The 72,089-nt window shown below is 42.2% G+C and overlaps 1 protein-coding gene across 2 annotated transcripts; it reads left to right on the forward strand.

Moving 5' to 3' along the window:
• The first annotated feature begins 24,745 nt into the window (after nucleotides 1-24,745).
• On the forward strand, nucleotides 24,746-39,923 carry LOC309549644 (protein FAM177B-like). Of its 2 annotated transcripts, none has more exons than XM_082250025.1 (5): nucleotides 24,746-24,843; nucleotides 29,523-29,672; nucleotides 33,091-33,157; nucleotides 35,985-36,082; nucleotides 39,712-39,923. In XM_082250025.1, exons 1-5 carry the CDS (start codon nucleotides 24,820-24,822, stop codon nucleotides 39,907-39,909), a joined length of 537 nt encoding a protein of 178 aa, XP_082106151.1. In that variant the 5' UTR covers nucleotides 24,746-24,819; the 3' UTR covers nucleotides 39,910-39,923. The 2 variants fall into 2 exon arrangements, with proteins under 2 accessions (XP_082106151.1, XP_082106150.1); XM_082250024.1 differs by having other exon boundaries at nucleotides 24,783-24,843; nucleotides 29,520-29,672.
• The last annotated feature ends 32,166 nt before the right edge of the window (nucleotides 39,924-72,089 follow it).

A 72,089-nucleotide genomic window follows, 5' to 3' on the forward strand; every position in this document is an offset into this window, starting at 1 on the left:
CATATGTATGCTAGAGGATTGGGTTCAGCAACAGTAAAAACACATTGAATTGTAATAGTGTACTTAGAGAGTGACCACAGATTAGAATAACTACACTTAGTAACTTAATGTAGAATAAACAATATAACAATGCTAGATTGCTATCAGAGTGCACTCTGTGTTCTAATGGGGGCCCCCTTTATGCTGAATTGCAAGAGTCTCCTGGAGAGTGAGACCTCACTAGTCTTCACTGGCTAGGAAATCCCAACAATCCAAGGAAAGTAATTGTAATCCATTAAAGGTAATGCCAATGAACTGTATTCCCCAAAGCAATCAATAATTGTAATCCACAGAGATGTAGGTAAAAACAGATCCTGAGGTGTCTCAACAACTAACAGCCTAGGACTGAATAGAGGGCTTGAGGCCTAGTTCACCCACCTCGCACTATATGTATAACTGCAGTGTCCAGTGGTTTAACTATATGTCAGTATGGCCCTGTTGAAGTAAACAGTTTGGTAATCCTGCCCTCACTCAGCCTAGGTCTGTGATTAATGCAGATGTAGATACTGGATGTCTCTCACCCAAACCGGGAACTCCGCTCTCTGCTGCGGCCAGGCCCCGCTCGGCTCAGCGTCTCCTTCTGCCTGTCAAAAACCTTCCGCTCAGTCACGCTACTGAGACCTCTCCACACACTCACACCGCCCGCCTCTGCTCCGGTGTCCGCCACTAGGCCTCTGCCTATTCTCCTGCGATTCGCAGCAGCTCTTCCCCTTCCTTTCAGTACGCTGTCCTTGGGCAAGAGAGCGAGAATCGATCCCGCCCCTCTTTATATAGACACTCCCAGCACGCTCCGCACGTCCCATTGCTCCCTGGGAGAAGAGTCTCTCTCACAGCAGTCTATGATCCTGGCTCCTCCCGGACTACATCTCCCATAACTCCAAAGTCACTGTCTTTGCCGAACTTTAATAACAAATAACAGTTTGAACAATGCCAGCCGTGCAACCCGGCTACACACTCTTCACATGAATTTGATCTAATATATACCTTTAGTAAATTCTTGCTATTTGTACGATTTCTCTTCGTACTACAATGGCATTACCATGTTTATTTGAACCAACAACAGTAAGAACGAGACAGAGAGGAGTTTATGCATAAGGTTAATTGTGTCTATTGTTATTACTATTGTCAGGGCTTTTTTTTCTCAGAGAATAGGTGCAGGTACTCCCCTCTTCTGAGTCACCCATTGACTCCGGCCCCTACCCACCTCCGAGCACTGTCCTTTGGTTCCACCCTCTACCCACTTCCCAGTACCCCCCCCCCCCTTTTAGAGAATACAGAACCAAGCTTAATGTTGTGGTTCTAGGTAATTTGTATAGAATTTGTTAATGATAACTAGAAAAGCAGTGAAATCAGAAACAATAGACCTCCCCCCAACAATAGATCCCCCTAGCAACAATAAATCTTCCCCTGAAACAATAGAAATAAACTGTAAAATAGATTCCCTGCAATCAGCAACAATAGACCCCCAGCAACAATAAATCCTCTCCTGCAACAATCGCCCCCCCCCCATAAACCCTCCCCTGCAACAATAGAGCCCTCCAACAACAATAGTTCCCCCAAACAAAAATAAATCCTCCACTGCAACAATAGTCCCCCCCCAACAAAATGCCCTCCAGCAACAAAAGACTCAACCCAGCAACAATAGATCCCCCAGCAGCCAGCATCAATAGGCCATTCAGCTCACCCCACTGACCCCAGCACCCCTTTGCCATTGCGTGCATTCAGACTGGAGGTGCCGGAACTGCGTTTCCGCTGAAAAAAAGCCCTGAATATTGTACTGTATAAAAAAGCAATAAAATGTTATTTAAAAAAAGAACATCAAGGCTGACTGCATGTTCTGGTATATTTTTGTTGAATAACTTTTTATTGAAGAATTTTCAAATACAAACAGTATGAAACAAGAACGTAAATCAGCTCGTACAATTTAACGTGTCTGAAACCCGTAAATTCGGGAAAAAATCTAACAAAGATATGAAAATGTGTCCATACAGAAGACAGTATGTCAGTATAAGGAGCCTCAATCGAGGAGTGGTAGCACCCAACGCAGTTCCACATGGGCGAGGGAACGCCACTAATCAAAGAAGCTGTATACATGCATCTCAGTTAAGGAACCGATAAACTGTAAGCATTACAGTAGTGAACTAGTACAAAGATAAAAGAAGAAGAGAGTAAGAGAGAAAGAAGAGCTAGGAAGAAAAGAGAGGGGGGGGGGGTGAAGGAATAAAGAACCACAGCAGCAACTTTACATCTGAATACAAAGGTCTCTCATTAGCATAAACATAACATGGGGTTTTTTCACATGGATGGCAGAGTCATCAGGGCAGCGTAGTCGGCAGTTGCAGTGACATGTTCTGGTATATGTCCTTTTTCCAAATAGAGCATTCACATATGGAGGTATATTATTAGTTCTTAAATATTGTGCACTAAAATTCCTCCTCTCCTGCCTCCTGCCAAGGTTTAAGTATTGGGGAGGGGATGGGGAACGACACAGAGGCTAGGTTATGAGGGTAGAGGTGAGTGCCAGGGGGAAGGTAGTTAGAGGAAGAAGGGATGAACATGGCATAGAATTTTATATGAAAATACTTAGGAAAGGCTTAGAAAAATTTGATTGTATGAACATTCTCAGAATATTAATTTGTTGTTCAAAAGATTTCAGTTGCTTTTAACATTCGATTTTGGAATGAATGGACTTTACCAAACAAAAACCACATATACTGTTAGAATTTTGTTTGGTCAAGTAAAATTTTCCACCCTGGCACTGCGGTCAAAAATGAACGTTGATTTGACCCACTAATGATTACAAAAGCAAACAAACTTTTATAGAACCTTCTTTTCCTAAGAATTTTCGTTCAAATTTCTACCCTTCTATGGTCAGCTTTAAGAAAGATGTATCCACTTCGGGAGAAGGCATCTTCTATATTTATTATAATTTCTCTTTGAATCAAGTTTTAAACTTTTAATAAAATTCCAGGATTAAGATGCGACACTGTTGAAGCAAACATGCAGCAATTTTGCTTTCAGAATTTTCTGGACAATTTTAAAGAAGTCAGTTGTTATTTTTTTGTTAAGATCCTGAAATCACCCAGTGTAGTCATAAAAGACTTTAACAGTTATTCCACGGGTTACAGCTTCCCAGAATCCGTACAGTCTATAAATAAAAATTGATATCCCATAAATGAAATGCATCTTCTATCCACCAGATGTCTCTGCCCTACCTACCATCTACAGCAGGCAATGGCTAAACAGCTTTTTTAGCAAAGCAACAATGACACCTACAGTACAGTGACCAGATTTTTAAAATTTAATCTGGGGGCATATTTTTTTTTTTATTATTTATTGGCAAATGGCACAGGACTGCATAATACACAGAGCGCTGGGCTCAGGACTGCATAATACACAGAGCACTGGGCACAGGACTCAGGACTGCATAATATCAGAGCGCTGGGCACAGGACTGCATAATACACAGAGCGCTGGGCACAGGACTGCAAAATACACAGAGCGCTGGGCTCAGGACTGCATAATACACAGAGCGCTTGGCTCAGGACTGTATAATACACAGAGCGCTGGGCTCAGGACTGCATAATACACAGAGCACTGGGCACAGGACTGCATAATACACAGAGTGCTGGGCACAGGACTACTGTACATAATACATAGAGCGCTAGGCACTGGACTACATAATACACAGAGCGCTGGGCACAGGACTACATAATACACAGAGCACTGGGCTCAGGACGGCATAATACACAGAGCACTGGGTTCAGGACTGCATAATATATAGAGTGCTTGGCACAGAACTGCATAATACACCGAGTGCTGGGCACAGAGTGCTAGGTTCAGGAGTCAGAACTGCATAATATCAGAGCGCTGGACACAGGACTGCATAATACACAGAACGCTAGGTTCAGGAGTCAGGACTGCATAATATCAGAGCGCTGGACACAGGACTGCATAATACACAGATCAGTGGCTTCTGGAGTCCGGACTGCATAATATCAGAGCGCTAGGTTCAGGATTGCATAATACACAGTGCGCTGGGCATAGGACTGCATAATACACAGAACGCTGGGCACAGGACTGCATAATACACAGAGCGCTGGGCACAGGACTGCATAATACACAGATCACTGGGTTCAGGAGTCAGGACTGCATAATATCAGAGCGCTGGGTTCAGGACTGCATAATATGCAGAGTGCTGGGCACAGGACTGCATAATACACAGAGAGCTGGTTTCAGGATTGCATAATACACAGAGTGCTGGGCACAGGACTATAGAATACACAGAGCACTGGGCTCAGGATTACATAATAAACAGAGTGCTGGGTACAGGACTGCATAATATACAGTGCTGGGCACAGGACTACATAATATACAGGAGCGTGTTAGGCATAGAGTGCAGGGTTTAGAGGTTTGCTATGCACAGAGGACACTTCTGACCCCACATCCATAGCTCACCTCTGCACCCTTCTCTCTCAATTTATCTCTGCAGCCACCTCTTAGCCCTTCCCCCACAACAGCTAAACTCTCCATCTCTCCATGCAGCTGCACCAGCTCTAATCCCTGCTCCCCACTGCCCCCATCTGCCAACAAAGAACCCCCCCCCCCCTCATCTGCTCACCTCCTGATCTCAGCCCTCCACACAGTAAATTTTTGACTCTTCCTCTCCTCCACTGAACAGCAGCAGGAGTGGCACCAGTAAAATCATCCAGCAGAGGGCTTTGGCATCCCAGCCACTAGGCTGTTTCTCAGCCAGCATGGGATGTCCTGTCTACGTAAATCCAGCTCTGAATCCGGAGTCAAAACTGGGGACAGACTTAGTCCAGGGACAGTGTCCTCAGGTCGGGGACTGTCCCTGGAAACCAGGGACGTCTGGTCACCCTAGCCCACAGGCCATATTGTGTAACTTAGAAACATTGACAAAGGTTTTTAAAAATGTGCTTTGCATGGAGACAGATGAGGATAGCTGTATTGCTGGCATGAACAGAAGAAAATAGGAATATAAAAAGTTATATATATTCTCTCCCCTGAGCTTGTACTGGTAAACTTGGGCTCCACCCAAACATCCTTCATCGTACAATGCAATAAAACAAAAAGAAAGGGCTTTGAGCAATAGCTTTTATCAAATTTGATTAAAAAAGTGTCTCCTTTACTTACAAAAGTTCTTAGAAAAGGACGTATAAAACACATCCATGTAAGGGTGGAGTGGATACTTGGAGTTAGTTCCCTTTAGACTGGGTTCACACTATTGTGAATTGGATAAGGGTTTCCCCGCAAAACAATTATTTATTTCAGTGTAGCACCCTCCTAGGTAGGTGCTAGAGAGAGAGTATAGTTTTGAATTTTGTCTGCTTACCAGAGTGATTGCAGGTAAATCTATGTTGTTCTCTGCCTACCAGAGAGTAGGATCTGCTAGGGAGGTCTGCTCAATGTGCTCAGGTGCAACTCAGTCTGTCTGCAGAATGTTTCACACTGGTCCAATATGGAGGCATATTGGACAGTGGGAGGAAAGCTGACCAATGAGTGCACAGGTGTTTGATACAGCCCTGGTGATTTGACAGAGGAAAGTGTCTCGATGCATGCTGGGATATTGTATAAATGCCAGGAGCACATGTGCTCAGGGTCTTTCGGCTAGATAGCAGAATCCTGGAGGGAGGGGGCGGCGGCCTCCTCCTCTGTAGAGATGCCATGCGGCCTCATGTAGTCGACCTGAGGGCCTAGAGAGAGCTAGAGTGGAACTGATCCCAGAGATCCTGTGAAGCTGACTGAAAGGGGAGACACTGGAGGATCTGATTCTGCAGTACATTGAGTACAGATCTGTGTCAAGGGGCCTGACCTGAGGGGGGGGCACCCCTGCAGCTAGAGGAGTCAGTGGATGGGTGTCAGTAAAGGGGATGCTAGTGAGTGTCCTGAAGAGAATGCAGTTCACTGAGTCTATTGCTGGAGAGAAAGAACGAGGAGACTTAACCCTTTCTATACATGTGGCAGTATGGATTAAGCAGTTCAGCTGCTTCCACAAGCAACCTAGTTAGGCCAAGTGATAGTTGTCTTTATCCATTGTGCATAGCTACAGTTAGAGTTTTCCACTATTCCCTTCTCCCATCCAAGTTCCAAAATACACACCAAAAACCAATACCCCTGGACTGTTTATTAAGTGACCAGCCATCGGGAGTAAAGAAGGATGTGTGAACTGTACCATAAGCGACTGTGTGCTGTAATCAGAGGAGGCCCAACAAGTCATCATACAGCAAGCCCTACAGGGTTAGTGTTACATCAGTAATTCAAATAAAAAAGCTCATATATTTTATATAGATACATTACACACAGAGTGATATATTTCAAGCATTTCTTTCTTTTAATTTTGATGATTATGACTTACAGCTAGTAAAAACCCAAAATTCAGTATCTCATAAAATTAGAATAATACATAAGACCAAAAAAAAAAGGATTTTTAATACAGAAATGTTGGCTTACTGAAAAGTATGTCCATGTACAGTATAGTATGCACTCAATACTTGGTTAGGGCTCCTTTTGCATGAATTACTGCATTAATACGGTGTGGCATGGAGGCAAATCTTGAAGTGCTCTAGTATCTACTATAGCCATGTCATCTGCTGTTTTGGTCCACTGTGTTTTATAAAGTCCAAAGTCAGTGCAGCCCTCTACCAGGAATTCCTAGAGCACTTCATGCTTCCCTCTGCTGACCAGCTTTATGGAGATGATGATTTCATTTTCTAACGGGACTTGGCACCTGCCCACCCTGCCAAAAAAAACAATACCTGGTTTAATGATCATGGTATCACTGTGCTTGATTGGACAGCAAACTCGCCTGACCCAAACCCCATAGAGAATTTGTGGATTATTGTCAAGAGGAAGATGAGAGAAACCAGACCCAACAATGCAGACGAACTGAAGACCGCTATCAAAGCAACCTGGGCTCCCATAACACCTCAGCAGTGCCACAGGCTGATCGCCTTCATGCCACACCGTATTAATGCAGCCTTGACCAAGTATTGAGTGCATACTATACTGTACACAGACATACTTTTCAGTAATTTAACATTTCTGTATTAAAAATCTTTTTTTTTTTTTTTATTGGACTTATGTAATATTCTAATTTTCTGAGATACTGAATTTTGGGTTTTCACTAGCTGTAAGCCATAATCATCAAAATTAAAAGAAAGAAATGCTTGAAATATATCACTCTGTGTGTAACACATCTATATAAAATATGTGAGTTTCACGTTTCTAATTGAATTACTGAAATAATTACCTTTTGTGAGATATTCTAATTTTAGGAGACAGTATGTAAATGCTATACTTTGAAAAAAGCCTTTTAAAATAATAATAAATAATCATACTTTAAAAAGAACTAAGTTTATCTTTAAGGCCAATCCAGCTCTGACACTATCTCTCTAATCACATTATCGAGCTCTGCAAACAGTTTTCATGTACCTCCCTTTCCCCGTGTGCCAGGACTAGGTTCTAGTAATGAGTATGTACAGGAAATGCAGATCTGCCCTAAAACTAAACAAGAGTCCAGCCCAGGATCATACTGCATTGAGCACTGTCAGGAGAGGACAACACTGCTGACATACTTATACACTGTCTACGTGTAATAACTTGGGGCACGAGCTGCTGAGATCAGACCAGAGCATATACAGGTAATTTGTCTTCTTGTCTTCTGTACATGTCTTCAAAGAAACAGTCTGACAAAACTCATATTTCAGGTTTTAATGGGTTTAAATAATCGTATAACCAAAACATTTTCTTACGTTTTGGACAAATCCTCTGTCAGGTTTTATGATTTCTGTGACCTGTTGGTGACATTTCCCTTCACTTCCTGTCCCGGAGGTGTAACAGGAGAGAAAATCTCCCCAAAGTGAGGGAAACTGCCCTCTCAGATAGTTGTCATCAGAACAGGTGTGGAAGATTTAGGGCTCTTTCACATAGGCGGACCGGTCAGATCCGCCTGTCTGTTTTTTTGGCGGATCTGAGCGGTCCCCCCATGCATCCCTATGGGGCATCAGATGTTAGCGGAGACATGTCCGCTGACATCCGATCCGATCCTGTCCGTCAAATCTGGACGGATGGAAACCCTATTCTCGGATGGGATCAGATGAGAACGGACCGTCGGTCCGTTCCCATCCGATTTCCCCCATAGAGATGCACGGGGAACTGACAGCTGTGTCTCCGCACACAGGGCGGAGACACAGCTGTCATCCTCCTGCTTAGCGGGGGATCTGCGGATCGATCCCCCGCTGAGAAAAACGGACTCCGTCCGACGGACGGAGTGTGTGAAATGGGCCTTACCCTCTTGTTCTAATGGCAAGTCAACATTTTTAGATTTCTCCTCACTCAGGGCCGGCTCACACTAGATGCAGTACAAATTAACACTGCATCAAAATCGCAACCTGTTCAGGCAAACTGATTGCGAAGTGTATGGTAATGACAACCCGCAATCAGTTTGCAAAATCCAATGCGATTTGTAGAATTGGATCACTTGGGTGTGAACAGCCATGTGATCTGATTCTGGTGCGAACAAAAAAAGGGTCCTGTGCGAGTTTGGTCCGAATGCCTTGCAAATTCAGCCATACAGTTTGTATGACTGAATTTGCATTGCACAGACATCGCCTGTGATCTGCACAGCAATTCGGTGCGGATCACATGCACTAGTGTGTACCAGCACTTACTGTCTCTGAGACAACGGTCACTTCTCCAGGACAAATAGAGAGGTTGAATTTTTTTACCAAGCGGGGACACAAAGAACAATAAAAACATGAGTCAGGTACAACTTTTAGTGTATTCGGGTGCCTAGGCAGCACATTCATTCAAATGGATTGCCTTAATGCAACACACAGTAATGTGCAGTCACATTGTGTTAAAAAAAAAAAAAACACCCACTGCTCCAAACGCCAATGTTTTCCCCTGCTGCGGATAGACTGGCAAACTCATCCTCACTCTGTGTAGGCGCTGTACAGGAAACAGAGAATCCGTCCACCAATGACATCACCTCCTTCCTTCAAACTTTATTGAAAGGACACTGTTTACTGCCAGTTACAGTTTGAAAAACCGCCCCTCACTGACGCATTTCACCCTGAAAAGCTTAGTTATATAGATGAAGTTGTTCTGGGGAGCTATATTTAAAGGCACTGTACACTTTCGCATTTTTTTTTGCGGTTTTAACTTACTCGTGTTGTGGCTTCAGTGAGTCACACAGATCTATAATTGTACGTTATAGCTGATTAATCTCTCTATGTATTCATTCACCTAGCTTGTCCCTATTTGCCAAAGTAACAGATAACTTCTTGTTCTTGGTCACGCAGATTCCAGTCCATGCCTTGCTTTTTCTTTTGTGCTGCATCACAAATGTGGAGTGCTAAGGTGATGATAGACTGCATAGTGAGATCTCTGTTAGACTCGGTTCACACAGGGGTGACCTGTCAGACGACTTAGTACCCTGACAAGCCACGCCCCATTTAGTGTAATGGAACTATTCTAATCGAAGTGACTCAAGTCGCTCTGACTTTGAAAAAGGTTCCCGCGCTACTTCAGAGCGACTTGCATTGACTTCTGTTAGAGAAGTAGTTTGCCAGCCGCGATGAAGTCCTACTGTGCAGAGTGGCTTCAAAGTCGCCCGAGTGTTAACCAAGACTTAATTGCTCTGCCTGATTGTATCTGTCTCAGATCTAATTATTATTTAGCTCTCACCTGAAAAACACTAGACAGAGAGACCCAGGAACAGGACCATCTTATTAGCATCATGGGCCCCTGGGCAAAGTAATGCACTGGGGCCCCTACCATCCTGCCTCAATTTACACACCTACTGTCAAGAATTTAAATGTAAATAGGTAATAGAATCAAACATAATAATTGCATCTTTAAAATTTTGAATAAAATATGGGTTTTTGAGATTTGCATATCATTGCATTCTGTTTTTCTGTCGATTTTACACAGCGCCCAAACTTTTTTGGAACTGGGGTTGTATATTCATACAACATGTGGTGGGACTGGAGTTTGTTATAGACCTCCCAGTATTAATTAGAAGGTGGAGACTCAGCTCCTGGCACAGATAGAAAGGGCTGCAAGGACTGGGACAGTGATAATAATGGGGGATTTTAACTACCCAGGCATTGACTGTAACAGTTAAAGGGGAAAACATTTATAAACCTATTACATGACCGTTTTATGGTGCTGGACCTGGTAAAAGAACATCTGGGTAGCAGTGACCATAATATGATTTCATTTAATGTTAGCTGTAAGCAGAAAATGCATACAGGAAATAGAAAACCACTTAACTTTAGGAGAGCAAATTTTCCAAGGATGAGGGCTGCTCTCAAAGACTTAGACCGAGAATACGAGGAACAGAAATGGGAATTCTTAAAAAAAAACTGTATGCAAACTCACTGCAAAGTATATTCCCATTGGCAAGAAGTTTAAAAGGCTTAAAATAAAGCCTATGTGGCTCACGGCCAAAGTTAAAAAGCTATTTAATATAAGAAAAGAGCTTTTAAAAATATAAAAATGAATGAACACTATCATTGTTTAATTGTTACAAAGAATATAACAGAATATGTAAAAAGGAAATCAAGGACGCAAAAATTAAAAATGAAAGATTGCAAAAGATAGTAGGACAAACCCCCAGAAAATCTTCAAGTATATCAAAAGTAAAAAGGTCAGGTCTGAGCATGAAGGCCCTCTACAAAATAATCTGGAGTGGGTGACTGGGGGCAAAGAGAAGGCACATTTATTAAATACTTTCTTCAGCTCTGTGTATGCAAAGGAGCATGGGGGAGCTCATGACCATAATGGGGATGGTATTGACAAAGCCCCAAATGATCTACAATGGCTCAAAATTGATATGGTCCAGAAATATTTAGACAGAATAAAAGTGGATAAAACACCTGGACCAGATGACATTCACCCACGCATCCTAAAATAATTGAGCTCTGTCTTTTTAAAGCCTTTGTATCTAATTTGTAGGGACTCATTAAGGACTGGAATAGTACCAATGGATTGGGGTAAGGCCAACGTGGTGCTTATATTTAAAAAGGGATCAAAGTCTTTGCTAAGTAACTACAGACCTGTTAATTTAACTTCTATAAATCGGGAAGATATTGGAGAGTTTAATTAAAGACCACATAGATAAGTTCTTGCTGAAAAAAAATATTTTTAGCAACAGACAGCATAGATTCATGAAAGACAGAAGTTGTCAAACTAACCTGAGGAGGTGTGTAAAACCTTGGATAGAGGGGTGGCTGTGGACGTAGTATACTTGTGTAGCAGGATTTCCAGGCATTGAGCCTGATGAGGGTCTGCCATTGTTACCGGAAACGCCAGCAGCCCCTTTAAGCTGAATACCCAAGTGTGAAATTGGAGACAATGAGCATTCCGGCATCTTTGGTTTCATTTGTTTATTTGATAATGGGGATGGGGGAAGGTAATGAGTGGGATACTACTCTGGCTCAACTAGGTACAAATGGGACACTTTGCAGAAAAATGCAGGGTCAACACTGGCACCCCCTTTATCGCTAGCTAGCTCCTGGATCCCTTGGACCTTCACCGGAGCGGTCCCCTCTCAGCTAGCCAGACCCCCAGGGGTAGTTTGCAGTACTCATGAACTAGGAATTCTTTCCTGAAACTGGATCTACTCCGCTGGTCTTCGGCATACCGGATCCTCTCTGCAGCTCAGCTCAGCTCAGCTCTCTGTCCCCCTCAGGCAAGACACCTGGAACACCCGATCCTTCTGACAGGAGGAGAGACAGCCGTAAAGGAAAGACGCTGCGCCATGTGCTCCCCTCAAACTTATACCCACTCCCAGAATTCTGTGTGGCAAAATCTGCCTTTCTGGGGTAGAAACAAGCCTGAGTGCCATTGGCCGGGTTTTCTCCACTGCCCAAAGAGAGCCCTCTCATAGAGCACAGTGGGGAGACTCCCCAGTCTCAACAGCCACACCTGGGAACCATGACAACCTTACTGAAAACATGGCCCTGCTGTTAAGCAGACAAGGCCCACTATACTTTTACCTAGCACCTACTTTGTAGGGTGCTACACTTGGATTTTGCAAAAGCCTTTGACACAGTTCCCCACACACAGCTAATGTGTAAGGTAAAGTCTACAGGCTTGGAAAAATCAGTTTGTATATGGATAGAAAACTGGCTAAAAGATATGATTCAGAGAGTAGTGATTAATGATTCTTTCTCTGAATGGTCTAAGGCTATGAGTGGTGTACCCCAAGGTTCAGTATTGGGACCCTTACTAATATCTTTATAAATAATATAGGGTGTGGGATTAAAAGTACCATTTCAGGCTTTGCAGATGACACCAAGCTATGCAGTGGAATAACTTCCTTACAGGATGTCTCCAACTTACAAGCTAACCTCAATGCACTGTTTTATTGGGCAACTATGTGGCAAATGAGGTTTAATGTTGATAAATGTAAAGTTATGCATTTGGAGACTAAGAATATGCATGCATCATACATACTAGGGGGAGTAGAACTGGGGGAATCCATAGCGGAGAAGGATCTGCGTGTTCTGGTAGATCATAAGCTTAATAATAGCATGCGATGCCAAGTTGCGGTTTCCAAAGCAAGCTAAGTCCATTCTTGTATTAACAGAGGCATGGAGTCCAGAGAGAGAGATAAAATGTAGCCCCTGTATAAATCATTAGGAAGAGTCATGGAGGAGCTCAGCTATGAGGAAAGATTAGAGGAACTAAATGCATTCTCTCATGAGAAGAGAAGATTAAGGGGGAAATATGATCAACATGTATAAATATGTAAATAAGGGGTCCATATAGTGAACTTGGTGTTGAGTTATTCACTTTAAGGTCATCATAGAGGATTAGGGGCACTCTTTACGTCTAGAGGAAAAGGGATTTTGTCTCCAAATATGGAAAGGTTTCTTCACAGTAAGACCTGTGAAAATGTGGAATAGACTCCCTCCAAAGGTGGTTCTGGCCAGCTCAGTAGAAGGCTTAAAAAAAGGCCTGGATTCTTTCCTAGGTGTACATAATTTAACTGGGTACTAATAGTTATAGGTAAAGTTGATCCAAGGAATATCCGATTGCCTCTCGGGGGATCAGGAAAGAATTTTTGCCACTGCTGTAGCAAATTGGATCATGCTTTGCTGGGGTTTTGCCTTCCTCTGGATCAACTATGTGTATAGAATTGTATAGTTTTGTTTTCTTAATTGTTTTTTTTATTTTTTTTATTATTGTTTGAGCCAGATGGACTTGTGTTTTTTTTCAACCTGACTAACTATGTAACGATGTCCAACGGGTGTGGAGATGTGCACATCTTGTGGCATGTATGCGTTATTCGAACAACCGATCCAGGTCAAATACTGCGGTATGAAATGTAAGCATGTTGCTTCCTTGGAAGCCCAGGTCCTGAATCTAGGGAAGCAGCTGGCAACACTGAGAAGAATCTCCATACTAAAAGATTTGGGAACGTATCCGACAGTTGATGGCAGGGATCAGCAAAAAGGCTGGTGGAGATAATGGGGTGCAGGCACTAGAGCAGAGCAATTGGGTGACAGTTAGGAAGGGTAGAGGGGAAGGTGTCAGGGAGGCCTGTCCTGGGCTGGAACATCCCAATAAGCACACCCTGTTGCGTGATGTTGGAGAAACCAGTCAAGGAGCGACTTTGCTGGAGCAGAGTGATGCCCCTAGCTGCCAGGGAAAAAAACTCCTCTAGTAAGGACGGGAGCAAGGCTAAGGGTAAGGACTCAATTATTAGAGGGACAGAGAGGGCAATTTGTCACAAAGACCGTAAGCGCTGAACTGTATGTTGTTTACCGGGCGCTCTGGTTCATCACATCATGGATCGGGTGGACAGAATATTGGGTGGGTCTGGGGAGGACCCAGCTGTCATGGTACACGTGGGTGGGTGGTGCTGGGGAGGACCCAGCTGTCACGGTACACGTAGGTACCAATGACAAAGATAGAGGAAGATGGAGAGTCCTAAAAAACAATTTCAGGGAGCTAAATTGAGGAGTAGGACCTCCAAGGTAGTATTCTCAGAAATACTACCAGTACCTCGAGACACGCCAGAGAGGCAGTGAAAGTTTAGGAAAATTAACAAGTGGCCGAGGAGCTGGTGTAGAAAGGAGGGGTTTGGGTTCCTGAAGAACTGGGCCAACTTCTCAGTCGGTTACCAGCTCTTTAGCAGGGACAGACTGCACCTAAATGGGGAGGGGGTAAATCTGCTGGGAGAGAAGATGGCCAAAAAGTTACAGGGGCTTTTAAACAAGGAGGGCTCAGATGTAGAGCTAACCAGTGTGGAACAAGGTTCAGTGGGTAATATTGGGGTTAGAAGTAGGGTAACTAGAATACCAAAACCCAAGGTAAGTAAATTGGCATAAATTGCAGCCTCATAACAACTAACAAGGAAATAGTATGCGACCAGACAAAATTACGAGACTTGTAACCAATGCTAGAATTCTGGCTAACAAGATGGGAGAACTGGAGCTGCTAATGTACGAGGAGGATTTTGACTATGTGAGAATTTCAGAGACTTGGTTTGACAGCTCTCATGATTGGCTGGCAACCATTCAAGGGTATTCCCTATATCGCAGTGATAGGGAGGGTAAAAAAGGGGGAGGGGTATGTTTGTATATCAAGAATGATGTGCAGGTGAATGTGAGGGACAATATCACTAATGGTGTTAGGGAGGAGGAGGAGGAATCCTTGTGGGTAGAGCTCCAAAATGAGGAAACTAAGGGGAAAGTATGAGAAAGTCTTGCAGAACAATTTTATGGGTCAGTTGGTGAATGCACCAACAAGAGACAAAGTAGTAGTAGACCTACTGATTACTAACAATACATACCTGATTGTGGATGTAGAAATATGGGGCAATTTAGGAAACAGCAACCACAGGTCAATTAGTTTCAGTATAAATCACAGAACTAGGAAACAGGGTAATACAAGGACACTGAATTTCAAAGAGCCAACTTCCCTAAATTGCGTTATTTTCTAGAAGATATTGATTGGGATAATATCCTAGGAACAAAGAACATGGAGGAAAAATTGAAGTGCTTTAAGAGCATACTAAATAAAGGTATTGGCCAGTGCATTCCTACAGAAAATAAGTTTAAAGGGGTCAAATAAATCCTTGGTGGCTGAACTCCAATAAAAATGCATATAAAAGCAAAATAAAAGGCCTTCAAAAAATACAAGGCTGAGGGGTCATTGTCAGCATTCCAACATTACAAAGAATGCAATAAGAAATGTAAGAGAGCAATCAGGGTTTCTAATATAGAACACAATAAGCACATAGCAGAGGAAAGTAAAAAAAAAAAAATAGTATATAAATAGTAAGAAAGTGAGGCCAAAACATATTGGCCCATAAAGGATAATGAAGGGAATTTGGCTACAAAAGACAGAGAAGGCAAAGATTTTGAATGTATTATTCTCCTCAGTCTTCACAAAGGAAATGGGGGGATATAGTAACCAAGGCTGTAATGTTAATGTTATTAAGATGTCACAAAAAGTATCGTTTAGGAGATATTTACTTTACATGCAGCCAGTGACATCACTGGAGCATGCGCTCTGAAGGAGCGGCCACCCAAGCTGTTCCTTCAGAGGCCTGTGCCGTAAACAGCGAATCCCACAAGGATGCACAGGAGTGAAGTCATCGCAGCTTTAGCCAGACGGCTGGAAGACGTGAACCCAGAAAGAAGACGAATAAAAATGTCGGCCGTCTCAGCGGTGACAAAGCGCTGCTGGAAGAGCTTCGTTCTAAGGTAAATATTTCATAATGAGCTAGTATGCGATGCATACTAGCTCATTATGCCTTTATCTTACAGGTTTTTAACTTTTTACATTTTTTTTGTAGGAGGTTTACAACCTCTTTAAGGAACTCAGCAAGGTGATAGCCAGACCATTGTTCCTAATTTTTATGGACAGTTTACTGTCTGAAATGGTACCAGCTGATTGGAGAAAAGCCAACGTGGCACCAATATATAAAAAAGGGCTGAGCTATATATACTGTATATAACTAACTATATTCAAAAAAGGGCAGAGGCATATCCCGGGAAATTATAGGCCGGTCAGCCTGACGTCAATAGTATGTAAACTTCTGGAGGGGATGATAAGGGACTATATCCAAGAGTTTGCTAAAGTCATTAATATCATCAGCACGGGTTTACAAAGGGGCGTTCGTGTCAAACCAATCTGTTAACATTCTACGAGGAGGTTAGCTGTGAGCTAGACAGTGGGAGACCTGTGGATGTGGTGTACCTAGATTTTGCTAAGGCGTTTGATACAGTTCCCCACAAACAGTCGATTTATAAATTAAGGTCCACAGGCATCAACCACAAGGTTTGCTCTTGGATACGTTACTGGTTAAAGGGGCGTGTCCAAAGGGTGGTAGTAAATAATGCATACTCGGACTGGTCTGAGGTGGTAAGTGGGGTCACCCAAGGCTGGTCCTGGGTCCAATTTTGTTCAATTTATTCATAAATAGCATTGAGGACGGGGTCAGTAGCTCGATCTCAGTTTTTGCAGAGGACACAAAACTGAGCAGGGCAATAACTTCACATCGGGAGGCAGAAATCTTGCAGAATAACCTGAACAAAATAACAGATTGGGCAACTACATGGCAAATGAGGTTTAATGTGGAGAAGTGTAAGGTATTGCACTTAGGGACTAATGACGTAAAAAGAAAAATACATGCTGGGGGGGGAACCTCTGGGGGTATCAAAAATGGAGAAAGATCTGGGAGTCTTAGTAGAAGATAGATTTAGCCAAATCATGCAATGTCAAGCTGCAGCTGCCAAAGCCAGCTGAATATTAGCATGCATAAGGAAGGGGATGTATTCCATAGACAAAGCGGTAATCCTTCCACTTTATAAATCACTGGTCCGATCACATCTGGAGTATTCTGTCCAGTTCTGGTCGCCAGTCCTCAGAAGGGATGTGTTGGAGCTAGAGAGAGTACAGAAAAGGGCAACAAAACTTATTAGGGGATTAGAGGACCTTAATTACGAAGAGCGTTTAGAAGTGCTTGATTTATTCTCCCTGGAGAAGAGACGCATGAGAGGGGACATGATAGCAATTTACAAATGCCTCAATGGCGATCAGAGCATAGAAAAAAAACAATTCAGTCGCAAGGAATGCATGATGACACAAGGCTGTACAATGCGATTCGAGGAGAAGCGTTTTAACCACAGGCTACACGGGGGTTCTTTACAGTAAGGGCTACAAGACTGTGGAATTCTCTGCCACAAATGGTAGTAACTGCGGGGAGTATGGCTACTTTTAAAATACTCTTGGACATACATCTCAAGGATAAAAACATTCAGGGGTATGGGAAATGATTTACACCTTCACAGGTTGAACTGGATGGACTATTGTCTTTATTCAACCTCAACTACTATGTAACTTCAAAAATCGGCAGATCGTTAGTCGGACAAAATTTTACTTCTGATTTTCTTATCATGTGTACGAGCCTTTAGACTACAGGCAGGTGTCATGCATTTTTCTGTGCAGTGCTATGCCACATGCCTAATTTTTATTTTATTTTTTTTAATTTTAATGTCTGACCGCAATATGGAGATTTACTCTACTAGAGGATGTGCGTACAAAGCAACAAATGACTCCATGAAAGTACATAATCAGTGCACATGTTACGCAGGTGAAAAACACAAGGTGCTGGTAGGAATTTTTATAATGTCTTTAAAAACAGCCTTCAATCAACAAGCATGACTTTTCCTAAAGGGACACATAGCAAATATATGTATGACTGTAAGTACATAATTATTCTTGCTCTAGGGCTATGGATTCCATGAAAGCACCACATAAATATCGAAAAACGTTATGGTGCTTACATGGAATCCATAGCCCTAGAGCAAGAATAATTATGTACTTACAGTCATACATATTTTTGGTATTTATTACCTTTAGAAAATGTATGTGTGTTAATTAACCACTTGCCTACCATGAGAACTTTTTAGTTGTTCGCTCATGTGGTAAATCTGTCTTTTTTTTCTAGAAGTTACTGTAACCTCCCCAAAACGTAAATGTTTTCTGAAAGTAGAGACCATGGAAAATAAAATGGTAATAGTTGCAATTTTTTAAAACACTCAGGCTGCATTTACATGTCAGCGTTTGGATCGCGGGCAGAACCGCCGCGGTTCCGCCCGCGATCCGGAGATTATTGCAAATCGCGGGATGCCTAGCGTTGCCTGTTGATTTGCAATAGCCCCCCAAACGCTGAGCGATGTTGCCGCGATTTCCACCTGCCGAATCGCGGTAACATCGCGAAAAAAAATTGCGGGACGCAATACGCTCCAAAAAAGTACAAGAGCTTCTTTGGAGCGTATTGCGTCCCGCAATTTTGTTTGCGCGATGTTACCGCGATTCGGCAGGCGGAAATCGCGGCAACATCGCTCAGCGTTTGGGGGGCTATTGCAAATCAATGGGCAACGCTAGGCGTCTCGCGATTTGCAATAATCTCCGGATCGTGGGTGTTAGCTCAATTCTCGTCAGGAGGCAATCACAATGATATTACAGCCCTTCAGTTGCTACCCTCCCAATAGATAATGAATTCACCCTCCATCCAGCTGGGAGTTATGACGACACACAGCACTCAAACTTAGTGCAGTCACAACTGTTTATTTCAAGTTTCGTGCTCCCATTTAAAGGATATTTCGGCAGCAGAAACTGGTTTACAATTCGTAAGTCAATTGAACAGTACAACATCACTCATAGAAACAGTTACATGAAAAGGATTTTGTGTCCTATACATCTGTGTCAATATGGGGTGTCTTGTTATAGTATCGGTCCGTCTGTGTTCAGCTTGTCATGTGTTAATGTAAGCAATTGTCAATTGTTTATGGGTGGCATCAGCAATCTCTTATGCAAAATGTCCAACTGTCAAGTGTTCAAATGAATGAATGGAGAGGTGGTTTAACATGTCGTCTAAATGCAAAATATAGCTGTTTGCTGACCAAGGTGGATGAATGGTTTTCAGCGTTAGCTCGTTAATATGTAAATGCAAGGGCCCACATTTCATCACAGGATGGGCATAAACTGAAATATATATCTGAAAAATCATATTAATACAAAAAAGGTATATTAATACAATCTTTCAGTGGGCGGAACCGCGGCGGTTCTGCCCGCGATCCAAACGCTGACATGTGAATGCAGCCTAAAATGAATTTTTGTGCAAACACAATATTTTACCTAATTTGTTGGTAAAATATAAAAGAGTGGGTTGCATCAAGTAAAACTGATACCAAACATATCAAACCTTAAATTTGCAAAAACGTTGGTACCCAAAATTCTCTATGGACGACACTTTAAAAGCCTTTATATGTTATCAGTTTAGAGTTAACCATGAGATATGGTCCTAGAATTATTGCTTCCACTCTGACGTTTGTGACGATACAAGTAATATATAAATGAGGTTTACATATAAGTGCACTTTTTATATGGAGTGTGTTTAGGGGTGATCAGGGTGCTCTAAAATTTTTTTTCGTTTTTTATGTTTATTTTATTTACATTTTTTTTTTTTTACTTTATTGCAATCACAAGGGGACTAACACATCCCCATGTTATAGCATGGGTAGGTGACAGGTTCTGTTTATGGAGACATTTTGGGTCTATTAGACACTGAACGTCTCCCTGACCTCTAATGCTGCCATTCAAGCACAGATCATGCTTGAACAGCTGCATGCTCAGCTACACTAGCCGAGGAATGATGGCTGTGACCCTGCAAGTGAGGCAATACACATCACTTGTGGGGTCATTAGTTGGAGGAGGGATTGGGTAACGGATATTTCCCACCTTCCTTCTGCTCTCAGTTTGTGAGCAGTTTCCCACAGTTCCAGGCTCCCTGAAGGAAAAGGAGAGCCACCTGGATCACTTTTATCTGAAAGCCCTTTGCCAGCTGTTCAAGCTGGTGCCAAGATCGTAAATGCAGCTACAGTAGTGAGCTTACTTTAACAACGTACCATTTATAAATGTACCTTTAAAGTGGCTAAAGTTTGTATTTAAATATCTTTTTCCTGGACCACCTTCATCTATATGACTAAACCTGCAAGTTTAAAACGTGTCAGAGAATAGCGGATTCCAGGCCGGGCCTGGCAGCAAGTGGTGTCTGTTCAATAACATTTGGCATAAGGACATTATATCATTGGTGTGCGGCTTCTCTGTTTCACGGAAAACAGCTTTTTTAAATTAAGACTGGTCAAAAACTGTCTCTTTTTTTTAATTTACATTGCCCATTTTTCTGGTGAGTGAGTAGGGGTACTATGTACCTCATACTCATTCACAAAGGAAGGGGTGGGATCTGGAGGCTTATAGATTCCGATAAGTCACTCCCACATCCCCACAACCACTGGGCCGGGGTTGTGGAGAAGAGGCCCTTGTCTTCATCAATATGAGGACAAGGTGCCTTGAGAGGGGGAATCTCCCCAAAGCATCCCCCCGGTTTTGAGGGCATGTGGACTCGTGTAGTTAAAAAGAGGGGTACTTAACCCCCCCCCCTTTCCCAACCTGCTGGGCTGCATGCTTGGATCAGGCTCTAGTAGTGTTTTTAGGGGGAACCCACGCCATTATAAAAATACAATTTGGCATGGGGTCCACCTCAAAATACATACCAGGCCTAATATGGATTGGGAGGGAGCCCCATGCAGGTTTTGTTTTTACATATTTTTTTTATGCCGGCTCTACCTTTGTTCACATTCTGCTGTCAGCGGGGAATCCAGCTCCTTAACAATCAGCTATGCCCAGGTTGTTAACCACTTGCCGACCGCCGCCCGACTATATACGGTGGCGGTCAGCCCCTCCCAGGCAAAGTGACGTACCGGTACGTCACTAGCCTGGTAGCCAATAGGGGGCGAGCGCGCGCCGCCGGAGGCGCGCTCCTGCTCGTTCACTAGGAAGCCCGCGCGTGTGACTGGCGGACCCGATGTCCGTCGGTCACTCGCGATCGTCGGCTGTGAAGGGAGAAAGGCAGGCAGCTAATGTAAACAAAGCCGCCTGTCATTCTCCCCTGTGTAAAAGCACAGATCACTCGGTCCTGCTATGTAGGACCGTTGATCTGTGCTGTTACCCCACTAGCCACATCCAATGACAGTTAGAAACACGCCCCTAGAGACACACTTAACCCCTCCCTCTCCAATAAAGTTAACCCCTTCCCTCCCAGTGTCATTTTTACAGTAACAGTGCATATGTATAGCACTGATTACTGTAGTAATGTCACTGGTACCCCCAAAAGTGTCAAAAATGTCAGTCAAGGGTCCGATCTGTCCACCGCAATGTCGCAGTCCCGCAAAAAAAAAAAAAAAAAAAAAAAAAAAAAAATCGCAGATCGCCGCCATTACTCGTTAAAAAAAAAAACCAACAAAAATGACAAAAATCTTTCCCTTAGTAAACGCAATAACTTTTGCGCAAACCAATCAAAATACACTTTTTGTGATTTTTTTTTACCAAACATAGGTAGCAGAAAACAAATTGGCCAAAAATTTAAAAAGATTTTGATTTTTACATTTTTTTTTGGGGAATTTCATATAAAAAATTTGGAAAAATATTGTTATTTTTGCAAAATTGTCGCTCTTTTTTTGATTATAGTGCATGATCAAAAAAATAAAAAAAAAAAATCGCACAGGTGATCAAATACCACCAAAAGAAAGCTCTATTTGTGGGAAAAAAAGGACATCAAATTTGTTTAGGTACAGCGTCGCACGACCGCGCAATTGTCCGTTAAAGTCACGCAGTGCCGAATCCCAAAATACCCCCTAGTCAGGAAGGGGGTAAAATCTTCCGAGGCTTAAGCCCCGGTTCACACTTCTGCGAGTGCCGGGTTTGCATGTAATGTCGGAGCGCACTGCTCCGACATTACATGCGATCAGCTGTGCGGTGCGAGTTTAGCCATACAGTTTGTATGGCTAAATTCGCATTGCACCCGGAGCAAACACGCACAGGAGGCATTTTTGCAGCCGCATCAGGATCGGATCGCACAGTGGTTCACACTTGTGCGATCCGCTCCTGTGCGAACTGCACGATCGCACTGCGATATGCGATCAAACTGGGGGTGTCGTTAAGATTACATTGACACCCCCAGCGTATCGCATATGGCAGTGTGAACTGCCGGGGGTGCGTGTGCGATGCGGGAACAGGCTGCGAATTCGCAGCCTTCCCGCATCGCATAAATGTGAACCGAGCCTAAGTGGTTAAGGAGCTGGTGGCTGACCGTGTTAAAATATTGCAAGTTTTCACTACTAAAATACCGCATCAATTTCCTTTCTCTCTCTCTTCTTCTTTCACTTTGAAATGAAATTAGAGGTAATTAAAGGATCCCTTTAAATATAGATTAACAGACGCTCTCAGACATTGAGACTAGTATTTGATTGAGCAAGAAGTATAAATCCCTTCCCCTTCTTCTTCCTCATTTTCTTTTCTCCCCCCCTTTTTTTCCACTGTATGTATCACGATTTATGGTATTGGTTGGTTTAGAGTATAATCTCCCCCTTATGATTTGATAATAGAAATAATCACATAGGAGTGTAATTCACGATAATGAGAAAAAGGGAAAAATTCGGGGTTTTTTTTCCTCTTCTTTTTTTTCCCCCTCAATACAGGGGAATCATGACACTGGGGTGTAGAAAGGTTTTTGAGATAGGAGATATCTCCCCTTAATGATTGATAATATGAATTAATCACTTAGGGGTACCGTATAATTCATGATAATATGATGGAGGAGGGAGGGAGAATATTTTCTCCAAAGATTGTTAATGAAATTCACCGATGGCTAATATGGAGAACATATGAGGTTGGGGGGGGGGGGGGGGGCTGGAGGAGGAGGAAGAGGCAATGTTTTTATAATTGAAAATGTTAGAAATGAAAGAAAGAAGACATTTTTGGGTTTTTTCCCCCATTTCTTTGTATGTGTTTTGAAAAAATTTAATAAAAATATTAAAAAAAAAAAAAAAATATTGCATCAATTCACGAAATAGCACATCCAGTATTTTAGTATCATTTTTTATTCAGCTGCAAATACATTTTTGAAAAACGCTATGAGGTATTTTTCCACTAATCCTAAAGCAGTAGTTATATCTTCATGAATGGAGCTGATTGTCTAAATACCAGAGACGTGTATTCTTTTTTTTTTTTAAACTTAGTTTATTGACTTTGAAAATTGCACATACGAATTATACTTGTCAAGCCAATGACATGTATTCTTACTTGAATCTAGGTGTGCTTTGTGTATTTCTTCCAGATCTGTGCAGTAATCCAGTGTGACATTTTTGCCTCTGTGCAGGAACTTCCTTTAATAATGAATAGTCGCTGCTGCTCTCTCTGCATTGTGACTGTTCTTGTCTCAGCCCCCCCCCCCCCATAGTTTTTGCAGAAAGCCTGTAGTGGGTGAAGCTGCTGGGTCTCTCCCACACTACTTTCTGCACAGGCTATGTACATGTAGCACCCTCCGGTGTGCAACTAGTTTAGGTAAATTTATTTGGTATGACTCATGGTAACTGTGTGAGTCTGTAATTAGGTTGGGTTAGTGTAGATCAGGCTGGATGGCTCTACAAGGCAGGACTCTGGTACCTCTCCCTGGATATAGAAGCTTCTGGAAGCTAGTGGGCGGAAGCCATGAGGTTCTGATCAGCATACTTGAGGGAATCTGGCCAATCCCCAGGAAGAGGGCCTGGCAGGGCGGCTGGGTCAGCCCTTAAATATGTTGGCGCCTGGCCAGCAAGAGAGTGGGGTAGAAGATGGAGTGCTGAGGTTGCAGGCGTGTGGTCTGGGAGGGCACCACAGGGCTGCGGCTCTGCCTCCAGGATGGGAGCTGAGGAAAGGAAGCCTAAGACAAAAATCTCCATTACTTTTGGACATCCGGGCTGGCATGGGAAGATCTGGTCAGTTGGAGGCCTAAACAGGATTCTTGCCCAGTGCAGTAGGGGGAATAGGACAGTGTTAGTACCTCAGCACACCCAGGGGCATACAAGGGGAAGACAGGCAGACATAGCATACTTTCCAAGTACAGCATTGTGCTAAATTCTGATCTCTTGTCCTGGGAAGTTCTTCAGAGCAGCCGGGTGGGCTGTTAGTATCTGCAAGTGTCAGAACAGAGTGAATTTCTGCTGAAGAGACACTATACTCCTACATACAGTTTGCAACTATATGCTATTTCACTAAAGTGGACAGAGAGCTCCAGGACTACAAAAGGATTCTGTCACTGATCCATCGAGATTGCGTTCTCCCTGAGGGAGTACAGTCCAGGATCTTCATTTTTGAACATAGAAAAGGAAGTTTGTCCTCATCTGTTGTTCTTTAAGTCAAGTTGGGCATTCAATAATCGCTATACCTTGTACAAGTTGTCCCCCCCCCCCCCCCAACAAAAAAACCAACAAAAACAAGCCCGTGGATTGGTTTCTTGTGTCCGGATGCCAGTTGGAAATGCGTGTTGCCTGGCTGTGCAGGAATAGTGGGGAACCAGTAACCAGCGGGTCCTGTGGCGGTATCGCTACATACAGCACAGTTATGATGTCACTGCACACAAAGTTGAGGAATATATTTAATTAAAAGTTTTTGTGCCCCAAATTCATCTTTAAGCCAGCCAAACACATCACACTTTGCATGTCCAGTCTCAGTTGTTGGTATGCATAATCATATTATAACAAGTGTCCAACTTTACCTGCATGCCAACCTCACAATGTCACTCTCCACTCTCCTCCCCCAGGAACTTTGTTACCAGTTATCCTCCCACATCTTGATTTTCTTGTTTTTCCACCTGACTTTAAGAAGAAAAAAGAAATACTAGACTGCAGACATGTCTGACGGGAATGCCATAATGGTGAGTAACAGTCGTCTTCAGTCACAGGTTTTGCCTTTATGAATTGCTCTTTGCTTCTTTTCGTTTGCAGTCAAGCGAAGAACCTCATTGGACAGTAGGCCCGGCAAGGTGTTAGATAGACCTTTATCTGCACAGAGTCAGTTATCTGAAAGTTGGCAGTTTGCACAAGTGTATTCCTCACCCCCATCTGACAACAGTCAATGTCAGTTGGGACTAGTGTTGCCACCTCATCCCTTTAAACCAGGACACACATTCATTTCACAGGTTCTGTGGCTGATTAAGGTGATAAATAAATTCACTTAGGCCCCTTTCACACGGGCTTTCCGATCAGGTCCACCTGTCAGTTTTTCAGGCGGACCTGATTGGATGCTCCATCCAGCCCTATGGGGCAGCGGATGTCAGTGACATTTCCACTGACACCTGCTGCTATCCGATTCTGTTCATGAAATCCAGACGGATGGAAACCCTATTTTTAATCCGTCTGGAAGTTCGAATCGGATGAAAACGGACAGGCGGTCCGTTTTCATGCGATCTCCCATAGAGGGATCCGTCTCTGCACAGTGAGCGGAGATGGACCTGTCATCTGCCTGCTCAGCGGGGCTCAGCGGGACCAGACGGATTTACCCCCTTAATGACCAGGCCATTTTTCGTGATACGGCACTGCGTTAATTTAACTGATAAGCGGTCGTGCGACGCTGTACCCAAATAAAATTGATGTCCTTTTTTCCCCCACAAAAAGAGCTTTCTTTTGGTGGTATTTGATCACCTCTGTGATTTTTTTTTTTGTGTTCTAAACATAAAAAGAGCAATAATTCTGAAAAAAAAACAATATTTTTTATTTTCTGCTTTATAACATTCCCAAAAAAAAATCTATTTTTTTCATGATTTTAGGCGAATTTGTATTCTGATACATATTTTTGGTAAAAAAAAATACCAATAAGTGTATATTGATTGGTTTGCGCAAAAGTTATACAAACAAACTAGGGGGAAATATTTATGTTCTTATCTTATGAAAAGATTTATTTTTACTAGTTATGGAGGTGATCAGCGATTTTTAGTGGGACTGCGACATTGCGCGGGCAGATTGGACCCCTAACTGACATTTTTCACTAGTGACATTACTACATTTTTCACTAGTGACATTTTGAACTCGCACAATTTCAAACTGGCAATTCATAAAAAATCCGGCAAAAAACAGGCAATTCAAAAAATCCCAATAAGTATATATTGATTGGTTTGTGCAAAAGTTATACAAACAAACCAGGCGGAAATATTTATGTCATTTTTATTTATTTATTTTTACTAGTTATGGAGGCGATCAGCAATTTTTAGTGGGACTGCGACATTGCGGCGGACAGATTGGACCCCTAACTGACATTTTTCACTAGTGACATTACTACTACTATGACATTACTACATTTTTCACTAGTGACATTTTGAACTCACACAATTTCAAACCGGCAAATCAGTCCAACTTCGAGGCGATTTCACAGACACCTGTGTGGGTTCCTGCACAGATATCTATTGAAATCGCCCCCCGAAGTCGCCAAAGGTAGTACAGAAACTACTTTTGGGAATCAGTGCGGCACCGCAAAGTCAGCGTTGCACCGACTGAGACAGTGCAATTGGCTCCGATTTGACATATGAAATCATACCAATGTGAATGTGAGCTATATCAAGATTACCAAATAAATGGGTTCATTCCTAATTATTAGATCCTTATTCCTAAGATCGTCAATGGATTTTAGGTGTGTTGTAGGCTGGAGGCTGTTACATGAACCTTTCTGTGCAACAGAGCCAAGACAACCAATTGCATCAGGGATACTTATGTAATCAAAACAAAAAATTTACCAAAGCTGGCCCTACACTGGAAGATTTTTTGAATGAACATTCACATGAAAATTCTCAGTACAATCAACAGGTTGATGAATATCGTTGGAAAGTACTGCAAAATTGGATTTTAAACAAAAGAAAACCACATACACTGCTAGAAATGTTTTCAAGAAACATTTTCCATCCCACTTCTTCAATTTTTGTGTCTATAACTCTTCGGCCTCATGTACACTGGAAGTTATAAAAAAGCCAGTAGCATTAGCTGTAGAGTGAGCTTTTCAGCGTTTTTGCAGTAGCGCTTTTCAGCTGAAATGCTTTTTAGCCAAACTGTAGTCTCATAAAAGTTTATGGCCCAAAGCGCTGATAAATGCCAAATAGCCAAGTTTTTCAGCGTTTTTTTTTTCTTTTTTTTTTTTTTCAGCTTTTTATCAGTTATGCTAGCCATACACTAGCCGAAAAACTGTTCGAAAATCTGTCATTTGGTCCGTTCATTCATTTTTCGTCCAGTTAATGGGCACAAATAGAAAATTGGTTTTACCTTTTCAGAGCCGAAAAATCGAAGGAACAGTTTGGAAAATTCTGCCGAACGAACGATAAATTGAAAGGTTAATGTGTTTCTCGCCTGAACTGTTTGCATCGGGCATATGTGACAAAATGAACGAAAAACTGATTCATTTATGTCCATTGAACAATTTATCGTTTGAAATACGGTCATTACATGATGGCATGATCATCTCCTCGCACAGTTGATTTTTCGTTTTATGAAAATTAGTTCAAACGATTTTTCGGCTAGTGAATGGCCAGCTTTAGAGTGTTTTTACAGATAAAAAACTCTTCTTGAAACCCACTAGTTCTGCGTTTTTTTTCCCAGCCAGAAAATGCCCCTGCCAAAAACTGCTGATAACAGCCTATGTGCATGGACACAAGGTTTGATTTACTAAAACTGGTGCAGCTGTGCATGATAGCCAATTCGCTTCTCACTTCAGCTTTTTCAATTAAGATTTGACAATAAAACCTAGAAGCTGATTGGTTTCTATGCAGAGCTGCAGCAGATTTTGCACGCTCCAGTTTTAGTAAATCAACCCCATAGGATAACATGATGAGGATTTTACTGACTTCAGAAAAAATGTCCAGTGTGCATGAGGCCCAATGGTTATAGAAAATCAAAGGAACCTCATCGGCAGTGTGTCAGCAGTCTCTGACAATCCTCTGTAGCATTACCTAGACCTAGAGTGACTAATATATGCGGCCCCCTGGGGATGTCAGAGGCCACAGCTGAGGCCGCCTATATCTAGTAAATTTACCATCAATGCTCTTGATTCTATAAGAAGAGCCAGGTTGGTTCAAAACATTGTGTGGTGTATTCTTAAATGAAGGCCTGGATTCAAATTGGATAGATCGTTTCCTTCCATCCTCATATTAGTCCCCGTTCACATTAGGTCGCTCCGACTTCGGGGGCGACCTGTGAAGTCGCGTGCACCGCGACTTCATCTAATGAATGTCTATGCAAGTCGCCTCCAGGTCGCCCCGAAGTAGTACAGGACCCTTTTTCTAAGTCGGAGTGACTTGTGTCACTCCTATTAGAACCGGTCCTGTACTACTCAATGGACCCGACGGTGCGCCACTTGCCAGGCTGACCAAGTCGCCTGGCAAGTCGTAATAGTGTGAACCGGCTCTTACATAGTTTTGGTAAAGCTGTATGTCAGCTATACATGTAGCTATTTGTGATCAATCTAGGTGCAAGCAATCATAAATCAAGCGATTCATTATCAATTAAATTATGGAACAACAAAGCACAAACTGTATTGTTCTGCACTTTGGGATCAAGAGATAATGCAAACAGAGATCTGTACAATCCAATGAAATTGATCATATAAATCTGTGTTCTGATTGGTTCTTTACCTGCATGCAGATATTTTTTGCCTGTCCAGAAGCAATCAGGAAATGTCTGCTGCAGCCAATAGGATTTGACAAAATCCTGTTGAGAGCTAATTGATGAAATAATGCATATTTGGTTTATGATTTGTATTCAATGTGTTCCGTTTAGCTGCATTGAATGATCAATATTAGGGATGGGCTCAGATGTGCAAATCGCAGTCCAAACCCACCTGAGCAATCTTGCCAGGAAGCCGTCCCTGCACACTGCCAATCATCAGCAGCCTAGTCTGGGCGTGTGTATGTGTAGCTGCAGGCCCGAGAAAATGTCTCACTGCTTATAGATTGGTGGTGTGAAGGGACAGCTTTCTGCCAGGATTGCTCAGGTGGGTTGGGACTACAACCCGAACACGCCTGAGCCAATCGCTAATCAATATATGTGAGGCCATCATGAGATCGATAACTAATCAATATATATGAGGCCATCATAAGATTGATAACTAATCAATATATGTGAGGCCATCATAAGATCCATAACTGATAAATTATGCTTTTAATATTTTCAGTCCATTGCACAGTCCAGAAGATACCACGTGTGTTGACCTGTTTGATATTTTATTCATCGATTAATCAATTGTTTCCAAGTGCTCATTTGTAGATTAATCACAGACTGCTATGTTATTGTACAATCAGGTTGTGATGTTTATCGTCACTCCCCCAGCTGGCCATACACTATACAATTTTTATTTGTACAATCTCTGCAAAATTTCCTTTAAATTCACCTAAACTATGTAGTATGCAGTCAAAACAAATAAATCTATTCAGTTTGTATCACTTCGGGCAGTCCTTTGCATTACATAGCTAATGGTAGATCTAAAGGAGATTGTATAGTGTATGATCAGCTTCAGGCCTATGATATCAAAATATATTTGCCCCAATCTCATTGTCTGTGTGCATTTATCTGACAGAAGGAAGTTGAGCTTGCAGACATGGAGAAGAAGAGACTCCCCAGAAGGATAATCCATTTTGCCAGTGGAGAGGTGATGGAGGAGTACAGCACAGAAGAGGAAGAGGAGGAGGAGGAGGAAGACCAGAGAATCGACTTTCGGAATGTGGACACGGTATGGATATCATTCTGACTCAGTCTGCTTAGTCTGACGGACAGAAGACACAAACTAACCTAGCCAGAATGGATCATGGATCTGTGTGTTGCTGCAGCTGTCCAACGCCAATATTGAGAACTGAGCGATCACATGACTGCTAATCGCTCAGCTCTCAGTCTGCTCCAAGTGGAGAACCATGACTGTCAATCAACGCTCTCCACTCTGCTCCTCCAGCGCACGCTTTCGCCCCGGCCTGGGAGGGAAGGTTGGTATGGCTGGCTCTCCCTTTCAGTCGTGCTGAAAGGTGAAGCCAGCTGTCAATTAGGCAGCAGGGTGGATCCCAACAATATTGTCTGGATCCTTCCTGAACCTGGTACGGCTCTGCCTCATCAGCTAATAGTGTGCAATATCCTGCTATAAGCTGACTCTGGGTCACAGGAGAAAAAAGTAAGTGTACTCCTGTGGCCCACAAGAGAAGTATGGCCAAAAAAAAGCTTTGGTCATACTTCTCTTTTAACTCAGCAGTTTTCTGTTTTTCTGAGTTCCCCCCCCCCCCCCCCCCCCCCATAACAGTTTCATTACCTGGTAAGTCTGTTATTTTTCAGCTTTCTTTAACACACCAAGCTGTCCAGTAAAAGTGTCAGTTAGAGGGATGAAACAACCCATTTACCACTGACAAGTGTACTTACAATGGTCAGCTTTTGTTTATATAGTTAAAACATTGTAAAAATAAGTCCACATAAGCCCTGGTTCACATCAGTTCGGCTTTGAAATCGTGCTACTTCAGCGCAATTTCACAGCTGCAGATCAGTGCAATTTGCACCTCTGATTTAATTGCTGCTTGGGCAATTCTATGCATGTCACAATTAAATCCCAAAAAGTAGTGCAGGAACCTGTTTCAAAGTTGCAACGATTTGAACGGCTCCATTGCTGGTAATAGGGTGCGACTTGTCATGCAATTTTGAACTGTCAAATCGCACAACAAATCACACCACTGTGAACCAGGGCTAAATATCATAGTCCATCCAACACCATCCTCTACCCAGGTTTACATTGACAATAGTACTGTCCAAAGGTTGCTACACTGCTCCTCCAGAGATACAGTGAAGGAATGTAGCCGCCCTATGACAGTCTGTTAATGGCCGGATTATCAGGTGAAAATAAAGGAAAAGGAAACTAATGCAGCCACCACATCTAAAGATTAGTAAACTGCAATATATTACATTTATATTTTTGTGTTTAGATATACTTTAACTGCTTGCCGAACAGCTGCCGTAGTTTTATGGTGGCATGGCGGCTCTGTCCTGTGAAACGACGTACCTGTACGTCGCTTCATGGGACCGCTAGCGGGGGTGCAGGCGCATGCCCATTTGCCACAGGGGAAGCTGATCAGCGTGTCTGGTGGCCACAGTTGTCGTGGAAACAGAACGGCGGTCTACTGTTGTAAACACGGCAGACCGCTGTTCTGTCAGTGATGAACACAGGGATCCTGTTTTCCTCTTATTTAGGATTACAGGTCTCTGTGTTCATTCAGAAGGCCCCCCACAGTTAGAAAGCACCCCCTAGGGACACATTTAACCTTTTGATTGTCCCTGGTGTAAACCCCTTCCCTGCCAGTGTCATTAGTACAGTAACAGTGCATATTTTCTAGCACTGATTACTGTAGTAATGTCACTGGTCCCCCCCCCCCCCCAAAAAGGTAAAAAAGAGTCAGGTGTCCGATCTGTCCGCCGCAATGTCGCAGTCCCACTAAAAATCGCTGATCGCCACCATTACTAGTAAAAAAAAAGAAAAAAATAAACATGACAAATCTTTCCCCTAGTTTTTAGATGCGATAACTTTTGCGCAAACCAATCAATATACACTTATTGGGATAATTTTTTTTTTTTTTACCAAAAATATGTAGCAGAATACAAATTGGCCTAAAATGATGAAAATTTTTGATTTTTAATTTTTTTTTATTGGGAATGTTAAATAGCAGAAAGTGAAAAATATTGTTTTTTTTTTTTTTTTCAGAATTGTCGCTTTTTTTAAATTTTTTTTGTTTATAGTGTAAAAAATAAAAATCGCACAGGTGCTCAAATACCACCAAATGAAAGCTCTATTTTTAGTAAGAAAAAAGGACATTTATTTTATTTGGGTACAGCGTCGCACGACCGTGCAATTGTCAGTTAAAGTAACGCAGTGCCATATCGCAAAACATGGCCTGGTCATTAAGGGGGTAAATCCTTCCGGTCCAGAACTGGTTAAACTTCCAGCATCTACCAAATTATGAGATGGACGGAACCTTTAACCGCTTGCCGACCGCCCCAAGTAAATTTACTGCGGCGGTCAGCCCCTGCCAGGCAGAGTGACGTTAATTAACGTCACTAGCCTGGGAGGGTCTGGGGAGCGAGCGTGCGCCCGCGCGGTCACGGTCCCCCCCGCGCGTGTGACTGGCAGACCCGATGTCCGCCGGTCACTCGGCGATCGTCGGGGGAGAGGGAGAAAGTCAGGCGGCTTGTGTAAACAAGCTGCCTGTCATTCTCCTCGGTGTAAAAACACTGATCACACGGATCTACTATGTAGATCCGTTGATCAGTGTCCTTACACCTCAAGCCTCAGCCAATCACAGTAGAAAGCACGCCCCTAGGGACACACACAGCCCCTCCCTCCCAAATAAAGTTAACCCCTTCACTACCAGTGTAATTTTACAGTAACAGTGCATATGTATAGCACTGATTACTGTAGAAATGTCACTGGTAACCCCAAAAGTGTCAAAAATGTCAGTCAAGGGTCCGATCTGTCTGCCCCAATGTCGCAGTACCGCAAAAAAAATCGCAGATCGCCGCCATTACGCGTTTAAAAAAAAACAACAAAAATGACAAAAATCTTTCCCTTTGTTAGTAAACGCGATAACGTTTGCGCAAACCAATCAAAATAAGCTTTTTGCGATTTTTTTTTTACCAAACATAGGTAGGATAAAACAAATTGGCCGCAAATGTTAAAAAATTTTGATTTTTACATTTTTTTGGGGGGGAAATTTCATATAAAAAAATATTGTTATTTTTGCAAAATTTACGCTCTTTTTTTGTCTATAGCGCAAAAAGTAAAAAGCGCACAGGTGATCAAATACCACCAAAAGAAAGCTCTGTTTGTGGGAAAAAAAGGACGTCAAATTTGTTTAGGTACAGCGTTGCACGACCGCGCAATTGTCTGTTAAAGTCACGCAGTGCCGAATCGCAAAATACCCCCTGGTCGTTTAGCAGGAAAATCCTCCGGGGCTTAAGTGGTTAATGTGTGTCCTCACTGAAAATGCTCTATTGTTTCCCTGACTAATGTTTACATCCCCGTCTGGTTGGACCCAGCAGTACGGATGGACAATCCTCCACCTGCATGGAATTCTGGGAAATGTTATTTCATGCAGTAACAATTTTCTTGTTGTGTTTTTCGGCAGACGCAGATGAGCTGGATCACATATGTACAGTTCTGGATAATTCGGGTTGCCACCACCGCCTTTTATAGTGAGTAATAAGATGACTCTGTAAAGTTTTGCCTCCTTTGGAACCATTTCACAAGTTTTTGAGTGTAAATTAAAGCTGAACTCCAGGCAGAGATACAAAACTTCCATTAATGCAGCTCTGCATTAAATAATACACGTGTAAATGTTTTCTTTTTTTTCGGGGCTGGTTCACACTGGTGTGCTGCGAATTCACAGCAGATTCTGCACCGCATCCAAATCTCACCCCATCAATGTGAATCGCTGCGGGTGTGTATGTTACGTTAACGACACCCCAAAATTGGTTTGCAAAACACAGTGTGATTTGCAGGATCAGATTGCACGGGTGATCTGATTCTGGTGCGGCCAAAAAAAAAGAGTCCTGCACAATTTTGAGTGCGGATTCGGTTCGATTTGAACCGCATGTGATTTCAACAGGAATGCGATTCCTTTTCAAATTTGCATGCGGTTCCTGCACCGCATAATGTGACCTGGCACTAAATGCATGTAGTGGAAGTACCTGGTTTTGACTTTGTATCAGTCTGGAAGAAGGAGAATAAGTCCATGTTAGGTGCGGTGCAGTGGTCATGTGATAAAAAGCAACATGCTGACAGGAGAGTGTAGAGAGACTGAAAGATGAGACCCATTCCATAAAAATGTTATCAGACTTTTTCAAGTGCTGCCTGTTAGTAGTGAGAAACTACATAGTTACATTAGTAGGTGAGGTTGAAGACAATAGTCCATCCAGTTCAACCTGTGTAGGTGTGTGTGGCCGTAATCATCTCACATACCCCTGAATGTTCTGATCCTTGAGATGTACGTCTAAGAGTCTTTTGAAAGCCACCATACTTCCCGCAGAAACCACCTCTTGTGGTAGAGAATTCCACAATCTTGTAGCCCTAACAGTAAAGAACCCCCCACGTTGAACGGAGTCCGTTCTGCTCAGCAGGGGATCGATCCGCCGATCCCCACTGAGCAGGCAGGTAACAGCTCTGTCTCTGCTCTGTGTGCAGAGACGGAGGTGTCAGATCCTCGCTGTCCTCTATGGGGAGATCGGATGAGAATGGTCCGCATGTCCGCTCTTGATCCAATCCCATCCGATCCTTTGGACGGGTGGAAAATAGGGTTTCCATCCGTCCAGATTTCACAGACAGGATCGGATCAGATAGCAGCGGATGTCAGCAGAGATGTCTCTGCTGACATCCGCTGCCCCATAGGGATGCATGGAGCATCCAATCCAATCCGCCTGAAAATCTGACAGGCGTATCGGATCAGATCGCCCGTGTGAAAGGACCCTTAGTGTGTTGGGGTGCCCATAAAAATGAACAAAATATGGATTGTAATTGTATGCTACTTCAACTCATAGGTGTAAATGGGCCTAAAAATGCAGGATTTTTATTGTATTTATTTTTTCTTTGGCTGAACTTAATGGACTTGTGTCTTTTGTTTATCCTGACTAATTATGTTGCTATGTCCATGGATAGCCCTACCATTTCCTTGGCCCCTGGTTACCTCAACAGCAGTATAGCCCAGGTCATTGTGTTTTTAGTGGTTTCTCCACCATGATTCTAAAGCCTGGCATCTTGTACAACAGGATACACTGCACATACTTTGGGAATATCATAAATATGACTCTACATGAGGACCAGATCCCAATAAGAGTGCTATCCCATTACCCACAGGAACTCCATAGAAGACACAGCAGGGAGATGAAATATTGAACTGTTTGCACATGTTTCCTGAAGGCCAGCTGGATAAGCGAAGTGTCATCCTCTTGCTGGTGACTTTCTGCAGCATTTTTTGCAGCAAGCGATGTATAAAAAGCAGGTGAATGTTCTTCTTGTGTATTTTAGTTGTCACAAGCTATAGGATCCTAAGTGTGATGTAAGCCTAAGGTGGATTAGATGTAAAAGAATAGGTCCACTGGTGGTGGCAACATTGCAGGAATAGACATCACTGAGGACATAGATGGCGTTTATAAGGTTCCGAATAACAAGATTGGCTAGGGGCAGGGACAAAATAAATGCTGTGATTGCTTGAAAAATTTTCATTAGAAGTCCTATCATTTCCTAATTTATATTTTGCGAAGCAGTAATGATGGATCTCAAAGAAGAGCCCAAACATATTCTTCTTAACAGCCTACTGAAGTCTCTGTCCACAACGGGTGGTTACATTATACCTCTAATTCTTGCTCCCCTCAAAATAAGCTGAAATTTGGGGGAGTTAGGGTGTATAATAGAAAGTGTTTCCTTCCCCCCAACACTTCATATTCCTGGTATGTGCCTGCTGTACCATGTACTGGTATGAGAAAGTATCCTGTTCTCTTTGTATTGCTTCTTTTATGCAAAAATCCCTGGTGTTCCTGCCAGTTTCTCTGCTTTCCTATTAAGAACTGACCACACTAAGCAAGTGAGCACATCGTGGTCAGTTCTTTAGCTGTGTTGGGAACTCAGTGAGTGTACTCTCCTCTAATGATCAGGCTTGTCTTGACACGCCCCTGCTGCACAGCCATTCACTGGAAAGCTCAGTGTGCTGCTGCTCCCCCCCCCCCCAGCTCTTATGCAGCTGAGAACAGAGGGAATGTGATTACTTAAAAAAATTATTTATAATGTTGGGGTTTTTTTATTTTTATATCTATACAACATTGTTTTGCCTTTTATTTCTATTTTAAACTGAATGGGTTATTTTACTATGCGATAATTTACAATCACTTTAACAGCTGATCATCCACTAATCACAATCTACCAGTAGCTCACCATTGGTTGCCCGCTTTAACCCTGAGCAACACTGATTTTGTAACTGCAAAAAAAGCTTATGTGGCTAATAGCTATGTTGTGTCTTATGTCTTGCAGCATGTGATTTCCTTGGAGGAAAACTGGCAAGCCTGTTTGGTCTGAATTCTCCCAAATATCAGTATGCTATTGATGAATACAGCAGAGCACAGGAAGAGGTAAAATAACGTCTTCTTCAGCCAAATACATTGGATAAGCACATGTATGGGAACTGTACTCAGCGACATAGATGTGTAACTGAATACATACTGTGCATATTGTCATACTCTACACATTCTATACATTTCCCTGCTGTGTTATATGGCTACAAAGTATAAGGAGTGTAACCACATTTTCCATTACCTGCAGGTAGTGATGGGCTCTGGCGTGTTCAGATCGATCCAGCCAGGAAGCCGGCACTGCACACCACCAGTTATAGACAGTGAGGCATTTCCCGACCAGGAGCTGCACATACACACGCTGCCTATGAGCCGGCTTCATGGCGGCTTGATTCGAACATTCCCGAGCCCATCACCAGTGCCATCTTAAGAGCATTAAAGGGCCCCGGGCAATGCAGTGCACTGGGGCCCGGCCTACACAATCACCCACGAGAATAAAAATGCAAATTATCGATAAGGCGATATTTATTGGTACAGCAGTGCCAGGGTAATAACAGCTTCCAAGTTCGGTGGCTGGGTCCGGGGAACACACACACAGACGGGAGTCAGACTCCACTGTCCTGTGTGTGCCTGTTCCCGTGGAGGCGGACAGGCATTCCTGCAGTTGTGGGCCCCCCTCCACGGCCCAAGTGGCCTGACAGCAGTGCAGGGCTGACAGGCGCTTGCCACCTGCTAAGTTCGGCGGTGGGATGCACACGGGAATCGGGACTAATGCTTGGCTGGGGCTGGGTCGCTGGGCAGGTTGGGTCCCCCGGGAGAGTGGGGCCCCCGGGCAACTGCCCAGCATGCCCTTTCAGTAAGATGGCCTTGCCCATCACTGCCTGCAGTTCTTTAGGATCAGTGCCTGATCATTAAACATTACTAGACTGAAAAATCCTAACTTGAGCTCCCTCTTTCTTATAAACCAATTTGAGGACCACTTCTCCCACCTATTTCTTAATATGTATTTGCCTTGAACATTTTATATGCAAAATGATTTTACTTTTGTATCTAGTTTTAAAGTGAAGTGATGACCTAAAAGTCAGAAAAGTGGCCATGCTTTGCAACTGCAGGCTACTCCGACTACCTGCACACATTTCTAGTTGTCCTAATGAACAACCTCTTACATTAGGAATTTCTTCTCGGCAAATGTTGACCAATCTCTGCATTAGGAAGATAGGCTCTTCATTTAACCTTTCTGTGTCCCATTATTGGCCAGTTTGGCTACCCATCACATTATAAGCCAATGGCAAAGCTCAGGAGACATGGGATTACCAAAAATGCTCAAAGGATCGGCAATTTAGATTGTGTTAGGTTTTTGCTGTACTGCCAAATCACAGACATTCCTATGCTATATGTTTCTTAGTGAAAATGTTGTTTTCATAAAGATGCATCATATACATGTGTTTTTTTAAAGATAATGTTAAGTGGTTTTGTATATACCATGTCCCTGAAAATAAGCCCTACCCTGAAAATAAGACCTACCCTGAAAATAAGACCTACCCTGAAAATAAGACCTAGCTGGATTATCGGGGAGGGTTGCAATATAAGCCCTACCCCGAAAAAAAGCCCTATTAAAGTCCTTGTAAAAAAATGTAATCCGTTTTGTAAAAAGAATATACCGGTATAAGGTGCAGTGTGTCTCTTTTTGTAACTGTATTATGTAAAATACCTTTTTCACAGCACTGCTGGGCACTCACATGACCCGCTGGAGGTCTTCGCCTCTCCTCCCGGCTGATGTCTTCAGCCCCTCCCTCTCGGAGTGGGCTGGCGTCAGCGGGGATCTCGTCCCTTCCCTCTGCAGTATTCAGAGCAGAAAAGAAGAGCTCCCCGATGGGTCACATGACCGCCCAGCGGCGCTGTAAACAAGGAATTTTCCACAATACATTTACAAAGGGAGACACACTGCACCTTATACTGGTATAATCTTTTTACAAAACAGATTACATAATTTTTAAGGACTTTAACCAAGATTTTTTTGGGGGGGATTAAAATTATGTCATAATGCTGACTCCTGAGCTGACAGAGGGAGTGAAGACAGGAGGCACAGGATTTTTTTACAAAATATTTTATTGTTTTTATTCTAGGTTTTTCAGAACATACCATAGAGATGTGTAAATGAAACAGCACAAGCACTGTACTGTCTATTATGCTTTAAAGGATCAGGATTTTTTTTTTTTTTTTTAGGATCCTCATTTTACATACCCTAAATAAATATGACATCCCCTAAAAATAAGCCCTAGTGTGTTTTTTGTAGCCAAAATTATTATAAGACATGTCCTTATTTTTGGGGAAACATTGTATTTTCTTTATATGATGCATTATTGTCAGGGCTTATAAAAAATAATTTTAAGAACCTTCTTTTTTTTTTTTTAAAGTAGGGTAAATATGAATTTTTGAGTAAAAATATTTTTTAGTTTTATTTTGAGGCCGGCAGGTGAGGGCTATGGGTTGTTTTCAATTGTTTAAGGGTCCTTTGACACGGGCGCTCCGTATGTCCGTATTTCATCCCATACTTTTGATGGATGAAAAACGGACATAATGCATGTCAATGGGATTGCGGATGTCAGCGGATGACCATCCGCTGACATCCGATTTGCATCCTTTCCGATCAGTTCAGTTTTTTTGAAAGGAAGAGAACCCTATTTTTCTTCCGTTTAAAAAAACGGAATGGACGTAAAAACGAATGTCAGCGGTGTCATCCGCTGATATCCGCAATCCCATTGACATACATTATCTCCGTTTATCATCCGCAAACGGATGAGATGATAAACGGACATACGGACAGGATGACACAAGTGTCATCCGTGTCCGTAAAAAAAAAAAAAAGTGCCTGAGCGGATCAAAAAACGGTCCGCTCTGTGTGAAAGGACCCTAACTGTCTATCCTGAACTGCACTGCTAAAAATAGCCTTTAAAGTTCAAAAAATTGACATTCCTATTTAGAAACCACGTTTCCTTTTTCCTTCATTCCCCTCCCTGCCTAACTATTAGGACAAGCTCTGTTCTAGTTTTAATTAAAAAAGTTAAATGTTTTGGGAAATCCTGCCATAGAACCCTATAATAAATGTTTATTTGTGAAAAAAAAACATAAATTAAAAACAGATATAAAACATCAGTTTAAATATATCTTATAGGCATTAAAAAGAAAATGTAAAATTAATTTGATCTAAAACTATCAAAGTTTAATGAACCCTACAAAATGCTAGACCTTTGACAGGTCGCGTGACTGGGTTCTTCTTCGTCTGATTTTGTTTTTATAACTTCGTTTATTTGAATTGCATTCCACTTGCCTTGGAGACCCAAGCAAATCGAGAATAATACACATCTGTAAAGTACATTCCTGTGGACTTTTAGTATTTATTTTTTAAAAGCAGTATTACGGCTGCTCTAAAGTCACATTAAAGCTGCTACTTAAAGCTGGGCCCCCAGTCTTTCCAACAATCTCTATTAAATATAATCATCAGATATAACTGATTAGGCGTTCAGTTGGCTCAAAAGAGAAATGTTTTCAGCCCCATCTCCCCATGTATGGCCAATTTTTGTCATCCCTAAAAAGCCTATTAGAGTCTTAAGCTTCCAATACAAGCTAGTAAATATTGAGAAGCACGATTGTCCACTTTTTATCTAGATATACTTTTCATTATTCAGGACAGCGATGAAGAGGATGATGGTATTTATATTGAAGAAATGGGAGATAAAAAAGTCCTAAATGAGAAGGATCAGTTACAGATGCAGACCATGGAATATGGAACCATTCAAAGCCAAGAGACATCACTGGATGCAGAAGACAAATATCATCTAGACTCGGAGACTCACGAGTCCAACACTAGTCTGAATGAGAAATAATAAGAGAATCTACATACACAAATGGATTTATGTGAAAAGGACGATGGTCTTCAAGTTGGTGACTACGAAAGCTGGAGATGGACCTTCATGAAGCTTGGTAGCCAACCTGGGTGTACCAACTGTCAAGGATCTTGTATACTTTAAAGGCTGTAGCATTTATCCAAAGATATAGAAGAATGGACAAAGTAGAATGTAACAAGTAGAATTCTTGTAATGAGGCAAGATGGTAGCACAGCGTGGCAGTCAATGATTTCCCATCACCTCTATTTTTCTTATTACATTGTTGGTGTGAGAGTAGACAGGTTGTGCTCTTACCTTTACTGATAGAAGGAGGTGACTAGAAAAATATAGCAATTTCCGCCTTACTGTCCTGACTTTCTGTCCACTGCATAGAACAGTGGTAGGCAAAATCTAATAAAAAGGGATGTTGGGAGCCACGTTTGGTTCAAGTCCACAACTGAAAATCTGCAGGTTGACTAAGTCTTGGGTAATAGACAAGGAACTCAATGTACTGGAACCACTACCATTCTTGAAACAGGAATATGCATTTTTCTTTCTGCTAAAATATTAGTTCTACATTCAGTGTTAAAAACAGTACACCTTAAAAAGCTTTGCCCATTCAGGCCCTTACTAGCCCACTGCATGACGCGCACCTATCCACCTTCTCTGCTCTCTCAAGCTGGATTTCAGTTGAACCCTGTGTAAGATCCAAATAGTGTCAGAACTTAGGCAAGGTTGACGAAACAGTCCCCCTTGTCAGGTAACTGTGTTTGGGCCTGGCGATTAGCTGCTCAGGGCCAAGCACTGCATCCTGGGAGGACCAAAACCACCAGATATTTGACAGATTGGCAGGGAGGTATGGCAAAGGTGAGTATAAGTGATGGACAGAACAAGAAACAAGGGATAAGGTGGCAAAGTTGCTTGAATTAAATGAGCTGTTTTAATTTAGCTGTAGATTTATCAGCCCTCGAACATCTCAGTACTTGAAACTGCCATTTTCTGTATCTGGGCATTCTTTTTTTTTTATTTCCATTTGTCCTTCCTGTTTTTGGGAGGACGGGTCAGGAGTAGCATCATCCACGCTGCCTGCCTGAGAGTACATCAGAATTGCAGGTGTTTGTTCATAAATTCCAGCTGGGAATAGTCCCATTGTAAGAGGTGGAATGGATAAATAGCTACTGATAGTAATGCAAATTGGTTGTTGGTGTATAATTTATGGAGTATTTCCTCATTTCAGCTGGTAAAAAAAAAAAAAAAAAATGATTAGTAAACGCAAACTGTTTGTAAGTATAAAATTGTATGAATATGTACAGTTATGATAAATGTGCAAATTCATCTGGATTTATGTTTTTTGTTTTTCTTGGGCTCATGCAGTATATGACATAGCACAGAGAGTCAAATGTACGCTGATTGTAACAGTTATGACTTTTGGACCAGGGTAGGTCATTCTGAGTTTAGGGTAAGAGTTGAATTATACCACTGGTTCCGAATTTTAGGGGGACAGTTCGTGTTTTCATAAATAACACTCTTCATAGGATATAGGATATGATCTGTTATGATCTTCCCCACCCTTCTGGTCCTCAGGGGCATGTACCTTATATGATCACCAGCTTCCATCTTTGTCTCCAGCAGGTGTAACAGTTCAGCTCTTTAAAACTTTAGAAAACAGCACTGGAGGCTGTATAGCAGCATATTTCTTGCAATAGTGAGTGCTTATTGATCAGTGCTCGCCACGTTACTTTGCAGACCAATGAATATGTTCTGTTCTGAGACCAGTGGCGTAGCGTGGGTTGTCAGCGCCCGGGGCAAGGTAAGTAATTTGCGCCCCTACACAAATCTACTAGACCACTACACTTACACGGACCTAGCTGACCACTACACAGACCTACCTTATTCCTACACTGACCTACCTGATTACTATACTGACGCCTACACAGACCTACCTGACCACTACACTAACCTACCTGACCACTACAAAGACACCATAGGTGTGCGCAGCCTATTGCATTAGGGTGTGCACCCCAAAGTTTAAATACACATGCATGTGTTTGCCTACATGTATATGGCCCCGGTACATTACTCTCCCTGCTGGCAAAGTGAAATAGAAGTGTGTGGCACTTCTCTTATGGCAGAGCAGGTCCGAGGGAGATCTTTCCCATCTCCTCACTGGCAAACAGAGCGATAATGCTAATGTGCCCTAGGTGATTAGGGTGTGCCCAGGCACACTCGGCACACCCTGTGCGCACACCTATGACAGACACCTACACTGACCTATCTTATTCCTACACTGACCTACCTTATTCCTGCACTAACCAACCTGATCACTACACTGACCTACCTAATTTCTATACTGACACCCAAACAGACCTACTTGACCACTACACAAACCTACCTGACAATTACACTGACCACCAAACAGACCTACCTTGCTCCTGCACTAACCTACCTAATCACTATACTGACACCTACAGAGACCTATCTGACCACTACAGAGACCTATCTGATTCCTACGCTAACCTACCTGATTACTATACTGACACCTACACAGACCTACCTGACCACTACACTGACCTACCTGTTTCCTGCACTAACCTACCTGATCACTATACTGACACCTACAGAGACCTACCTGATTCCTACACTAACCTACCTGATTAATATACTGACACCTACCTCACCACTACACAGACCTATCTGATTCCTGCACTAACCGACCTGATCACTTCTCTGACCTACCTTATTACTACACTGACCCCTACACTGACATTCCTGATTCCTACACTGACCTACCTGACACCTTCACTGACTCCTACACTTACACCCCTACAATGACCCCCCGCCCCCACACTGACCCCTTCACTAACACCTACACGGACCCCCCTACAGTGACGCCTACACTGGCCCCCCTTTACTGACCCTTCTTCCCTGACCCTCCTTCACTGGCCCCCCCTAGACTGAACCCCCTACACTGAACCCCATTCACTGGTACCTACACTGACCCCCCCTACACTGACCCCTTCACTGACACCCACACTGATCCCTTCACTGACCCCCCCCCCCCACAGTGACACATACACTGGCCCCCCTTCACTGACACTTCTTCCCTACCCCTTCTTCACTGCCCCTCCTTCACTGACCCCCCTTCACGGACATCTACACTGACCCCTACACCGACACCTTCTCTGACCTCTACACTGACCCCTAGACGGCTCCCCTACACTGATTCCCCCTTCACTGACACTTACCCCTCTACATTGACTCCCCACACTGATCCCCCCCCACACTGACACCTAAACTGACTCCCCTACACTGACACCTTTATTGACCCCCCTACACCGACCTCCCCCTACACTAACAACCCCCTACATTGACCCCTTCACTGACCTCCTTCACTGACCCCCCCTACACTGACACGTACACTGACCCCCCTTCATTGACACCTACACTGACCCACCTTCATTGACACTTACACTGACCCCCCTCTACTGACCCCCCTACACTGCCCCCCCCCCTGCGGGCATGGTACAGAAGAATGCAGGGCTGTGGGCATGGTAATGGTACAGGAGAATGCAGGGCTGCGGGCATTGCACAGGAGAATGCAAGGTTGGGGGCATTGTACAGGGGAATGCAGGGCTGCGGGCATGGTACAGGGTAATGCAGGGCTGTGGGCATACTACAGGAGATGCAGTGCTGCAGGCATGGTATAGGGGAATGCAGGGCTGCGGGCATACTACAGGAGATGCAGTGCTGCGGGCATATTACAGGAGATGCAGTTTTGCGAGGATGGTACAGGTGTACCATCCCCGCAGCACTGCATCTCTTGTAGTATGCCGCAGCCTCGCATAATGGCAGGTAGTGCAGCTGTGGAGGAGTCTCACACTTACCTGTTTCTGAGGCCCCATAGATTTAAAAACATCTCATTTCGCATGCGCCACCGCCGCTCGGGAAAGCTCGTATATGTTCGGCTATTCCCGGGAATAGCTGAATGTGTACGGCCTTTCCTGAGCGGCGGCACATGCACGTTGACATGTTGGTGCCGGGCGGTGCCATTTTAAGATTTAAGTCGTCTCGGGAGCATGGTTGGCCCGGTGTTCCATTCCATTTGCTGTAGGTATAAAACAAAGAAAAGGGCGCACCAGCGCAAAACTCCAAATGAGTTGGGAAGATGCTGTTGATTGGGTAGCATACCAGTAAAGCCATTTGATGTATAGGGTTTGCTAATCAACATCTGTTATGCTTTTGGCAACTAGCTGTGTAGCCACGCCCACTTGGGCGATATCTCCTCCCACATCCCTAAGGGTCATGTGGAGGCCTGGTTTACCACACTATATTTAAGCCATAGATTTGGTCATGGCCTCCAGGCTCTGAGGAAGAGGCACGGCCTCGAAACGCGTCAGCCCTCTGCTTCTATGAGATATTGGACTCCTATAATGAGGCGGCTTTATGGAACTGATATGCTTGTTTTCTACATATGTTTGTGAATAGCCAATTTTTATCTTGATATTTTAAATAAACTCGCTGAGGATAATGCGCTAGGCTGGTGCGCCCTTTTCTTTGTTTTATACCTACAGTGTCTGGTCGACCGCCCTGGTCGTAAGGGGCAGCAAAGCCTAGCCCTATTGGATGCCAAGTGTAAGTACGAGTTCCGGGATTGAGGCAGCCTGAGGACTGGGTTCTGAGCGCAGGAGTGAGGTGCTGAATAGAACTTATTTTATTTTCTTCCATTCCATTTGCGCCTGGTGCGACTGGCCCCTCAGCACCCCCCACACTACGCCACTGTCTGAGACGCCTTTATACCGGCTGGAGAGGGCATTTGAAGATGAACTTTATGGGTTCAAAAATATTGCAGTGTAATATGCCAACAGATGCCAGGTGTATGGGGAGGTGCACCCCGTACCTAGTAGTATAGGTATATACTACTAGGTATATAGTAATAAGCATGGTGGTTACCTGCTTCTGCTTCATTTGTTTATCTACACATACAGATACCTTCGGTATGGCTAACAAATTTTTACTGACATTGTATGGTGTGGCTGCAGATTATAAGGGTCTTCTGGAGATTAAGTGGTTAACATTGTTCTCTCTGATACGTGGCTGTATTTAAGGCTAGTACAGCTGAGTGTTGTAGTGACTGTGCTCTAATTTAGTGCCCTAGGCACCCAGGCAGTAGTAAATATTGTGAAGATTCAAGTCACACCACTATAATCATGCTCTTGGTAATGATTCGCTACAAAACTGTGGCATGCTGGGAGCTGGAAGAGTTATCCTGGGCAAGCCTACAGTTTTTTGTTTGCCAATGTCCAATCCCTCTTGTAGGTGGCAGTATAACCCAACAGTACAAGACTTCTGTGTCCTTCAATGAACTCCAAGGAAAAAACCTATAATGAGTATACAAATCCTATTCTTTTGATTCTAGGTCCACAAACCTGTACTAGAGGAAATACAGACGCTAGCATTGCTGATGACTTTCTAAAAATGTAAAGAAAAAGGGGTTCAAATGAGCCCCTTTTTCTAGATGGGATGGCGACAGGCTGTTTTAAAATATAGGCATCCTTTTAGCTAGTACAGGAGTTTCTAGGCAGATTTAGGTGGGGAAGCCAGCGTATGGTCAGAATAAGCCCCAATCACAGTGGGGCTTATTCTGTAGCTAGGAAGAATAGAACTTAAACTAGTTTATTCTTGTTTTCTTCCCGCCTTTGAGCCTGCCTGGGAGCTATTTAAAGAGGGGGTCAGCGCCTGAAGCATCACTTACCTCAAGAAGAACTTCGTGGCAAGTTGACAAGTTTTGTTCCCCTCCCCCCCCCCTCCCCTTGGCTGTCGCGGCCAGTTTATACTTGTTAGGTCATCTTTGCGCGGTGCAAAGAGGGACGTTTTTTTTTTTTTTTTTGCCCCATACCTGTATAAGAAGGGGCAGACGGTGGGATGCCTCCCAGGAGGCAAGAGCATTTTTAATTTTTTTTATAATTTTCATTTTTCGGGTCCAGCGGGCATCATGATTGAAGATGGATTTACATCTAGGGACACTTTTTATTTTATTTTTAATAAAGGACTTATCAAAAACTGTTTCTTGTGGTTATTACTTTTTGACACTTTTTTGGTGAATGGGTAGGGGTATGATGTACCTGATACCTGGCCTGGCTCCAGCGTGATCTGCACCACCCGTGTCCACTGGACATGGCCGATGACAAATCACTATACCGGTCCACTGCCTGTACCATGTGATCGCTGTGGCCAATCACAGCAGATCACATGACAGTTGTATACACACAATGAAAAGCTTTGATTCATGCCTTTCATTGTGTACTATCGTAATGAGCTCTGTGATTGGTCACAGTCATCACACAGTACAGAAAAGACCAATAACCACCCATCTGTACCATGTGATTAGCTGTGGCCAAACACAGCTAATCACAATCAGTAGTTTTCATTCTGAAAAATGGTTTCTTATAATTTTAAAATTCACAGTTTTAAACAATCATAGTGTGTAAAAGAAAAAAAATCCTGATCACCTCCCTAGAGAAGTACAGTGACTTTGTATTGCTCTGGCCACTGTATGTAAACAAATAAAATAAAATAATAAAATTGAAAAAAATATGTAAAAAAAAAACAAAAACCCCACCCTCCCACACCTGTACTCTTTCAGTGTCCAATATAGGAGGAGTCACTTATAGTGCAGTTGCACATCTCTCCCAGTAAGGAGTAAGCAATGGTTTAGAGAGGCTGGATTCATCCTTCTTTTTATGGATAGTGTAGGACCCACTGACAATGGGGTACTTTGACGTAGTGGTGGGCTTGAGCACGATATATCCACATGGTGGGACTAAATCCCCATTTTTATTTATTGATTGCCTTTATATTTGATAGTCATTTCTTTTGCATGTGTGCGCTATTCTCTGTAAATATGCATGTTGCTTGGTTCATAGCTGCACCATCTTTAGAAATGCGTGTTCAGGGTGTGCCCCCCCCCCCAGGTCTTTGTTTGTTTTTTAACCACTTAAGCCCCGGAAGATTTTACCCCCTTCCTGACTAGGGCCTATTTTGCGATTCGGCACTGCGTGACTTTAACCACTTGCCTTCTGTGCACTTAAACACCCTTCCCATCCAGGCCAATTTTCAGCTTTCAGCGCTGTCACACTTTGACTGACAATTGCGCGGTCATGCTACACTGTACCCATATGAAATTTTTATCATTTTTTTCACACAAATAGAGCTTTCTTTTGGTGGTATTTAATCATCTCTGGGTTTTTTATTTTTTACAAAAAAAAAGAATAAAGACAAAAAATTTTGAAAAAAAAAAAAAGTTTTTCTTATTTTCTGCGAGTAAATTTTGAAAATAAATTTTTCTCCTTCACTGATGTGCGCTGATGAGGCGGCACTGATGGGCACTGATGAGGTGGCACTGATGGGCACTGATGAGGTGGCACTTATGGGCACTGATGAGGTGGCACTTATGGGCACTGATGAGGAGGTACTAATATGCCGCACTGATAGGCGGCACTGATAGGCGGCACTGATAGGCGGCACTGATGAGCACTGATAGGCGGCACTGCTGGGCACTGAGAGGTGGCACTGAGAGGTGGCACGCTGGGCACTGAGAGGCGGCACTGCTGGGCACTGAGAGGCGCCACTGACGGGCGTCACTGATGGGCACTGAGAGGCGGCACTGATGGGCACTGGCGGATGGCACTGATGGACACTGACGGGTGGCACTGATGAGCACTGATGGGCGGCACTGATGAGCACTGGTGGGCAGCACCATCAGTGCCCACACTCAGTGCCCATAGTGCTGCCAGTCAGTGCTCATCAGTGCCTAGATGAGCAGGCACTGATGGGCACTGACTGGCAGCACTATGGGCACTGATTGTGGGCACTGATGGGGGACACTGATGGCGGGCACTGTGGGCACTGTTGGGGGCAATGTGTGTATGTTTTTTTACCTTGCAGTAATCAGGGCACTGGTGATCAGTGCCCTGATTACATGTCTCTGTGTCCCCAGCGCTTCGAGGCTCCCCCTCCTTCCTCACACTGCAGGCTCCGTGTGAGGAAGGAGCGCCGGCGATGAGAGATGATCTCATATGTTTACATATGAGATCATCTCTCATTGGATGGTCCGATCACGTGGTGAATGGCCGCTGTGATTGGCCATTCACCACGATCTGTGATCGGCCGTGTCCAAGGGACACGGCCGACACAGATTCTCCCCGATGCGCGCTCGCGGGAGCGCGCGGGGAGCCTGCTTCTGGGAGGCCGTTTAAAAACGGCCTCCCGAAAATTCGAGTCCGCGCTACAGCCTATATACGGATGGGATGTAGTTAACGGATAATTGCGTGGTCGTGCGACGCTGTACCCAAATTAAATTGATGTCCTTTTTTTCCCATAAACAGAGCTTTCTTTTGGTGGTATTTGATCACCTGTGCGATTTTTTGATCATGCGCTATAAACAAAGAAATAGTGATAATTTTGCAAAAATAACAATATTTTTCAAATTTTTTATATGAAATTCCCAAAAAAAAAAAAAGTAAATTTTTTAACATTTTAGGCCAATTTGTTTTCTGCTACATATGTTTGGTAAAAAAAATCGCAATAAGCGTATTTTGATTGGTTTGCGCAAAAGTTATTGCGTTTACTAACAAAGGGAAAGATTTTTGTCATTTTTATTTTTATTTTTTTTAACGAGTAATGGCGGCGATCTGCGATTTTTTTCTTTGCGGGACTGCGACATTGCGGCGGACAGATCGGACCCTTGACTGACATTTTTGGCTCTTTGTGAGAGTATCTCCTTCCTATATAACTGGACCAAAGAGCTCACAATTAAAATCCACATGCACAAAACGCTGTATGATCATTCAATGCAGAGGCTGACTGATAAAAGGCTGAGAGACTGCATTGCAGCAAATGAAACAAATAATGTTACTTTATTTTATTTTTTTGTAGTTGCAACATTGAGTCATTTTATAAGAGCAGCCAAAATGAAATAATGAAGCTAGTTTTTTTGTAAATCAGTAGCACTATATATTCTTGACTAACACTAACTATTAGTAGTTTTATCTGTATAATAAATAAATGCTCCTGAATAACTAAGTGGTGTAAATTGACTGTAAGGAGATGTAGGAAAAGACAATCCGACGAGGATGGGATTCGAACCCATGCGTGCAGAGCACAATGGATTAGCAGTCCATCGCCTTAACCACTCGGCCACCTCGTCAGCTGCTTCCTCTTCCGCCTCCAACTTTTCTTGCTCAGATTACAAGCTTCCTATTGTATCTGTAGGATCCAATGAGAATTCTTTCTCTGTGTGATTGCACCCTCTAGCTGAGCTCTATATCAATGAAATACACACAGGGTGACTAAAAAGTCGAATTTATTTCTATCATTTGCTTTTCTTTTATATATACATTTAAAAATATAAATACAAAATGTATGTATTGTAAATTTAACTATAAGAAAACCTTCTCTTCCCATCACTTTACCATGGGGGGAAGGTGTTCTGTAGTCCAGAGGTGCAAGAACACGGTAGGTAAATTTAAATGAGGGAGCCATTTTTTTTGGCTGCGTTTACTACTACTTCAACCCTTTCAATACCAGAGCCATTTTTGTGTTTTTTTTGCACACATGCTTAACTTCAGCCCCGGAAGGATTTTCCCCCTTAATGACCAGGGCATTTTTGCAATTCTGCACTGCGTTACTTTAACTAACAATTGCGCAGCCGTGCAACACTGTACCCAAATAAAATTGATGTCCTTTTTAGAAACTGGATAAAAATATTATTAGGCCTTTTTTAACCAGTTTCGTTTATGTGATTATATATTATATAATATATTTAAAAAAAACATTTTATTCTTCCATGTGGTCTTATCATCCACAATTACTACATCTATTTTACCATCGTTGTACAAAAAATATTTACAAATTGTATATATTAGCGCGCCAGGGAGATATTAACAGGACCTGGTATACTAATTGTATAGATAATAAGTGGATTAAATAAAGTGGTTAGTGATTTAAATCAAAAAATAATTGAAATTAATTTAATTAATATGTTGCAGCTGCTATGTAAAGTGCGGGTGCTGGTGATGAAAAAAAGTGATCACAGTAGTGATAACTATAGCGCTTGCAGTGTCCCCTAGTGGGAGAAATTTTAATTCACAATAGTGCTTAATATTGATAAATAGTGATAGTATCAAATAAATAATTAATTAAATACACTGATAAATAGACAATTAATAAATAAGTGGATAAATAAATAAACCACTGGTTATTATAGTCCTTCACAGTGTGCAGTGAAAAAAACTTTCAAAATGGTAAAAAATAAATAAATCATGCGGTCCTAAACACAATTCATATAATAATAAAGTGCTGGTGCTCCTTGCTGGATTCCTTGGTGCTTCCTTCACCGTGAGTAAATGAATGAAATGCCCACTCACCGAAAGCTGTGGGTTTTATATGTCATATGACACTAAAACCGTCTGTGCTTGTTAAGAGATCCTGCCCGGATCGAATAGATCTCCCTGGGTCTTTACAGCCACTACGGGTATTTCTTCTATCTCGGGTAATCTCCTTCAGCCACGATCCCAGCCTTGGAATGTGCCCTTCCTGCAAAGTCCCCTCCAATCACAGCCGTGATGAGGAAATAAAAAGCGGATAGTGTGGTATTGTTTCCAATATTTTTATTCACACACCCCATGCATAGCAAAGGTAAAATCCATAAAACTTCCAGCAGGTGATAAAGGTGCTCATCCAAAGTTCAAAAAAAAAATTTTTTTTTAAAACAGCAAATGTCCACCTCTGAAGACGTCTAGCCAATGACGAAACGCGTTAGGTGGAACGCACGTGGTGACGTCATACGCACTCGAGTGGAACGCATACCGGAACTGCCGCTCTCCACTCTTTGTGCCGAACATATGACGGTCCTATCTGTTTGCCTGTTTGTTTGGTTTTGAACACGGTTACCTCACATTTGCTGTTTTAAAAAAAATTTTTTTTGAACTTTGGATGAGCACCTTTATCACCTGCTGGAAGTTTTATGGATTTTACCTTTGCTATGCATGGGGTGTGTGAATAAAAATATTGGAAACAATACCACACTATCCGCTTTTTATTTCCTCATCACGGCTGTGATTGGAGGGGACTTTGCAGGAAGGGCACATTCCAAGGCTGGGATCGTGGCTGAAGGAGATTACCCGAGGTAGAAGAAATACCCGTAGTGGCTGTAAAGACCCAGGGAGATCTATTCGATCCGGGCAGGATCTCTTAACAAGCACAGACGGTTTTAGTGTCATATGACATATAAAACCCACAGCTTTCGGTGAGTGGGCATTTCATTTATTTACTCACGGTGAAGGAAGCACTAAGGAATCCAGCAAGGAGCACCAGCACTTTATTATTATATTAATTGTGTTTGGACTGCATGATTTATTTATTTTTTACCAATTTGAAAGTTTTTTTCACTGCACACTGTGAAGGACTATAATAACCAGTGGTTTATTTATTTATCCACTTATTTATTAATTGTCTATTTATCAGTGTATTTAATTAATTATTTATTTGATACTATCACTATTTATCAATATTAAGCACTATTGTGAATTAAAATTTCTCCCACTAGGGGACACTGCAAGCGCTATAGTTATCACTACTGTGATCACTTTTTTTCATCTATTTTACCATCATCATATATTTAGGCCCCGAGGGAACTTAAATACATTATTTGTTTTTTTTTTTTCCAACACACTCAGTTCCTTCTATGTGATTATATTATTAGGTTTCATGCCTATTTTATTTTATTAAAGATTTTAGAGATTCCCGCACTGTGCATTATATTGGCTGTTTACTGAGTGTGAGACATCATTTGATTAATTAATGCAGGATATCATTTAGTATATTTTATTATCATTTTTATCCATATATATTTTATTAATATACTTTGCGGTGTTACAATATCCAATACCTCTAATATATATATATATATATATACATATATATATATATATATATATATATATATATACACACTCACCCTATAAAAGAACTTCGGAATTATATATATATGTATGATTTTCTCTATTGTCATAAAGTGTGCGCCCTGTTAAGGTCAGAGCTCTATGTACAAGATTATAGTTGCATTTGGCCACTAACAAAATAGTTGCATTTGGCCACTAACAAAATGGCTATGTCGATTAGAGCTAAAAGAACATTGCATATAAGTCACAGTCTTAAAGAAAATGGCCATAATAGTGACAATTAACATCCTGTGTAAACACAGTATCCATGTCCTCTGTAACCCCTGATGAAGTCACGTGGGTGTGACGTAACGCGTAGGGCAGAGGCATAGTGGACGTGACGTTTTGACGAGCTCGGCACTCATGGATGTTTTGACTGTCTGTTGTTTTTTAAAAGTGAGTACCCAGTTGTTACTTTATAATAACATTTTAAAAACAGTAATGAGCTATGGAGCTTCACCTTTTATCCACATATACTGTATTTTGGAGCCTTTTGAAGGAGAAGGTAAGAGGACCGCAGAGGTGACATTTTTTCCCTTAGAGGTGCTGAGAGTGAAGGTTTTGCACCAAAAGATTATTATCCAGTGCTGTTACCTTAGTAAGTAAGTAAGGTGAGCGGCCTATCAGCACTGAGGTGTCACCGTACTGAAGATTTATTTTTGGAGTCACTATATACCAATCAGCGTTTATCACATGGTGAAGGGACACATTGTGATTGATGCCATATGAAAGACTTTCTTTGCACTTATATGTTTAGCATACATATTTTCTCAAATACTTATATGTGCCATTATTTCATTTGTTGTTTCCCTTTTATGTTTAATTTTGGCTTTGTATATCATTTCACTACACATTTTTGAATGCAGTATTTTATCCGGGTTTTACATGTATTATCCCTGTGTAAATTAGTTTTCCACACAGACTGATATATTTAGCACTTCATGCACGATATAACAGCACAGCACCCTACACATATTTGGTTTTAAGTTTTTGCGCTATAAACAAAAAAGAACAACAATTTGAAAAAAAAAAATGAAAAACAAAAATCAAAACATTTTCTGCTACATGTTTTTGGTAAAAAAAAAATCCCAATAATATATTGATTGGTTTGCAAGTCTACAAACTATGGGATATTTTTTATGGCTTTTTTATTTTTACAAGTAATGGCTGTGATCAGCAATTTTTAGCGGGACTGCGACATTGCGGCGGACAAATTGGACACTTTTGACACTTTTTTGTGGACCAGTGACATTATTACAGTGATCAGTGCTAAAAATATGCACTGTTACTGTACTAATGACACTGGCAGGGAAGGGGGTTAACATCAGGGGCGATCAAAGGGTTAAATGTGTTCCTAGGGAGTGCCTGCTAACTGTGTGGGGATGCTCTGACTGGGGGAAGACAGAGATCTGTGTTCCTGCTTGTTTAGGTAGACCGCCGTCCTGCCTCTCTCAGGAACGATCGCCAGTGGCCAGCGATCATCGGGTATACTGGTCCTGCTCATTGGATCCCCCTCTGTCCAATCAGCATACGATTGAGCCTCTGGTGGTGCGCGCGCACCCCCTGGTGGCTACTGCACAAAATGACGTACAGGTATGTGATTTCTCTCAATAGAGCCGACCTGCCACAGTAAATGTACATTAGGAGGTCGGCAAGAGGTTAAAAATTTAATTTTAAGCCTGAAGATTAAATAAAGCCCCCAAAACATTATATATTTTCTGAAAGCAGGCACTGGAGAGAATAAAATGGTGGTAATTCCATTTTTTTTTATGTTACTGGATATTAGTGCAATGGTTTATAAAATGCAATATTTTAGTACAAAATACACTAAAGTTAATTTTTTAGGGCACACAAACGCAATTTATTACCCAATTTGTTGGTAAAATATAAAAAATTATAATAAATGGAGCTTGTGCTGAGTAAATACGTAGATACCCAACATTTAAATGCTTAAAATCTTCACCCTAAATGGGGACGTGTGTTTTTGGTGAGTTTAGGTGCATTCCAGTGCCTTTTTGATGCGTTTTACTGCGTTCCAGTACAGTTCAATTCAGAAAAAATGCGGCATGTTGTACTTTTTTTTCTGGAGCTGAAATACACTGGTGTGAACTATGACATTGGAAACCATATAACCTATTATCCATGCGTTTCGGATGCAGAAAAAAAACAGACTGGACTGCATGTGGTGTGAAGCAGCTCTGAAGAGGAAAGTCATTTTTAAAAACATTATGGATTCGCTTTCCTTTTCTCCTCAAAGCTCAGGTCTGTGGGCGGTCCCTTGGTGTCATCGCATACAATGCAGGACTATTAACTCTGGAGGAAGCAGGAGAGCAACCATGGCTGGGAACTCCTTAGAGAGAATGTTTGTAGAACCAATCGCACAACTGGAGGGAGCCTGCTGGAGCCAGGAATCAGGAACAATCGGCCGTTCTGGTGACGGCCAACAAAAATTTTAAAGCCCGCACACCAGATTCTGTTCGGCCGAAAAGTCGCAGTCGGTTGTCGGAAGCATCATACTAACAAGCCGACAATCGGCCGATCGGACGTTGGCCGAATATTTACGGCCGACAATCGCTACGTGTGTACGGGCCTTTACAACTTATCCCAGCATTCCTAGACTTAAAGCGTAACTTTGTTGAGAAAAAAACATTCCCCTCTGGGTGATCTCTGTACATTGCAGGGATTTTAACAAACTTTGTTGCAGATTCCTATCTTTTGTTATTATGAAGAAATCATTGTTTTTTCCTCTGTGGTGAGTGGGTCTAATGGGAGTGGTTTCATAATTATCTGCCAGCTGTGGCAGCTGCAGGGCTCTAATGAGCAAATCTGCTGGGGGTGCATCCCTTTAGATGTGTTCCTATTGGGATTATCTCACCAAAAATTAAATTTTTGTGGAAGGGGATGCCAGAAATCTGACTTGTATCTTAGTGCAGACTTCTGTGAAAATCAGTAAGCCAATCACACAAGCAGGAAATGATGTTTCTGGGGTGTGGTCAGTATACATTCTGTGTACAGAACAGCTCCAGGTAGCCATATTGCATTTTCAGAAAATTACAACAGCTGCAGATTGAAAAGGAAAGGTCATTTTTAATAACATTCAATTACAATATGACTTGTGTCGAAATTGTATACGCTATATTGTTCTTTCTTTATTTGCTGATTTTTTTCCCCACGAAGGTGGAGTTACCCTTTAAAACGGTTGTATACCCTAAAAAAAAAAACAAAAAAAACTGCAGGACGATGGCATAATGTGCTAGTATGCATTGCATACTAGCACATTATGAAATACCTACCTTGGAACTGAGCCCCAGCAGCGGCGCCTGGTCACCGCTGAGAGGGCTGACATGTTCGCCCGGTGCTTCTTCTGGGTTTGCGGGGTCCGGCGCTGTGAGTGGCCGGACCAATGATGACGCCACTCCTGGGCATTCACGTTGGAGCCCTTGGCCCTGGCAAGAAGCTCTGAAGATCCGGCACGATGTGCTGGACCTTAAGAGAGCATACGCCGCTGACGTCAGCGGCTGCCTGCAGGGTGAATATCTCCTAAATGGTGTAGGTTTAGGAGATATTAATTTTACCTATAGGTAAGTCTTATTATAGGCTTACCTATAGGTAAAAATAACAAAGCAGGGTATACAACCGGGGAGCCCCATTGCAAGGATATTTTTTTGTTGTGCCTGAAGTTGAGCTTTAAAGAGGAACTCCTTTTGTTGAGAAAAAAACATTCCCCTCTGGATGATCAATGTACAGTGCAGGGATTTTAACAAACGGTTTCAGATTTCTACCTTTTGGTATTCTGAAGGAATAGCTGTTTGTTTTTCTGTGTCCATGTGTAGATTGAATCTGTATGGGAGTGATTTATAATTAGCTGCTGCACCTGCAGGGATTTAATGAGGAAAGTTGCAGGGCCTGCATCCCTTTAGATGTGATTTCCCTTTGAGAGCATCTTACCAAAAATGACATTTTTGTTGCAGGGGATGCTCAAAATCTAATTTGTATCTTGGTGCAGACTTCTGTAAGCCAATCACACAAGCAGAACATTACATTTCTGGGAGGGTGTTCCATACACCATCTGTGCAGAGAACACCTCAAGGTAGTCATATTGCATATAACAGAAAATTACAGCGCTGCAGATTAAAAAGGAAAGGTAATTTTTAAAAACATTCAAATACAATTTGACTTCTGTTGTAATTGTATAAGTTATATTATGTTTTTTCTATTTGCTCTTTCTTTTTTTCCAACGAAAGTGGAGTTACTTTTTAAGATAACACTGCAGAGTGCACAGGAGCATAACTGAATTAAGCTTACTGGATATCTGGCAGGATCCACTGGCATTTTTTTAACCTATCAAACAGATATAACAAAACGCCTAGGCTCTTCATACATGATATAATCTTTGTATCAATCAACCTACCTAATCTATCCAATCAATCAATCTACATTATATCTAATCAAACAGGCTCTTGCACTACATACTTTTGCTAGATCTAAAGGAATTGTACAATCATATTGTAAAGTGTACACTCTGCTGCACTACCTTTAATAAAAATAAGGGATGTCAGGGGCCACATTTGAGGCCCCTATCTAGTAAGTTGACCACCAATAATGTAGACTCCTTTATTCGAAAGACCTGTAAAGCTGACTGTGGCCACTAGATGGCAGGATGGTAAAGCAAATCAGCACAGTGGTTTTAATGGAAACCAAGAGAAATACAGGAGGTGCCATTGCTGACCTATTTCTGCAAATGCTAGTTGCTTGGCTGTCTCCAGTTCTAATAGTTTCTAAGAATTTGACCTGGGTGATTAGAAAGACAGAATAAAGCCAGTTATCCCAATCTTGATCTTTGTTTTCATATTTGTGCCTCAGAAAGTATGGAATTAGCACAACAGCCAGGCTGCTAGCATTTTCAGAAGGAGAAGCCAGCAATGAAAGGGACCACAGTCTCTCAGTAGAGAGTTCATAACTATAGGGAGAAAACATTTTTTTTAGTAGTGTTGGATATAATGCAGAGGGATTAGAACGATAGACAGCTCAGCAATCCCGCTCAACTAATTTAGACACAAATTTTATGTTACTCCACTAAATGAAAATATAGAAATCCAAACAAAACACCTCACCCAATGATATCAACAATTGTGTGAGTGCAAATAGAAATAAATGTTCATATAAAGTGCAATAATACAAAATCAAATTCGCTACTATATTGACCTTATAAAGTGCAATTGTTAAAACAATGAAATAAATGTATTAGTCAGAATTCATCAATGAAATTATAATCCAAATTGATTAACAGAGAAAAGTTCCTCAATAAAGAAAAAATCTTCAGTAAACAAACTTCATCAATCAAGAGAGTCCATAAAAGTGTAAAAAATTTGCAAAAAAAGTGCAAAAACATCCTTTTATAATTACCTTAAGGAAAAAAAGCTTTAAAAAAATGCAAAAAGTGCTTGAATCATATATTGCAGTAGATTTGTGAAAAAGGAAATGAAAGGTTATGCACCGTAGCCGGGAGCAGGGCCCGTTTGTGCAGGATGTCGTCACTCACTGGCTCCGTCCTACGCGTTTCAATGTGTGTCATAATCGGGATTTGCAGTATTTAGCAGATTAGAACCCCTGTCAGTTTTTATTTCTGTCTTGGCCCCCATTACGGAGATTTATTCATTGAAAGTGAAAGTAAAAGAAAATAACAAATTTTGGGTTGTCACCAGAATAGGAATAGAGAGAAATCTTCCAAAGGAGACACTAGCTCTGGTGACAACCAGGGATTCCTTCACTTTGGAGGTGTTTCCTCTCACTTCCTGTTTTGCTTATGGGACAGGAAGCAACTGGAAATCTCCGCCCTTCTACAATAAAGATTAGCTGGGATGAATGAATAAGTGAAATCTCTATGACGGATCTCGGGATAGCAAAGGTATTAACCTCTCTCCACACTAATCTAAAACGAAAAAAATGTTTTAGATGGACAAAATGTAAGCTCTAGTAAATGTACACCTCTCATGAACCAGAGCAATTTTTACTTTTAGGCCTGTTATTTCAGTAATAACTTTGCATTACTAATAATAAGAAAGGCAGGCTTTCCTTTGGCAATCTTGTCTTGCAAAAATAACAATATTCTCCACAGAAGATAGATAAGAAGGTTTAAAAAAAAGACAAAAAAATGTTTTTCTTTCTCTACTTTGATCAGTGTTAGCAGATTAAGGGCTCTTTCACACGGAGCGGACCGCATTGCGATCCGCTCCGGCACTTTTATTTCTTTTCACGGAGCGGATGACATTTGTGTCATCCCATCCGTATGTCCGCATATCATCCCATCCATTTGCGGATGATATGCAGACATAATGTAAGTCTATGGGCATTGCGGATGTCAGTGGATGACACCTCTGACATCCGATTTTCCTTCCTTTCCGTTTTTTGAACGGAGGAAAAATAGGGTTCTGTTCCGTTCCAAAAAAGGGAACAGAACTGAAAGGAAGAAAATCGGATGTCAGCGGATGGTATTCCGCTGACATCCGCAATGCCATTGACTTACATTATGTCCATAAAACATCCGCAAAAAAATAGGATGATTTGCGGACATACGGAGCGGCCATGTGAAAGGGCCCTTACTTTAAATAAAAAGTATAAAAGGTAGTATTAGTTGCAAATGAATAAAATGTTTTTTAAAAAAATAGTTTTTTTTCACATTTTCTTTTTATATGACAAAAAAAAAAAAATAACATTAAATTAAAAAATAATATGTAATACTGATGGTAAAAAAATAGAATTAAAAAAAATAATAGGTATGGGGAGAAAGAGAGGAAGGAAATTTTATGGGCGGATTCGAGACAACTAAACGGGTTTAAGGGGTTAAATAAAAATCATTTTTAATTAAAAAAAAAAAAAAACATTCTTTTTCCTATGCATATGCAGATCAAAGGCAGGGCTGCTGTTAGAAATGGGGCCCCATACTGCCTACCTGACAAGGCCCAGCTCCCTCACACCCAACCCCCAGAAAATATCAAATTATAGTTTTGCTAAAAATACACTAAAATCATTATTATATGACATTTTTACAAGCCCCCTCCTCCACATCCCCTTGTGTGTCCGCAACAGCTGCTGGCAGGAGAGGAGGGAAGCCAGCCAAGCTGTGGGGAAAAGGGGTGCAAAGGGGGCCCAGAAAGCAGTGGGATGGGGGCGCGGATGCTAGAACTGATCCCCCTGCAGCACATCTGATGGAGGGAGCTGAAGAGACGCCGGCAGCGTTGCAGGGGAAGGGAGAAGAGGATTGGTGTCTACAGTAAGGTAGGACAACTGGCCCTCCTGCTCAGCAGGTGCCTGGGCTCCCCTTTTGAACTGATGGGGCATGGGCCCAGTGTAGTATGGTAAGCAACGGGTTAAGTTGCTGTCTGCAAAATGTTACAATTATGTATATGTCTGGGAGCTGGGTGTGGCTGAAGTTAGTTGCATGCTGATGTGCAGGAATAAAGAAGCAACCTGTACAGCCTGTCTGTGTTAATACACTACATTTTGGCGACGAGGATGGCTAGCTTTCTGGATTTACCGGCTATCGGACCGTTTGATGTGTCTGGAGACCACACTAGTCTCTCACAGCGCTGGGACAAGTGGAAGAAGGGATTTCAGCTCTATGTTATAGCCACAGGAGTGACTGCACCTGCTCAGAAGAGAGCCATGCTGCTGCATCTAGCTGGACCTCAAGTTCAGGACATTTTTGAAACCCTGGGAGCAACAGGGGAAGATTCAGACTATGAGACAGCCATGAATAAACTGAGTGAGTACTTTGAGCCAAAGAAAAATATTCCCTATGAAAGATATAAGTTTAGACAGGCTGTGCAAGAACTGGGAGAAACCACAGACAGTTATGTGACTAGGCTGAAATATCTGGCAAAGTCTTGTGATTTTGGGACTGTAACTGAGGAGATAATCAGAGATCAGGTCATAGAGAAATGCACATCTGTGCACCTCAGGAGGAGATTATTGAGAGAACCTAGTCTCACACTTACTAGTCTGCAGGAGATTGCAAGAGCCATTGAACTGTCTGAGCTCCAGGCTCTGCATATTGAAACCAAGAACACTGCATCTGTCAATACAGTCTCCAAACCTACCTATAATAATAGGAATATCTGGTGTAGGAAAGAGAGTTTTCCAAAGAGGATTTTACACATCACCTGCAATAAATGTGGCAGGGCGGGACACACAAGTCAGGACTGCACTGTGGTACAGAATAAAATGTGCTTTGCTTGTGGAAAGACAGGTCATTTTGCAGCTGTGTGTAGAAGTACAACCAGAGATAACAAAACCAAAGGACAATCTGCACAAGTAAATGTTATAGCTGAGGATAAAGAGAGTGCTTCTGACTGTGAATTTATATTCTCCCTGTGTTCTCTGCAAGCCGGGACATTAACCATTAAGATTGGAAATACAGATGTGTCAGTGTTGATTGACTCTGGAGCTACATGCAATGTTATGGACTTGGCTTCTTGGCACAGTCTTAATGGCAGAGAAAATCACCTTAAATTGTGTAACACCACTAAACAGATTTATACTTATGGCTCCAGTACACCACTGCAACTTAAAGGCAAATTTTATACCTCTGTTCAAACACATGAGACTGGTCCTCCATTGCAGACCGAATTCTATGTTGTAGATGGCACAGGGTCGCCTCTGCTTGGTCGTCAAACCGCAATGGCACTAGGGGTGTTACAGATTGGCCGTGATGTAGGCAGCGCAAGAGTGAATATGGTGTCTCCTGCTATTTCTGCATTGAAAGAGGAATTTAAAGATTGCTTCTCTGGGTTTGGAAAATTAAAGGATTTTCAGTTGGAGCTTCACATTGATCCACATGTAAAGCCTATTGCACAGCCAGTACGCAGACTTCCTTATAGCCTGAGATCACCTGTTGAGCACAAACTGGCAGAGCTGCTAGACCTTGACATTATTGAACCTGTGGAAGGGCCCACTCCGTAGGTATCGCCGTTAGTTGTTGTACCAAAGGGCACAGATATTCGGATTTGTGTGGACATGAGATGTGCTAACCAAGCTGTGCAGAGAGAGAGACATCCAATTCCCACTATTGAAGATGTTCTACATGCAATGAATGGGGCAAGTGTCTTCAGTAAACTGGATTTGAAATGGGGTTATCATCAGATTGAATTGACCCCAGCATCTAGAGTCATCACTACATTTGCAAGCCATAAAGGTCTTTTTAGATACAAGAGGTTGATGTTTGGCGTATCGTCCGCACCGGAGGCCTATCAACATGTGATTCAGCAAGTGCTACATGGTTGTGAAGGCACGCATAACATTTCTGATGATATAATTGTGTGGGGAACAAACACACAGGAGCACGATGAACGTCTCCGTGCAGTGCTAAATCGCTTGAAGGAGAAAGGGTTAACATTAAATGAGAAGAAGTGCACATTTCAAATGAATAAAATGACTTTTATGGGCCATGTGCTGTCTGACAGGGGCATTGGTCCGGAGGACTGTAAACTTAAAGCTGTGTCTGATGCCAGAAATCCTGAAAACCCTGCAGAAGTACGCAGTTTTCTTGGGCTAGTGAATTACTGTGCCAAGTTTATTCCAGATATGGCGACTGTCAGTGAACCTTTGAGAGTGTTGACTCGCAAAGCAGTCCGGTGGAAGTGGGGCTTTTTGGAACAAGGTGCATTTGATGAACTTAAGAGACGGCTGACTTGCGCCACAACTTTAGCTTATTTCAATCCTACTGCACACACCCTATTCAGTATGCAAGCAGATCCCTCACTGATGTAGAGAGACGTTATTCTCAGACCGAGAAAGAAGCTTTGGCTGTTGTTTGGGGATGTGAAAGGTTTCACACCTATCTCTACGGCCTTGATTTTGAAATCATCACAGACCACAAGCCTCTGGAAGTGATATATTCGCCACGCTCAAAACCATCCGCCAGAATTGAGAGATGGGTTCTCAGATTGTTACCATATCGCTTTACAGTGCGGTACAGACCTGGACCGACTAATGCGGCAGATGCACTTTCCAGATTGCCTCAGTCTTCTGCACCTGTTCATAACCTGGCAGAAGAGTACATTCGTTTTGTGGCTACTAACGCCATGCCTCAGGCATTGACACCGCGGGAGGTTGAAGAATTGTCATCTGTGGATCCGGAAATTGCTCGGTTGAGAAAATGTGTAAGACAAGGGGTTTGGGTGGATTGTGACCCAAGCTATCACAGAATCAAACAAGAGCTGAGTATTGCAGGACAACTAGTTCGACGTGGCCATCGTATTGTGATGCCTAAAGACTTACGGAAACGTACATTACATTTAGCCCATGAGGGCCATCAAGGCATTGTACGCACCAAACAAAGATTACGTGAGAAAGTCTGGTGGCCAGGAATTGACAAGGATGTGGAACGTTTGGTTTCTTCATGTCGAGCATGTCAGTTGGTGGGCAGCAAACCTAAACCAGAACCAGTAACTCACACTGTTCTACCTGAGGGACCATGGGAAGATTTAGCCATTGATCTGTGCGACATTCCATCTGGACACCATCTTTTAGTTGTTGTGGACTATTATTCAAGGTGGCAAGAGGTGGTAGTTCTCACTAAAGCTACATCATCAACTGTAATTGAGGGGTTGGAGAGCATTTTTGCATCTCATGGGTTGCCTAAACGGATTGTGAGTGATAATGGTGCCCAATTTACTTCTCAGGAATTTCAGGATTATCTGAAATCAAATGCTATTGAACATCATCGTACAACTCCATACTGGCCACAGGCTAACGGGGAAGTGGAACGCCAGAATCGCACCTTGCTGAAAGCTTTGCGGATTGCTCATTTAGAGAGAAGAGACTGGAAAAAGGAACTGCGGCGTTTTCTTTTGGCTTATCGCACAACTCCGCATACTGTCACTGGCGTTAGTCCTGCGGAACTTCTTTGTGGTCGCAAATTCAGGACAAAATTGCCAGACATTGGGGGTCCTCCTACAAGTCAGAAACCTTTTCGGCATATTGATGAGGAAAGGAAGATCCGGGCTTAACAGTATGCAAACCACCGCCGCCATTGTCAACCTAGTGGCCTTCAACAGGGTGATAAAGTGTTGCTTCAAAATGATCGGTTTAACAAACTGGCTCCGTCTTTTGAACCTGAGCCTTATGTTGTAAAGGAGAAAAGAGGTACTCAAGTGGTTTTAGAGGATTTAGATGGACACACAAAAGTGCGTAATTCCTCATTTGTGAAGAAATTTATTGAGTCAGAAGGTCAAGTATCGGAAGATGGCGAACAGGCAAAGAGTAGTGATGATACTGCCAGTGATCCAGACTTCAATCCACAACCATCCACATCGGAATGGCCAAGAGAAAAACGAGCAACAAATCCACCGGCCTACCTTAAGGACTATGTGTATAGTCAGGAGTTTATAGTTTAAATTTTTAGTTGTTCATCCATGCATTTTGTTAATCTTATTAATACGTTGTGCATGTTTTGTTTTATTCAAAGAGAGGAGGGAATGTAGTATGGTAAGCAACGGGTTAAGTTGCTGTCTGCAAAATGTTACAATTATGTATATGTCTGGGAGCTGGGTGTGGCTGAAGTTAGTTGCATGCTGATGTGCAGGAATAAAGAAGCAACCTGTACAGCCTGTCTGTGTTAATACACTACACCCAGTACAGAAGGGCTGGCTGTACTGCCTTATCAGCCTCCCTGATCAAATGTCACAGCTTTCATTTACATTAGTATACACTGATTAATTATACCTACTCGATGACACTCAATGACACTTGATGACACTTGATCACACTCGATGACACTTGCAGAGTCTGCAAGTGTCATCGAGTAAGTATAATTAATCAGTGCATACTAATGTAGGTTAAAAGGGGTGACCTTCGATCTGCATATGAAAAATAATTTGTTAAAATAAAAAAATATCCAATTTTTTTTTTTTTTGTGTTCACGTGTGTATTTTATAAATCATTGTTCTCTATAATTTTCATGCACAGTACTTCTTCCATCTAAAGTACCTGGTTGATCCTACCAGTCACCTCTCTTCCCTGTTGTAAACTGGCCACCCAAAGCACAGAAGCTGATCTGTGTTAACATGGACAGTTTTCATCCTTTGGCTGGCCATTCAGAGGCACAGGACACTGTGCAGACACACAGCATGCCTGGATTGAGTATTTTGTTCAGCCACTACAATCCCCAACCAATCATAGCCTGCCTCCGGCACAAACACCCTCCCAATCACAGCCTGCCTCTTGAACACGCCCCCTGCAAAAGCACAGCCTGCCTCTTGCTTCAAGTTGAAGATACTGGGTGAACATACTATGGAATACAGGAAGACGGGGTGTCTGTCTTCTGTAAGCTCCCCGCCCCTCCTGTCACATACCTGACCGTGGAGTCTGAGATGACGAGAGGGGCCTCTTGCGCAATTCCCTTCCAAGCACCCCTGGTAGTGGAGACAAGGACTGCTAGGGCAGTGGAAGGGCGCAGGTGGCAGAAAGCTGCAGTAGTGAGCTGTTGCTTGGAGGTACAGGAGTCCTTCCAGCGGTGGTATGGAGTCTAGTCACAAGCCTTGTTCAGAGGCAACCAGGCAGACAGGTGCAGGGTCAGGATCAAGTTCAAGGTCAGGAACAGGCAGAAGTCGGTAACATGCTGGTGGTGGGATACCAAATGAAGAAGCTGAGACTAAGTCAGAAATCCAAGCGGAGGTCAGGTAACATAAGTGAGCAGCAGGTATAACAAGCAGGGGTGATCCAAGAGGGGTGTCAGACGTAGCCGAATCAGGAACAAGGTTAGCAGACTTTCCAGAATCAGGAACACAGAAACCAGAGCTGAAGACAGGCCAGGCAGACTCTCAGTTTAATTAGGCTGCTGGGTGCCAGAATCTGTGGATGTGTGCCCATGCCTATGTGTATGCACCTATGCCCACATGTAGGCGCAATTTGTGTGCGCAATCTAGTCATTGCTCGTCTTGGGCTAATGCTGATGACTAATGCACATGCGCATAAGAATGAGCACCTGCTGCATGGGAATGAGCACCTACTGCACGGGAATAAGCACCTGCTGCATGGGAATGAGCACCTGCTGCACAAAATCCCTGACACCTCCCCTATCAGGAAGGAGGGATGCTTGGTCACATGACAGAACTTTTCTACCTTGAAAAAAACGTAAGACAGATCATTTCTGAGACTAAGCAAAAACAGTCATGGCACCTGCATAGTTATAACTAGATTAGGAAATTGTCTATAACATTGTATGTTCACAACTACTTGGAGGTCTGGTTCACACCAGGTGCTTTCCAGTGCAGTTTTAAAATGCATCAAAAATGCATGAACAGTATTTTCCATGTATTCCAATGGCCCTAGTTCACACCAGTGCGGTCAGTTTCAGTGTAGTCAACAAAATTAGAACTTGCTGCATTTTTTTCTGGAACACATCTGGAATGTGGCAAAATACATATGAACACACCGGAACTCACATTGTCCTAAATTAAGCAAAGGAATACATTGACAATGCATCACAATTACGTGTAAACGCGTATATGCAAAAATGCACCCAGAGCGCAGAAATTGTGGTGTGAACCAACCCTAAGACCACTTTTCTTGAAGATGTGTGCCCATTGAAAGATTTCTCCTCTCTTTCTGTTCCGAGCCAACTCAAAATATTGGATTTTCTCTCACAGTATGTGTGTTTGTGCAACGCAGTGCCTTTCTTTGTAAATGTTTGAACTGCACCCCAACGCACCTTCACAACCCAACTGTGTTGTAATGCAATGCATGGTAATGCGCTACCACGTGTTGCAATACAAAAAAGTAGCAGGTATGATTCTAGGTCCATTTCGGTCATAGGTGGGAGCACAGGGTGTGCCAGGCATGCTAACAGGGTGTGTCAGGTGTGCCTGGGCACACCTTAAGCACCATGTGCTGAGCAGATTCCCTCTGCTGCTTGGCTGTAGACAAAGGGGCTGGGGAATCTCTGTCCTCAGTCCCTTTCTCTGTTAAAGAAGTGAGACATCAGGAGTATGTTTAGACTCCTATTATTTCACCAAAGCCCCCCCAATGGGGCTCCTAAAATATTGTAAAAAATAAAATAAAAACTGATTGTAAAAAAAAAATAAAAAATGATTGTAAAAAAAATAAAAAATGTAAAAAGTAATAAAAAAAACAAAATGGTATGTAATTATAACAATAAATAATTAAATAATACAAATAAACTGCTGATACCAACCTCTGCCCTAATGGCATCGTCCGCTGCTCTTGAGGCGCTGTCCATTGCCATACTGCTATATATATATATATATATATATATACAGTGCCTTGCGAAAATCGCCCCCCTTGAACTTTTCGACCTTTTGCCACATTTCAGGCTTCAAACATAAAGATATAAAACTGTAATTTTTTTTTGAAGAATCAACAACAAGTGGGACACAATCATGAAGTGGAACAAAATTTATTGGATATATCAAACTTTTTTAACAAATAAAAAACTGAAAAATTGGGTGTGCAAAATTATTCAGCCCCTTTACTTTCAGTGCAGCAAACTCTCTCCAGAAGTTCAGTGAGGATCTCTGAATGATCCAATGTTGACCTAAATGACTAATGATGATAAATAGAATCCACCTGTGTGTAATCAAGTCTCCTTATAAATGCACCTGCACTGTGATAGTCTCAGAGGTTCGTTTAAAGCGCAGAGAGCATCATGAAGAACAAGGAACACACCAGGCAGGTCCGAGATACTGTTGTAGAGAAGTTTAAAGCCGGATTTGGATACAAAAAGATTTCCCAAGCTTTAAACATCCCAAGGAGCACTGTGCAAGCGATAATATTGAAATGGAAGGAGTATCAGACCACTGCAAATCTACGAAGACCTGGCCGTCCCTCTAAACTTTCAGCTCATACAAGGAGAAGACTGATCAGAGATGCAGCCAAGAGGCCCATGATCACTCTGGATGAACTGCAGAGATCTACAGCTGAGGTGGGAGACTCTGTCCATAGGACAACAATCAGTTGTATACTGCACAAATCTGGCCTTTATTGAAGCGTGGCAAAAAGAAAGCCATTTCTTAAAGATATCCATAAAAAGTGTTGTTTAAAGTTTGCCACAAGCCACCTGGGAGACACACCAAACATGTGGAAGAAGGTGCTCTGGTCAGATGAAACCAAAATCAAACTTTTTGGCAACAATGCAAAAAGTTATGTTTGGCGTAAAGGCAACACAGCTCATCACCCTGAAAACACCATCCCCACTGTCAAACATGGTGGTGGCAGCATCATGGTTTGGGCCTGCTTTTCTTCAGCAGGGGCAGGGAAGATGGTTAAAATTGATGGGAAGATGGATGGAGCCAAGTACAGGACCATTCTGGAAGAAAACCTGATGGAGTCTGCAAAAGACCTGAGACTGGGACGAAGATTTGTCTTCCAACAAGACAATGATCCAAAACATAAAGCAAAATCTACAATGGAATGGTTCACAAATAAACATATCCAGGTGTTAGAATGGCCAAGTCAAGGTCCAGACCTGAATCCAATCGAGAATCTGTGGAAAGAACTGAAAACTGCTGTTCACAAACGCTCTCCATCCAACCTCACTGAGCTCGAGCTGTTTTGCAAGGAGGAATGGGCAAAAATTTCAGTCTCTCGATGTGCAAAACTGATAGAGACATACCCCAAGTGACTTACACTTGTAATCGCAGCAAAAGGTGGCGCTACAAAGTATTAACTTAAGGGGGCTGAATAATTTTGCACGCACAATTTTTCAGTTTTTTCTTTGTTAAAAAAGTTTGAAATATCCAATAAACTTTGTTCCACTTCATGATTGTGTCCCACTTGTTGTTGATTCTTCAAAAAAAATGACAGCTTTATATCTTTATGTTTGAAGCCTGAAATGTGGCAAAAGTTCAAAAAGTTCAAGGGGGCTGAATACTTTCGCAAGGCACTGTATATATATATATATATATATATATATATATATATATATATATACTGAATATATATATGTACTTATATATACACACACGCACGTGTGTGTTTGAGCTTTTGGGTGCACACCCCAATGTGCAATAGGCTGCACACACCTATGATTGCGGTGCATATAGCAGCCTATTCAAATGAACGAGATGTCTTAATGCCCCACACGTTTACAGCACTGCAACAGATCCAACCAGAGTAAATGGAGAAGACACCCCCCTGATGGGATTTTAATGGTCTTTATCCTATTAGTTACTGATAACCAAATTATTTAAATATAGTACGAAAGGTAAAATAGATTATATTTATTATTACAAAAAAATAAAAAAAAAGTGTAGAACATTCAAATAGGGGTGGCTAGCCCTACAAAGACTCCATCATAGTTGTCACTGTATAAACAGACATAATGCATATAATGTATATGACCAATTTACTCGTGATACAACATGGCTTACACACCCATGCGTACCATCATGAGTAAATTGTTCATGTACATTATATGCATTATGCCTGTTTATACAGTGACAACTATGATGGAGTCTTTTTGTAATTATGAATATAATCTATTTTACCTTTTGTACTATATTTAAATAATTTGGTTATCAGTAACTAATAGGATAGTCCCATCAGGTGGGTCTCGTTTCCATTTTTTTGTTGGTAGGGATGTGGGTCTTATCTGACATTTCCTCTATTCACAGGCCGTTCCTGTTTTTCTGACCAGTGTAAATGGGCCCTTTTATATAATATCACTGCCCTATTTGTCAGCAGAAATTCCATATTTCAGTCTTCTCTCAGACAAAACTTTCATTTTCTCAGAAAACTCCATAAGTTTAAGGTATAAATCATCTGGCTCAATTCTACCAAATTCTCAAAGAATAAAACAGAGAACTGGTGCCTGTCCTCGGATGCCTTGTACTTCGCCAGCCCCGCCACTCCTTTCTCCTCCGTACAGCCCTGCAACATTTTAAGTTAATAATATTATTTTTTATTAGAATCATCTGTATCTCGTTCATGTGCTGCCTTTGTTATGGATTCCATTTATCAAGTGATTGCCATAGCAAAGAAATGACTTGCAGTGGTTTGGTGGCTTTCATGCACACGTGTAACAAAGGTTCAGACGCCAGACAATTTCATATACTGTGAGAGAGCAACAAGAATGGTAATGAGCGATCTGTCAGTTGGTTCTGTTAATATCACCAATTTGCTACACAAAGTAACTTTCATTTTGTTTTCCTTAAAGCCCAACTCTGGACTGTTTTTTTTTTTTTTTTTTTTTAAGATGCCCAAGGTGTTATAAAACAAAAAGGTATAATTCACCTCCTCTCCCGCACTACTTCAACTCCACCTCTAGATGTCCTCAGTTCTACAGGGTGAGTAATGCCCTGCATCATTTACCCAGAAGACTGAGGCCATACTGTAAGTGCAGGCTGTCATGAACCCACCTTCTAAGAAGGCATCACCACAGTACCCTGCATTTAATGATCACTTTCTTACTGCTGATTAAACATTGCAAAGCCACACACTAAGGGCTCTTTCACACAGACGGACCGTTCAGATCAGCCTGTCCGTTTTTTTGGTGGATCTGAACGGTCCCCCAATGCATCCCTATGGGGCATCGGATGTCAGCGGAGACATGTCCGCTAACATCCGATCCAATCCGATCCGTCAAATCTGGACGGATGGAAACCATATTTTCTTCTCCTAGTTTCACTGCAACTATACAGGGGAGGCTGATGTCACTACAGATTCCGGTACATACATGAGAATGAGATGTATGCAAAAATATATTTAAAAAGAATGTAGAAGTTAGATACAATATTTCTTTATTCAATTATGTAAAAAATAGTTAATGAGGAGCTCCAGACTCCCCCCAAAAAGTAAAAGTCAGCAGCTCTAAATACTATAGCTGCTGACTTTTGATATAAGGACACTTACCTGTCCAGGGATCCAATGATATCCTAACACAAACCGATTCTTTAATCAGCTTAGGGTGCGGGCGTTGGCATGGGAAGTAAGGGAAACAGAAGGTGAAGCCAGTCATCACAGCCAGTTTCCTACTGCGCATGCATGAGCCGTGCTGTGCCTTGGTAACGGTCCGTAGTCTTCTGGAACCTGTGATGTGTCCCAGAAGACTGCAGGGGAAGGAGAGGGGGCTTAACTACCAGCTCAGATCGCTCCAAATAAAATAAAAGTTCCAAATATTGCAGTGGATGGGGGAGGGGCGAATAGGGTGCAAACAGGCAGAGCTTACCCTGTTCCGCTTTGAATATGAAATAATAATGTTAATATTTGTATTATCGTTTTGAGACAGCAGGTGGAGCTAAAGATTTCTTTTCAAGTTTTCAAACTTTTAGCTGCTTCTCTGGTGTAAATACTTGTTGTTTACAGACCCCAACAGCTCAAGTTGAAATTTACAAACACAAGTGAATTATTCCGAGCAGTGAGTGATTCCTTACTGGGCGGCTTAGTTCAAAGTTCAAATCAGAAAAAACAGAAAAACCACTCAATCAAAGCAGAATACTTTTACTTTGCTCTCTCTTTAGCTACCCATAGTTATTCATATGCTTTTACTGTGGGAAGAACAGTAAATAAAACTGCACAGCAACAAAAAGCAAAAAGCCCAGTCTGTCTTTGTAATCAGCAAAATTCTCTGCTCTTATGTACATATACAAACTATAAGCAGAAAGAAGGTTTTAGGAATATTAGGCTGCAACCTTCCTGTGGGTGATAAGGCTTTGCCACTTATGTCAGGGCTGGATCTCACCATGTGCAAAAAGAGTTCTAGCATAATTACAGTTAAGAAGGGATAATGGGCATCCTTGCTGTTTTCTTTTTTCTTTTACTCATCTTTTCCATTTTTTTCCCCTGGAGTTTCACTTTAAGTTTTATTTTTCATCTCCAGTGCTGATCTGGATGCTGTTGTTAGTTCTGTGGCAATAAGGACAGTTCTTACGAAAGACGCTTTCTGATAAAAAATTCCACTCTGTTTTGTTGGGATTGATTTGGCCAAATCTCTGTGATTGCATGGCTCATTTCTTAAGCAGAAAGGAGCATTAACTAGAAAACAGTGCTGGAACGCTTTCAAATATCTATCACTAATGGACTTCAAATGTTAAAATTCGTGATGGCATAATAATTTAAAAATTGCCTGGGAGGATTGGAAGTAAGCCCACACTTGTTTTGTATTATTGGAGATTTTTTTTCTTAGTCCATCCAAACCGTTGCTTTTTTGTCCTTGTTTGTATTTCATTCATGTCTTCTCGTCACCCATATAAAAGGTAGCTTTTTTGTGTAAACCATCCAGTGTCGGGATAAGGTTCTTTAACAACCAAGGCAAAAAGGTCAAAGTGTGTCCCCTACCCAAAAATCTGTAAACTTAGGTGGGAGATTCTGTCCTTTGTGCACCCCATTCCTGCTGAAGCATCCAAGGCAGTTGCCTCTTCTGCCCACCCCTCAGCCTGGCCCTGAAGCCATAATGCTATTGATAAACAAACAAAGAGCTGAGGAGGGGCACACCCTGAATATGCATTTCTAAAGCTGGTGCAGCTATGAACCAAGCAACTTGCATATTTACAGAGAATAGCGCACACATGCAAAAGAAATGACTCAAATATAAAGGCAATCAATAAATAAAAATTGGGATTTAGTCCCACCATATGGCCATATCGTGCTCAAGCGCACCACTACGCCAAAGTACCCGATTGTCAGCGGGTCCTACATTATCCATAAAAAGAAGGATGAATCCAGCCTCTCTAAACCATTGGAGATACTCCTTACTGGGAGAGATGTGCAACTGCACTTTAAGGGATAATCTCTTATAGTACAGTTGCACATCTCTCCCAGTAAGGAGTAAGTATCTCCAACGGTGAGAGGCTGCATTCATCCTTCTATTTATGGATAGTGTAGGACCCACTGACAATGGGGTACTTTGACGTTGTGGTGGGCTTGAGCACCATAACGCTATTGATGCTTTTGATAATGGTCTGGGCATGTACACATGGGGGACTAGGAATAAGCTGATGGGTCAGCTCATCTGACCCTGTTTTTGGTGGGAGCTAAGCATTATATACAGTGCCTTGAAAAAGTATTCATACCCATTGAAATTTTTCACATTTTGTCATGCTACAACCAAAAACGTAAATATATTTACTTGGGATTTTATGTGATAGACCAACACAAAGTGGCACATAATTGTGAAGTGGAAGGAAAATGATAAATGGTTTTCAAATTTTTTTACAAATAAATCTG

The sequence above is a fragment of the Pelophylax lessonae genome (assembly GCF_965119305.1).
Source record: "Pelophylax lessonae genome assembly, chromosome: 3".
In the NCBI taxonomy this organism is placed as follows: domain Eukaryota; kingdom Metazoa; phylum Chordata; class Amphibia; order Anura; family Ranidae; genus Pelophylax; species Pelophylax lessonae.

What these genes read in the sequence shown, in the direction of transcription:
- LOC309549644 (XM_082250024.1), top strand. Translation starts at nt 24,820, where the DNA reads ATGTCTGACGGGAATGCCATAATG. An exon ending in CTGACGGGAATGCCATAATG is followed by an intron (nt 24,844 to 29,519) that starts GTGAGTAACAGT and finishes TTTATCTGACAG; the next exon opens with AAGGAAGTTGAGCTTGCAGA. An exon ending in ACTTTCGGAATGTGGACACG is followed by an intron (nt 29,673 to 33,090) that starts GTATGGATATCA and finishes GTTTTTCGGCAG; the next exon opens with ACGCAGATGAGCTGGATCAC.